General features: G+C 35.1%; 2 protein-coding genes across 5 annotated transcripts; both read right to left on the reverse strand.

Moving 5' to 3' along the window:
• Positions 1 to 7,648: 7,648 nt before the first annotated feature.
• On the reverse strand, positions 7,649 to 19,365 carry LOC149790784 (uncharacterized). Of its 3 annotated transcripts, none has more exons than XM_089972846.1 (3): positions 19,256 to 19,365; positions 13,759 to 14,216; positions 7,649 to 8,506 (listed from the first exon to the last, which is right to left on the reverse strand). In XM_089972846.1, exons 2-3 carry the CDS (start codon positions 14,189 to 14,191, stop codon positions 7,785 to 7,787), a joined length of 1,155 nt encoding a protein of 384 aa, XP_089828972.1. In that variant the 5' UTR covers positions 14,192 to 14,216; positions 19,256 to 19,365; the 3' UTR covers positions 7,649 to 7,784. The 3 variants fall into 3 exon arrangements, with proteins under 3 accessions (XP_089828972.1, XP_089828971.1, XP_089828970.1); XM_089972845.1 differs by lacking the exon at positions 19,256 to 19,365 and adding an exon at positions 17,025 to 17,269; XM_089972844.1 differs by lacking the exon at positions 19,256 to 19,365 and adding an exon at positions 16,800 to 16,846.
• Positions 19,366 to 29,113: 9,748 nt separating this feature from the next.
• LOC149790785 (uncharacterized) lies at positions 29,114 to 58,181 on the reverse strand. 2 transcript variants are annotated; one of them, XM_089972848.1, is made up of 8 exons: positions 58,004 to 58,181; positions 57,659 to 57,902; positions 57,365 to 57,442; positions 53,631 to 55,124; positions 42,663 to 42,855; positions 38,714 to 38,806; positions 35,322 to 35,422; positions 29,114 to 34,118 (listed from the first exon to the last, which is right to left on the reverse strand). In XM_089972848.1, the coding sequence occupies exons 1-8, from the start codon at positions 58,064 to 58,066 to the stop codon at positions 33,883 to 33,885; spliced, it is 2,502 nt and encodes an 833-aa protein (XP_089828974.1). In that variant the 5' UTR covers positions 58,067 to 58,181; the 3' UTR covers positions 29,114 to 33,882. The 2 variants fall into 2 exon arrangements, with proteins under 2 accessions (XP_089828974.1, XP_089828975.1); XM_089972849.1 differs by lacking the exon at positions 57,365 to 57,442.
• Between the last annotated feature and the right edge of the window lie 3,524 nt (positions 58,182 to 61,705).

The raw sequence follows: 61,705 nt of genomic DNA on the forward strand, positions 1-61,705 counted from the left end.
AAATTTCAAAATACCTTTGTATATATTACTCACAGAACTAAATTTCAAAATACCTTTGTATAGATTACTCACAGAACTAAATTTCAAAATACCTTTGTATAGATTACTCACAGAACTAAATTTCAAAATACCTTTGTATAGATTACTCATAGAACTAAATTTCAAACTACTTTTTTTACAGATTATCTCGTCTATCACATGCTTGTCCTCATGAAATCTTTTTCTTGCATGTTTTTTGCTTTGTTTAATTTTGTTTTTGTTCCGACCAAGGAAATGGGTTCAATCCATCTAAGTTTCGTCTCTGGGGCACAATTAAAGAAAACAATATATACATAAAGATTCAATATATACATAAAGATTAAACCTTTGCCTAGAATGAGAACGAGTCACTGCCTGTTTTCCCCTATAGAATGAGAACGAGTCACTGCCTGTTTTCCCCTATAGAATGAGAACGAGTCACTGCCTGTTTTCCCCTATAGAATGAGAACGAGTCACTGCCTGTTTTCCCCTATCTCTGTTTTTATGCATGGTCCACTTACCTAATCCACAAAGTGGAGTCAAGGACACAATTGTCACATCCTTCAACGTTCATTGTAAGATTCAAGAAGCGCGTGTTCTTTGTTTTTGTTGTGGGGGAGGGACCAGGTGCGACCAACATTCCCTCTAAGATGCGCCCGCGCAGCTGCTCGGACATCCCCGTGCATCGCAATCGACGAAGATCTGAAATAAATTGCTCAAGTCACCGTATGCTTGCACAATATAGCGCGCATAGCGCACACATCTACCATTTGCTTAGCCTTAGAGGGAACGTTGGGGGCGACCTTAATTGGGGTAACTATAGAAGGATCAGCGGTTCAGTGTCGATCCTTTCATTGATTAGGTTTCTCCATTATCTGACGGGTTTGAAAAAATATACATGCTGATGGATATTGAGCTTCATTTTGAAAGCGGGTATTTTTTAAAAGTAAAATGCCGTATCCATGACAGCAACCGACGCCAAAAACTGTTTAGTACTAACTTATGATAGATACCTAAGTGTAGACCTGTAGAACTTCTAAGTCTTATTAACGCAATCATTGGTGACGCAATGCTATTTGTAAAACATAAACGATGGCACTAAGCTACATTGCATTAAATACAATAATGTAATGTGAAGATCATTTAGTGAATTTAATATAAAAGCAACAGTTTCAGTACCAAAAGACTAGATAATTATTTATGAGTTTGTGCGTGAGACAATTATGCTCAAAGCCAATTGTGTTGAATAAAAACATTTACGTGAACCGAAGATTAAATTGAATGAATTTAAACCCTTTCAGCAACATGTTTAACAGTGATTTATGAAGAATAAATTACGTATTTTGTTGCCGATAAAAAAAAAATCCTCTTCATCTAAATTCATAGTCCAATCCCAAGAGCTCATATACTGTATAAGGTCGATCTCCACAATTCAACTTAGTTGAGGGCTGCAAGACCTCTGTACACATCAACACGCATGGCACAAGATGAAGCGAGGAAGAAATCCGATTAAAAGCATTAGGAAATCTATGTGCTTATTTGAGAACTGATACGTTTGGAACAACTAAATTTAGAACCAGTAAAACGGAATTTCGACGTATAAAATATTTCATTGAGAAAGGAAATAAGGGATGCACGAACTTGCAGACTAAAATATATAGAAGGGAAGAACATGATGGGCAAGTTGTTGAGAATAAATTATCTTTCTATGACAGACATGATGACATAAAAAGATTTTAAAAATTTAGAAAACAAAAACGTATTTACTACTGAAAAGGATAGGATGTGAATGAATTTTATAGCATTTGGGAACAAGATGACACAAGCTATTACAATAAACAAAAGGAGGAAGCACAATTGATAGAAAGAGATAGAAATATTAAAAACCCTTTGAATAATAGCGAGTTTACAAAACGCTAAAGTGGAGTACATTAGGACATGAAGAAATTCGTATGTAAATATGTTTTGATTGCAAACATATAGGAAAATAAGAGAACATTAGGAAATATCACAAGAAAACCAAACTGGCGAAAACATAAAACTATCTGATTTTCAGCAATGTCAATGAAATATTTAGTTCACCACAAATTCCTTTAGGCCAAAGTCTACATTCTGCTTTAAATATGGAAATTTCCGTTACATATAGAAAATATATTTCCCAAGAGTAATAATAAGTTTTATGGTAGCTGAGTAGTTAAAAAAAAGTTTAATCAAATAACTTAATTACTAAACTAAAATCAATATACATGCATTAGATCTTTATTATACAAAAGAAATACTTCTCAATTTTGATTACAAAATTTCAATTGAAGCAGTTTGTATATTAGATGTCCCAATCAACGGCTGTTTTTTTTCTCCACCCATTTTTTAAATTCTTTTCAATATAGAACAGCTTAATGGTAGAGACTGAAATCATTAATATCTCATCCGACGACACTGTTGAATCTTGATCTCACACCTGTGGCATTGACTATTTATGTTTTCGTTTTTATTCTGGTATGTGAGAACTAATTCCTTCAACGTCACTGTCAAGTTACGTTAAATGAAATCTCTAGAGCATGGGTCCATGTTCACTCCACAGATCAAAATAATATGTGTCACAAGATGTGTTTTTTGATTCATCAAGTTCATAATAATACCATTTTCACAATTCCTGTGCAGCAATATAAATGCATTATAAAGCTAATAACCTTGTCTCCACAGTTTACGGTGTGCTAAAAGCAGTGGAACATTCTCATTGTCTCATAGGGTAACTGGGTTCTCATAAATTGTTTCTTCTTAAAAAACTAAATTAAATTTGAAACAAAATATCAAATATCCACATTGTATACATTGTATTGGGGATTAAAAGAACTAATTAGCATTGATTTGTGTTTTATCATCACATTGGTTTGTAACTTGGTAACCCTCTCCCAAACTCGGCATTAGCCATGTCTGGGTTGGCGGATCACGTCGTACATATTACAATGATATGACGACAAAATAAAAACAAATATCAATTTATTTGACTATTACTGTTTTTGTTGGGGTTTTTTGTGGCACAACGCCAGTTCTGGCTACAAGATCTATGGGAAATGTGGTGTTTATACTCGACTGATAGAGTACATGTGCCTTTTGCATGTTACTATTCACAATTCTTAGCTTCAATGTTTGTCACGTTGTCATCCCTTGACATGCTTGTGTTCATGCATACATAATTTTGTTTCTTGAGTAATTTCCCAAACCCATCAAGAGATCTATATGGTAAACAGCGGTCCCCATGTACCTTTTGCTATTCACGCTGAATATGTTTTAATGCTTTTGTTCATTTTGTATAACCATTCATTTAATTATTACCAACACGTGGTTTCCGGGGCAAAACTCCCAGAGCATTTAAGATTTGCTACGAAATGTGATACAGAAAAGACGTCTAGTGGTACACGTGTCTTTTTCTATTCGCAGCTCTTTAGACTAATGATTATAACATTTTATTTACTTGTTTGCCAATCCGTCCGGCATTCACTCTTGACCGGCATTCACTCTTTCATTTCTGGATCATACCTTGAAATTATTTCAAGATTTCTCTGTGAAACTTTTAGACATATTGGACTAGTAGTTTATAAGCACTTTCTTCTTTAATGATTTTGTACACTAACCAGACTATGCAACCATATTTCACACATTGTTTCTGTAACTCTCTAAAACCTTTAATATTTTAATTAATGCAACAAACTAATAGTTTATATGTTCCTTTTTATATTGGCAAAATAATTGGCACATTGGCTTATTCAAGGCAATTGGGACAACGGCACATTCAACACGTGGAATTCATTCGGAATACTCTACACTTTTGGACTATTGTAATAGCTTTAAGGCTTTTTATATCAATCTTTTCATCAATCGGTCTATTATTCTTCACTTTTCGTTTATAGAGTAAACGATCAAAATCTATTCAAACATACACATATGAAAGTCGCGGTCAAGATGTGACTTTTGCATTTTGAAATTCTTCAGTAAAAATGACAAACAAAAGTACACGTTGGCTATTACATTTGTTGATATATATATATATATATATATATATATATATATATATATATATATATATATATATATATATATATATATATATATACGTGTCACCAGGAGCTAATACATATACACAGGAGCTAATAAATATACACACACGGTGTCTAAAACTTTGTAAATAGGTACTTTCGCGATATGATACCTTCTACTAATTCTTCTGTGTCCTAAGTCATATGCTTGGGGGGTGGGGGGTGGAGATATACTGATGACGTAGATGACTCGGTAATTTAGTCCAGACAAAAGGGGCGTAATGTTGCATAAATGAATGTGAACTGCCACCAAATATGACGAAGAACCTTTAATGGCTTCTTATGAAAATGCAGTCAACAAAACTGTATCAAATTTTACAGAAAATAACTTAGCTTCAAGTACTTTCAAACAGACGATGTAGATCAGTCATCACCCAGCCACAGTTACAAAAAAGTGAAAACGATATCAACAAGTTTTCTTAACAAGATTCTGACCAAACTAAAAATAAAATCTGATGACTTGCATGGATTCTCACATAAACTTTTAAACATATTTTGACACAATTTGGCATAAACCACCCCAGCTACAAGGGCTTTCAAATTTGTACACAAAAAATCTATAAACAAATTTTCTAACCAGACAAAAATGAAAGGAAATAAATATATTCAACAGAATTTGACCAGCTGTGACAGGAAGTATCCGGGCATAATAACCTTTCGAAATTGGACAATACTGGACAAATGATGCCGATGTGCAATCAAATATCGATGAAGATATAAAAAATAGAGGAAGCTTGAAATAATTCTTTTTCATAACATGAGAAATGAACAGCATCGGTCGAAATTTCATCAGAAAATACTCAGATGTCTTGGTCAACTGCTCTTTCGTTAAGTATATACGGCAGATATCAGAAAGGTGATAGATCGCTGCTCACATGAGCCGCTTTTTATTTGTGGGAAAAGGGGATTTGTTAACCATCGTAATTTTTTTCCACCATTTAATTATCTAACCTTTCCACTGCAGCACCAACGAGACCTTCCAGAGTGGCATTTTCCGTCGGTCTAACGTACACGATGCACTTGTCATTCAGCGAGACGGTTTTGTATGACAGAATCTTCTTGAATCTCGGGAACGGCTACAACAAACGAACCGGGGTGTTTACGTGCCCTGTGGAAGGAATTTACCTCTTTCACTTCCATGCTTATGACATGAACACAGACAAAGCGATGTGGTTGGAACTAATGCATAATAATGATTTTATCGTGAGCGTAAGCGGCTATTCCAGCCACTCTTCCGGCGGAAATACCGTCATACTGCACCTGCACACTGGGGACACAATCCAGGTCAAGGGACGTGAGCAGCAACAATTTTCCTTATTTGGACAACAGGATGAAATTTATTCCACTCTGAGCGGCTTTCTACTTTACCCAAACGACACGTCTCTTCATGGTGCCGACATTATTGTTGGTTGATATTTGGATTGTATCGCATGCAAACAGCAATGAATCTAGTGACTCCACAAGTATTTACCCGAAAACCTTGATAAAGCAGAATTTAGCCAATTTAGTATTTTTCATGTGTTATTAAAAATAAATTGATGACTAGTTTAATTTCATAAAGTTCTAGCCCGCTACCCTTGCCATTTAAACCAGGCAAAATCAACTTTCAGTTTGTAATGGCAACGTACATGTATCCTTTCTGTGTATAATCGTTTCCAATTTCTTGTAAAGTATTAAACATGATTGCTCTACATTCCTTTATAAAACGGTAAATTCGACATTAGAAGTTATTACTACCATAAAGGATTACAGCTTATATATATATATATATATATATATATATATATATATATATATATATATATATTAGTTTCTAACGCTGTATTGTATGATCTTTATTCGAATTATTCAAGGTTGCAATCAACATTTATCATAGATTTGTCTCGTAAAAATATATATTATTGATGAATTGCAGTTTGAAGGACTCCCTGGTTGATACACGTCGTATTCGTGTGCAAAAACTTCCTAACAAGTCATGGGCTGTGTTCAGTAGCTGTTTCTTAACTGTACGGTGAACTAATTATTCAAATATCCAAATAACACTGTGCAGTTTATGATATAATGATTGTACGAGCGTTTAGTAAAGAGTGTCACATAAAATAAATAGCTAAACATATATAAATACATCTTTTTGTCGTCCCTTTAAAACCATCAATAATTTTTCGTTGTTTTCTTAAGACCTGCTGATCAGTTCAGAACGTTACTTATATCCAGTAGAAAACAATATCAATGAGTTCCATATTAAAAAAACAATTGTGGTTCGTCCTGTGCAAAATAAAGATTGCTTTTACCAAAAGCGGTTATCATTTACTTTAATAGCAATTATCTCCGTGCCAAAAAAAAAATAGTTTATGCTAAATTATCTTGTGTCCCAGTAATTGCTAAAGAAATATACACCAGTTTCAGTTCAAATGAGTGTATGCCTGGATTTATCCCTTGCCAAAGGTTGCGGAAAGCATAGTAAATATAAAGACATTATTTTCTGTTGTGATACAGAAATACCCTGCATGTTCAAGATGAAATTTGTGCATGTTTTATTTGCCAGAGAACAACTGGAAAACCGGAATTCTCTCCAGTTCTTAGTCTAGCTCATTTAAAAAACTAAATTCTTTAAAATGTTAATTTAATACTTGCTACAAGAAATAATTCTAGATTAATGATCTTCTGTACTTTCATTCGGAATATATTCATCTCTTTCCGACGCCAGTCGAATAGCTTCGATCTCTAGAAAACTCACGCTATTTTATAGCAATTCTTTCTAAATGGGTTAAGTTTCTCGCGAACGAACAGTTGGCCAGAAACAAGCAATATTATTTTGTAATGTAATTTCTGGAACTTTGAATACAAGAAACTGAAAACAATCATTCAGTTTCCAAATCCTGAAACTTCTTCTTAAGTTGCCATTATTGATAACACGTCATCGAATAACTGATTTAAAAGGCTTTACAATAACGTAATAACAACAATGGTCTCAAGACCACTTCAAAATGTCTTCTACTTACAGAAGAAGTTTTCTTTTAATATGCGACCGGATATTCCGAGGAACGTTCATAATGTATACTTGTATGCGACACAATATTCCGAGGAACGTCACAAACTAACCGTGTCCTTCATTTCTACGGTAAATATTCGCACACGTAATTAAGAGTAACATATATCATTATAAAATGTTGCCTTCTCAGTTGTTTATTTCAAATCGCGTAAAAGAGCGCAAAATAAAACAAATATATTTTGAAGTTTGAGATTATGGGTTGTTGTAATTTTCCCCCTACGAATGTCTGAGCATCGCTGTCCTTTAAACCATAAAAATACCGAGACCTACTCTAGTTTTCCAAAATGAAGCCTACCTTACACATTCGATGTGTATTTTCGGTCAAGGAAATCAATGAGAAGTTGCAACTGACCTAAACAACAAATGAATACCATTGGTTTTCTTTTTTAGAACGCCATTTCTTATCTGAGATATGGCAGGCCATAAAGAAAAGTAAAGCAAAATTTATAATTTCAATAATGAAAAAATAATTTAAAAAATATACCGGATATCTAACATATATTTACTCATGAACATTTATCTAATTACAAATTGGAACACAGAAAGCAAATGACCTGATGTTTAAGGAACTGTCAAACTCGCAGAATATTGTTGTATGCATACATTAAACAAAAGATTCACGTCCCAGTATCCTCGCTGCCGCTGTTAATGTGTGATAGCTGAACATTTCCAGCTTTGGATTGTAGCGCATTCTGTTGCATTGTCAATCGAAGTAATTCATTCTGTTTCTTCATAATTGCCGCGTCTAGTTCAGCATTCAAAACTTCCATTTTCTTGGCATGTTCTTTTCTGCGCATGTCTAGTTCCACCTCTAGGTTCTCCATCCGCTTCCTGTGTTCCTCTTCACGCATGCGCAAGAATTCTTCATCTAAACTCACTAAGCCATAGTCATTTGAAACCTGTCTGACCGAACGTCGATCTTTACAGAAATCTGTAGGATATCCAATGTTTCCATTTTCTCCAACAGGTGATTTGGTCCTTTCTTGAATATTTTGATCATTGTTAACGTTATTATTTTGATTAAATGAATAAGCAGCATCGGTAAAATCCAGACCTTCGTTAGATGATTGCATCTCACGAGTTCGAAATTTGGTTTGTGCATTAGCTCTGCTCTCAACAGCAAGCAGTCTAGGTCGAACTTCATCATGATTTGCACAATGCTCATTTGCTACAACAGATTTGCCCATAACAGTGTGTCGTGAACTACTTAAAGAGGGAGGAACTTCGTTGCTATGTATTTCCAAGATATCTCCATGACCTTGACCTTCAAAACGACCTCCGTTACTATGGTAAAGACGAGAGGAATCGGGTGTATTTGTATCTTTTCTGGAATCGCCTTCTGAAATTCGTGAAATAAAAAGAGTCGTATAGAAAAATGTGTATTTACAAAGATAAAGAAACCTATTCAAATGTCTTCGTAATAACTGTTTATCATCTATGAAAACCTGCCGAGTGCCGGGTGCATGCGCCTTGTCATGTGTCAGATTTTACTGAAGTTTTAGGGACTCAAAGTAAGTAAGATTTATCGCCCTTGCCATAAAAAGCACGTGTGCACTGAGCTACCACCTGATGACATAATCATTGTTTTTCAATTACAGCGTATACTATTTCGTAAAGCATGGTTCATGTCTTTTAAATGTTGGATAAATGAAAGACACACGGGTTTTATACAGCAAGATTTATACACCTTGCTTTACCTTGTGTTAAGTCCTTGGTCTTTCAACTGTAGATGGCATTAGCCTTAACAGGTTTGACGGGTACGACTGACCCTCTCAGATTTCGAGCCAATATACACAAAATGTGAATGCACAGTTCACAGAAGCGCACTATAATTATATTTTTTTTTTCTTCCATCTATTCAGAATAACAACTTTGGCACTTCTGAAATTATAAATGCAAATAAAAAGGTGATGTTATTAGAAAATGAAATTAAATCAAAATGGATACAATCTTTTATCAACAAAAAAGCACTGTCATCATCACCACTTTAAATATTTCTCAACTAATTGTTAAATGTGCCACACATATACGTTTCATAAATTACTGTCAACACGTCATTTTGATTGATTTTTCCATTTCTTAAGCTCAAAATTATCTCTCAAACTATCTATCAAGTTTTCAAAGACTGCAGGAATATGTTATATGAGAACATTAATTAAAAAGAGTCATGATAATTCATCTCGCAGTTCCAAGTATATTCAGTCTCAGTCAAAAGAGTTTCATGCACGAATGTTCTGACTGTGCTATTCATGTGTGTGTATGTGTGTGTGTGTGTGTGTGTGTGTGCTATTCGTGTGTGTGTGTGTGTGTGTGTGTGTGTGTGTGTGTGTGCTATTCGTGTGTGTGTGTATGTGTTTTCAAATAATATAATCAAGGTTAAGCTCTTAATCAGAAAATGACATTACAGTCGTTGTATTGGAACCGTACTTTATATCAAAGTACAAGCATCTGCTAGACTTCACATCTTGAAAGACAGTCACCATATGGAGTTTTTAGGGGTTATTCGGTAAAAGCAAAAAAAAAAGGACAACATCTCTCACAATGGATATTTTTCAACTCCTGAATCGTGAAGATGCCAAGGTTGAGAATCTTAAGATTGTACAAGATGCCAAGTTGATAATCTTAACATTGTACAAGATGCCAAAATTGAGAATCGTAAGATTGTAGAAGATGACAATGTTGAGAATCTTAAGATTGTATATGCAAAACGTGAATGACCCATTGTGTAAAATTTGAACGTTACATTGTTTAATACGTAATAAAGATTCAGCACGTATAAAAGATACTAGCTAGTATTGCCGGATACACAACTTTTTGAATTGTAACAACATTATACTTCCTAGTTTTGCCGGATACACAACTTGTTGAATTGTAACAATATTATAGTTGTTAGTTTTGCCGGATACACAACTTGTTGGATTGTAATCATCTGATAATTGCTAGTGTTGCCGGATACTTTATTTGTCGGACTGTAACAATTTTATATCTGTTAGTGTTGCTAGATACACTATTTGGTTGGATTTTAATAATCTGATACCTAACGACTCGTTCAATTTATGACTTAATCAGGTAAATCTGTTAATTTCTGTTTGTATCATAAGTATACATTTCTTTCAACATAATCCATGTACAAATCATTTCAGCGCTCTAAATGGTAAAATAACAGAGAAGAAAAAAATAGAAATAGGTACAACAACAAAAAAACAAATATGGGCATATATATGCATATGCCGATAAATGAGCCCCTCACCTGCAATGATACTGATTGGCGGTTTAGGGTCTGATATTACCTATTCATTAAAACATGCAAAAATCTGCATCTTATTTCGGCTGCACACATCGGTATAGATTTTATGACTTCCCGGTATTTCTCGCGGCTTTGGAGCTATCATAGACTGAAAGGTTCTTTTGGTGGCATGTACATTACATTTCTGAAGCAAATCAAATGTCTGGTGACCTGTAAATCCACGTGGAATAGCACAACCCTCGGTCAGGTGACCATTTTGAATTTCGCGCTAGATATGGCTGTTCCCAATTACCGGTATATGTCAAAGGTGTACGCAAGGCTGTTCCGGAAAGATTTACATGCAGCAAAATTGCACAATTTAATGAAAAGGTGACATCAGTATCCACAAAGTTGGGGGGGGGGTATGGGGGAATTGATTTATCAGACTAATAAATGCATACAAAGAATTTAATATGTTTCATAATTCCTGAGAAGAAGATTAAATATATAGAGGATATTTTCTTTTCCTACGTTAATATCGGATATACTGCATCGTGTGGAACCAAAAAAAAAAAAAAACACATGATATTTTAACGAATGGCTAAGCCACGACTTAAAATATAAAGTTTTTGGTACCACAAGATTAAATATATCTGGTATTAACGTGGGAAAATAATTTTTTATTACATACCAATTTTATTCCAGAATCGAAGCTTAAAAGATTAGGCAATGCCTCACAACGAGTTTTTGTCCTTGTTGCCAGGAATATAAGAGTAAATAACTTCAGCGAGACGCAAATGGCGTCTGGTCTAGTTTCATTATCACAGAATAGTCTTCATGTCTCAAACGTAAGACAGATTTTTTATTTATTTGTCTAGCTCAAATTGTTCTCTTTTTGGTTGTTGCAGGTACAATTTTTGTAGGCACACACAATCAAGCCTCGCATGGCATGATGGGAAATCTTATATTTTCACATGTGAAAATATGGATATATTTTTCGCATGTGAAAATATAGGAATTTTAAAAAACCATGAAAATTATTTCGTCAAGAAGTCTCTATATTTCACACTTATGTATAATCATGCCTCGCATGGCATGATGGGAAATCTTATATTTTCACATGTGAAAATATAGGTATATTTTTCGCATGTGAAAATATAGGAATTTTAAAAAACCATGAAAATTATTTCGTTAAGAAGTCTATATGTTTCACCCTTATGTACGTTATACAATAAAGTGTTATCTAAACCTGATCAATATACACGAAATACTTCGACAATAACAGCTGTAATCAGTTCCGGATTACCCATTAAGTAAACTTAACTCGTGCTTAGGGCACTAGCCCAACAGGGGCACCAGAAAAAAAAATCATAATAATTGCAGACGATACAACTGAATGAATTATATATAACCATTTCGATCTGCATGTACGAGTATTTTGATTTGAAATGATGGCAACACGTAATTTTCCACCTTTTTAAATCTTAATATTGTGGGTTTTTATTTACTTTCGCTTTTTGTTGGGGGGGGGGGGGGTGCACCATAATATTTTCAGTGATTAGGGCCCTGGATGGCTTTAATCCGACACTGTCTGTAATACAAATTGAAAGGTAATGAATAAAGAGCTATGATAAATGGAATTAACATCTTTTTTCTTTAGAAACCAACATATATATGAACATAGGCTTACTTTCAGTGTTAATTCCCAAAATGGAAAAGTTGAACCCAATGACGCTTAACAGATCGTTTAGAGACAACAAAAAAATCCCCAAGTGTAGCAAATGCCCTTAACTGTTTCCTGATTATTTACTTCTTTCATTCACGTATTATATTCACAGGCATTTGAGTCATATGTGTGAAGTCAGACAAGAGCAAGATTTCCAACAAATTCTTTGTCCTGTAAAACCATGTTCGCTGCTCAAGACATTATTTTTGATGACATGGAAACTGCAGCAAACCAGTCTGGTTCAACAATGACTGGTTCAAATTATATAATGCTGGAAAAGCAATCTGATCAAAATCAGATCTCCGCTGTTATACAAGAAGATCTAACAGCGACCGCTTAGGGGTCATGTTCTGGTAACCTATGTTATTACCATAATCGCTAATTTTATTAACCAATCAGATTAAGTCTAATATCTTCGCGTTTGGAGACAGCGCTATGAATGAAGAGGATGAATGTGTACCGAACGATCTGATTCACCTTAAAATTTGTTAAAGCTCATGTCCATTGGCTAATTCAAAGGTCACCAGAACATGACCCTTAAACGGTCGTTGTCAGATCTTCACGTAGGACAGCGAATATCTGATTTTAATCAAATTGCTGGAAAAGTGAATGTTTATTGCAGAAATCAATAAATCCATGATCCAAGTACATGTGATTATTATCAACCTCCTCTGTCATGATCCATTCACACTTGGACTTTAATTCCTTACAGACAAGTAACCATTTCCCCCATTGTTTAATTTGGACACTGAATCAACCTTATTATTTCCTCCATGTGTATCAATTTGCAACATTGTTTTGCTTAACATTTTATCTTCTCTTCTTTACATTTTCAATAAATGATTGTCCATATACTCTCAATTGGTGTCTAATCTAACGAAAATCAGTAAGACATTTTATTTTGGCAATGGGCGCACTCTGTTCGGTAAGACATTTTATTTTGGCAATGGGCGACTCTATTCAGTAAGCTTGGAATGTGCTTAATTCAGTCACAACTGAACAGTCACGTTTCTTATCTTTCCTTTTCTTAAGTCTCTACTGTGATGTGTCCTTAAACACCAAACCAATCCGAACAATTTCCTTGCAATCTCAACATATCTGTCCCTTGATATAGCGTGTACGAGATAATTCAGACTGCAACTTAATCCTTACACCAACTTGGCATAGCATGTAATCAATATTCTCGATTTCAAATATGTACGGTTTTAAATGCCGTGAAGCAAAGATATGCCTGACAGAATATGTAACGGTCATTTAATACATCTATTCTAACAGGTATCACTCTGCTTCGTAGAAAAAATGACTCCAAATCTTGTTATTTGGCCTTAGTTTCATTTCAGAGGAAAAAATAGAAATTTTTTAACGGGTCTAATCACATACTTACTTTTTCGACAGACATAACTTTACATTGTTTATGAAATGTATCACCTGCCTGACAAGTTTCTGCGTTCTCTCTCTCTCTCTCTCTCTCCTGTAGCAAGGGTATATTTATAAAAACAACTTCAAATGTCCAAAATCTCAAATTTTACCTGTCGGAATTCGTTTGGAAAATGGTATACATACTGACAGAATGTAACTTATTATGTATGTGCCACATGGTCCAACAACCCACGAGAAAATGAATATAATGTTTACTAACCATCGCTGTCGAGATCAACTTCAACTTCTTCAGCCTCAAATTTGTTTGGCAATAAAAGAAACTGTGTTCCCATGCCTTCTCCCACTTTCCGAATTTTTGGGTCCTGGGATGGCGAGGTTTCATCCCCAGGCCGTTTCCGATCCACCAGTAAGTCGCCCTTTGTCCTGGCCTTTAGGTTCTTCCAGCAGTACTGAAGTTGTATCTTTGACCGTGTACCGAACCCTGTTGCGTTGAATTTTTTCGTTACATCGTCCCAAGCCATCTCTTTCTCCCTGACTGATTTATAGTCGGATCGTCGGTTGTCGATTGTGTCTCGGTACTCTTCTATTAATGTTATCAGCAGCATTTTCTCCGCTTCGGAGAAGTTGGCGGAACGTCGTATAAACCGGACCGAAGATGGTTTCTGGTACACCCCTGAAGTGATGTGAGACATCTTGAGGGTGTTTTCTTTGTCAATCCTGAATGAAGCGAAAGTAACATTTAGTTAATTTTATTCTAGTTTATCCAAGAAATTGAAGATAGTTACATACTTGTCGAATGAACAAGCTTTGAGAATCGGCTTGGATCGAGATCTCAAGTATGCACACACGTTACAATGCAGTAAGAGAAGAAGAAAAAAAGCAAATAAACAAGCAGTCTGAGTTTCCACTGACCCTTGTCACCCCATTTTTTATATCTGGATATGTATGTTGGGGTGTAGTCCATTCCCTATCGAAAAGTTGGAATTCGCCGACAACATTATGTACTAGAATTTTTACGATTGTTAGGACGTAGGAAAATTTTACAACTTGTTTTGATTTGACCCAATTGCGCAGGTGGCTAACACATTACTGGCATTTTTTATTGTCCATTAGTACAAATAGACTAAATCTGACTAAATACGGGCTGGCGTTCTTGAGAGTTCACGACATCAATGGCTCGCTTGCCGAGTTCCTTGCCCTTTTGTCTATCTCGGACATCGTATAACGGCGGAGATGAGAAACAATTTCCACCCGCCAAAACTAGGTGTCCCGATGTGACGTCATCGTTGCGACCAATCGTAACGGGCGTTACATACTGCTTGGGTCTACACCTAGTACAGTCAATAACGGACTGAACTCAACTCTTTGTTAAGATGAGTGTGTGTTGGGCCCATTCCCGCTCATGAAAGCCCTTCATTCAGGTCGTTATGGACATACAGTCCTACGACCGGACGGCTAAATTAGCAGTGACTCCTTGGGCACATAAACGCCCGGGGGATGTGGCACTAATTTCTTCCCCCAGGAACATTTTGCATCCCGTTGTGCGGGAATAAACCCGTCGAACGTGCCATTTTGGGCGCACGCGACCTAAATCCATGTAATCAATCAATCGATGTCAATGTGGTAATAATATTTATTTACAAACATTAAGTGACTTCCATATAATATGTCCAAATTCTATGTACAACAACTTTGGAAATGTGTTTATTTCAATATCACGTGACTATATGACCTCTGATGTCACTGACATCCTGATTGCGAGATTTGTATAGTCATGTGACTCGGGATGCAAATAACCAGATCCAGATCAAATTTCAGCAATGACATACATTGGTATCGTCTGTCAGCAGATTAAAGACATAACGAATGCTATGCTCATGATTTTTGAGAAAATAAATCATACTCCTATCGATTTCATGCAGATATATCTCTATGAAAGGTCGTTCAAGCTTGCAGGGCTGGCTAGTAAGCGGCTACCCCATCCCGACATCAAATGGTGTCTGCGAATTCCTACTTTTCGATAGGGAATGGACTCTGACTCTACACCCCAACATAAATATCCAAATATAAAAAATAGGGTGACATGGGTCAGAGGAAACTCAGACTAATAACCAAGCGACAACTTCACCCTCACCCCCCCCCTCCCCACCCCCGGGGGCATTCCTTGCTTCAGGAATTACCCTAAGAGACGAAAACTTTAGGGTTCTGGTCAAGACGTAGAAGTGCGAAGACAAAAAGAATTTTACAAACACTGAATTCTATATTTGAAATCGGTGTGCACAGTTTAAGGTCCCATCTTATACCAAGCTTAACGTACAATTAATGATCGCTCCTGTGGCCTAGTGATTAGAGCGTCGGTCTCAGATCCAGGAGTTCGCGGGTTCGAACCCAGTCATAGTCATACCAAAGACCTTTTCTTTTAATTAAAAAACTGGTACAAACACCCGCCTTGCTAACCTCTCAGCGTTAAGACATTGGTGTTAGGACTGGTCCACCTGGTGCCAGGATAAGGTGACTGGGTGGGGCATCATGATATATGTCTGCGGCATGATGCCCCAGTGCTAGACGTCATATTCACACCAAAGACATCGTTGCGACATGACTGAATTTTTTTTAAAGCACGCACATACACAACATACAACACACACGCAGAATTAATGTTGTTAATATACACAATTTGTCTTTCTCAAATGTGACTTTTCACAACAAAGATATGTTACATCACCCGACTATTCGCATCGTGGTATGTAGGTGTATATTTGGACCATAGCAAAAATATGTTACATCACCCGACTATTCGCATCGTGGTATGTGGGTGTATATTTTGACCATAGCAAAGATAGCTTTGTGCATGATGAATATGAATCAAGCAATAAAAAAAAATAAACAACATTTAGCAAAGAAAACTGGAACAAGAGACCTACACAAGTCTGTTAGAAATATAGTATAATCCGTCAGGACATTTATACATATATTCAATTATTATTTCGACCTTCCAAACCTCTCTCTCTCTCTCTCTCTCTCTCTCTCTCTCTCTATATATATATATATATATATATATATATATATATATATATATATATATATGCACACACAGGGGGGAGGAAGACAATGACCGTGACACTGACACACTGAGATAGATATAAGCATCAATGATACTTTGTGTTCTTACAGTGTAAAAAGATGATGTTAATTGTGTCGAAATATTTCATTAAAACACCCTAAAGCCCCCTCCCCAACCCCATTTTAGGATCTTACTAACTTTCTTACAAAACGACCAACACATATACACGCTGTTACCTCGCATACTGCCACATAGTCTTCCAACGAATCGCTTAAAAATAGGACCTACTTGCACACCATGCAAAATGACTCAACTCTTTTCTTTATATAACTGGAAAACATATCGATACATTAGTGTGATGCATCTATTCGAAATGAAAAGCACTGAATAATCACGTCATACAAAGCATATAAGACTACACATCTTCCCGACATTATAATGTTAACGAAAAGTACATGTACCTTTGTGATCGATCACTTGAAAATGGCTGACCCGGATCAAATCTCGCCTCTCGATTAAGGCTGCACGTAAATAAAGGCCTGTATTCAATCTCCAACCAACAAATGTATCCTATATAGTGGAATAGCTGAATAATTACTAGGATTACATGAGTGATGTACACAAAGAACTGTTTGTCAGCTTGTATTGTGGCCTAGTTCAACTGATCCAAGATTAAGCTTGAAACCAGTTATTTTTAGCTGTCGGCGCACAGCGTGTTGCTCCTTATGACAGATCAAATGAGGGGCTCTTAAAGGAAAATGCGAGATGCCTGATAGGAAGATGCATGCTCGACCTCTAATTTCTACTAAATCATTGCTAAAGCACGTTTGATGGACCTCAATTACACCACACTGTTCAATCATCTGACTAGTTATTTGACGATCGGTGCGTTATATATATATATATATATATATATATATATATATATATATATATATATATATATATATATATATTTGTGTGTGTGTGTGTGTGTGTGATAAAATAACCTGTAAATATATTTTGGATCACGTGGGTCTCTAACGTATAGATGTGTTATCCTCTTTAATAATAATAATAATAATTGTTGTTGTTGTTGTTCTAGTGTTTAACGCCATTTTTCAGCACAAGGTAGGCTATACATGGCGGCCAGTATAACTGGTGGAGGAAGAACCCTGGAAAACCCAGGGAAGAACCACCGACCCACGAGAAGCTACTGGCAGGCTTTCCCACGTACCCACGCTAGCCGAGCCTTGGACTCGAACTCAGGTAGACAAGAGGTAAGATGGCAGTGATCCGGAACGGTGAGCGCTTTAGACCACTCGGCCACTCGGGGCCCCTAATAATAATAATATTATTATTATTATTATTATTATTATTATTCCTGCCTTGGCAAAGAACAATATAATCCGATAAATCAACCACTCCCACCCCCACAAATGTGTGTTAATACTGATGTACGATAAACCACAGGTGACCTGATCACATCGGGCCAGGCACGATAAGGTTTAAATGCCAATGATACACTCCAAACCTGTAATTTATGCCCTAAGTCTTCTATTGCATACATTGTTTGATGTCTTTGATAATGCAGAAAGAATTCTATAGCTAAAATAGCAAGCAGGGAAGGAACAAACTTAATTGAGTCTGATAGAAAACATTTAGGTTATGGCGTATTTAGTTTTAATCCGCTAAAATGTTGAAAAGTCCCAATGTGAGCTACGTATGTTTAAATTATAATGTTACCGGAACTTATACAGCCGGTAATTGTTGTGCGGAATTGACATCCGGGGTGAGTGACTGACGGTGTATGCGAGAAACAATGCTATCTTAACGTCAGTAGCGAAGACCACAATTCAAGGTGTGTGTGTGTGTGTGCTGGTGAAGGGATCGTGGTGAGAAGGGGAGCTATAAGATCATACCTATGAAAGTAACTCGTAAAAAGGTGCATAAGAAAACGGAGTATCTTGCTCCGCAACGTAAATAGTGTATGAAATCACCACCATGTCAACAAAAATTATTTTTTTTTAAAGTACACTGTATTGCCATACGAAAAAAGCTGTCATAACCGGCTTTCTTTTCTTAGAGAAGCCATACCCTGTATATGTCAGAATGTGACTTAAAATGGTATTTATTGTATATAATTGATTGTCTGATTGACTGATTGATTGATTGATTTTACAGTGCACCTACACTGTAAGCCTATACGGCGCTGGCGCGAAAAGATAAAAACGTTTGTTTTTTTTAAAATATAAAATAGTATGAATATGTATCAGAAATATTTTTTAACAACGAGCGATAAAGTACAAGTATAAACCAACAACGGTGAAAATATATCAAGGTTCCCGATCAACGGGGAGTGTGAATGCTGATTGTTATATCAGATTTATACAAAATTAGTTGGTATTGTATCATCACGTATTTCCAGTCTTATAATTTACAGAGTATCAACGAAAATCAGGGAGAAAAGAAGTATAAGTATATATAAACTCGTGGTTTTGTAGTTAAATAGATTTACGTAATCCATGCCAGTTTCTTGTACTATTAAATATTTATAACGAGGAAATAAACACGTACTCGAAAATAAAAGGTGTCATACACATATGGACATATAACACAATTAATTTTACTATATGTTCTCTACATTTGTTTCTCAATACTGACCTTTCCACTGTGTGACAATCAATACAAATCATATGTTAATCTAAAATACCTTCACAGATGACTTCACGGTGAAGTTCTTGTCAAAGGTTGACCTGCATTTTTTTTTTTTTTTGAGAGGCTGGACTGTCAACAGAGCAGCATGTAAACAGAACACAGATTTCACTTCCGGATCATCACCAAAGCCTTATTACTCACTGTGCACTGTCGCCGAAATACACATGGAAAACCACACCCTGAGCTCATATTCTCAATAATAAACAGTTACCTTTAAATCCCTACCAAAAATGCATAAGTATAACTCTTCTATCACCACCAAAATGAGAGAGAAAAAAATGTTCTAAAAATAGATTAGAACTACTGAACTGGAAGTACTAATTGCGACCTGATTCCATATTTAACTATTCGGAACGTGTACATAAACGCAGGAAGATAGTATAGAATATCCCATTCAAGGGACTTCTTTTTCTATTTTCCATGTTTACGAATGAAAGTGAAATTAATTTGTTGATATATGTTTGTCGGTGTCTTTCATCATTGTTAGTTAATTCACGTGATGCATACAAATTGTTGACAATTAAATAATGGACTTTAATTTTAAAATTCTAGCAATCAGTATCCATTATCCTTGTCCCGCAACCAGCTTAACCTGAAAGTAATGTAGAGGGGAATTTGGAAACTCCCTATCTGACCCACCAACTATCACATGCTGTCTATTGTTATTCAAATGAGATTCCCATTGATTTGTAAGAGCGTTAAGTGGATTTGTTTAGAGGTTCAGTTGGGATTTACTCAGAATAAAGATTTGTAAACAACACTGCGCCTGCATTTCATCATTAACGTAAGGAATACAAACAACCATTGTTGGCAAAATGTTTGAGAGTGCATTTGTGTAATTGATCTGTACATGTAAGCAATTTAAAAAAATAAAACATTAGAGTACAGAAAAGAACTTTTCGTTAGCACAGAAAAAAATGTTTGTCCTGTATAAAGCACTTAACAAAATGTTTATGCAGGATGTAGTGTTATAATTTAAATTTGTATGCAAACTGTAGTATTTTAATTCAATTTTTTATGCAAGATATATTATTATAATTTAAAGTTGTATGCAAACTGTAATATTATAATTCACTTTTGTATGCAAGATGTATTATTATAATTTAAAGTTCTTAAAATTTAGATGCATTGAAAAATTCATTCTTATTTACTAATTTATGGTACTTTAAAACTAAAATGAACCCCAATGTTATTAAGAATAATAACTGTTATAAAATTACCACACAAAATTTAGAGAACAAAACATTTTGGAATGGAGGGGTAAAGTTGGTGTTTCTGTTAATACTAATAAATTAGTAAAATATTAAAGCACGATTTAAAATGAGCAGGTAAAACATGTAAGTTGTTTTAAGACTAAGTATTGTTTCAGCCATTATTTAACTTTTGCCTGTATAATCCCCGCTAGGTTTATGGCCTGAGGGCAAATTGTCACCTGTTGTTCCTTTCATCGTTCTGTTAAACTATCCACTGGTAATTACATGTACGTATCCAAATGGAACACGTGATATCTGGCTGTGTGCGTTTGTGATGATTAATGCAAACGTGATAAAAGCTGACAATGTTTTTTTAAACCAATTAGCTGAAAGACAGAACGATATGGCAGAAAAGAACGTGGATGAGAAGCATGAACAGAAAGACATAACTAGTGAGTCTTGTTGTCACGAATAGACTGGCACTGATCATGATTTAAGGGAAATAAATCAGGAAATCAATACTAATATATATAAACAAGAACACCAACACGTAAAATGCGTGACTGGTTTCGCTTTATTGCTTCTTCAAACTGAATTCAATAGCTTTGTTTACGTCATTAAATACGTTCTGTTTCTAAGTGATCAATAATATACATTAAAAGAACATGACATAAACAAGACGAAGTCGAACATGACATAAACAAGACGAAGTCGAACATGACATAAACAAGACGAAGTCGAACATGACATAAACAAGACGAAGTCGAACATGACATAAACAAGACGAAGTCGAACATGACATAAACAAGACTTAGTCGAACATGACATAAACAAGACGAAGTCATAGCTTATATTGTAACCTAAATAACTTACATAACTTAAATAGTACAAGTTATAAACTAATATCATAAAAATAAAGTTTACTAATGAATTGAAAAAGATGGATTATGAAATAAATTTTCAATATAGTAAGATTAATTATTTAAAGAATACTTTTTTATTTATATTATTGTAAGTATTATGCAGATCATAATTTTTATTATATAATTTGAGTTCTGATGGAATATGGAACAATCTTCAATATTATATCAAGGTATAATATACAAAATAATACATTATACATAATAAAAAATATTAATAAAACTGTTTATTCATTCATATTATATATATGGTATATGAGTGTGTGTGTTGTTTGACTTTGCCCCCGAGTAACCTGTGCTTCCTTTTTCGCTTCCATCAGCAGATGTCCCTCCAATACATTGTACTAAACCTTTGATACAATTTGCTATCATCATAACAATAGATGTTACTTTCATACCAGATCGTTACATAATTCTCTACGAAAAACCTTTCTGACATTTAATCTAATGGGAGCTTTCTATTTTGTCTCTAAAAATGTTTTGTTGTTTTCCATATGTTCTAATATTCAATTCCCACCTAAGGCGACTATAACAAATGTAATAGGCCCTACTTGATTGTAGTTTTCAGGTTACGCACGAAAGGCAAACAAAATGATTCAAACTTATTGTCAATATGCGTTAAAAAAAGATTATGAATCCTGTGGCAAAAATAGTTTTATTGTTATGGGTATATATTACCACAATCCGTAGCAAGCAGCAATGTATTTTGTTATCAGTAAAACAAACAACTCAATACAATAAGTGCAAACAGTGTCAACACAGATCGCTAATCTATCTGTCCTGATTTAAAAGTACACATAATAATTGCAAGGTAGTTCAACAAGGCACACATTTGTAGATAAAGAGAGAAAATATAAATCTACAAAAAGTACGCGCGTTTATTTTATTTCGGTTGCCCGATTAAGCATTCAAAACGATCATAAAGAAGTTATTGTTTTATTGGACTTTCTTTAAAATAAAACGATGGTACATACTGAGATTTCGGATAGTGATATTTTTGTAGGCCGAAAAATCAGCTCAACACTTGTAATGATACTGACAAATGATTTAGGCGCTGATCTCGCCGATTAATTAAAATGTGCAAATATTTGCAGACACTCGTCTGCACACGTGGGCGTACATTTAATACACTTACAAATTTATACGTATTTCTCGCGGCTCTTGAGTTACCGTTGGTTGAAGGATTCTTTTTGGTGTTATGTACACAATCTTTCAGGATCATATCCTATATTACACGACTTGGAAATCCACGTGGAATAGCACAACCCTATGTCATGTGGCTAATTTGAATTCGCGATAGACATGGCTGTTACCAAAAACAGTTAAGTGTCTAAACAATAGGAAGGTATATTCCGGAAAGATTTGCATTCATCAAAATTACAGATTTTAATGAACAGGTGACATCATGCACACAAATCGTCCTTCAGTATCAACACAGATTTGGGGATTTGATTTATCGGACTAGCATTTTTTTTTTTATAAGAGTCGTAGATGTGGCAGAAATGGTACAGCTGAGCAAAAATCCCGCAGAATAATATGTTTCACCTGTTTCAGAGTGGAATCATTCAGAAACATTGCATAGTCTACGACAGCCAGAAACTGAGGGCACTGTAACTTACATCTGCCCTTTAATACGTCCATGAAGATTCATGACTGAGCGAAATGCAAGCAACTCAAAGAAAACACTGGAAAAATAAAAGTAGGTCACTATGAGCCACTTTTTTTTACATGGTGGATAAATCCATCCAGTGTGAATACATTACCCAAGTTTCCTTATTCTCAATTCAGTAGAGTCGTAAAGACTGATCTCAGTGCAAAAATTATGTATAATTACGGGAGCGTAAAAGCTAGGCTACAGTTACCTACTTTTGCCGATTGATAAGTAGCTTCCTTTGACACAAATACACCTTTCAAGTCTTATGATTGTATATATAACACTATCAGAGCAATTCCAAAGACTTAAAGTAAGCTCTGAACGTGAAAAGCTACTCTCCTTTACCCGTGATGTATATAATACTTTGCTATAGGAATGCATGCAACAAGTGTCCTGGTTGTAACAAGTGTCCTGGTTGTACATTAAAAAATGTGCAAAAAGCGTATCGAACTGCAACATAAAATATATACAAAACAACATAATCGCTGAATGTTGAAAAGTTAAATAATGGTCTACTTTCAGCAGTAGCCTCCAAGAAGAAAACCCATTTATTTCAGGATGAAAACGATGGTATTTAGTTGTGTGTACAATTTTCACTATTGCTGTTAACTGAATAATATTATTCTATGTATCTTTAGCGATTTCAATGTCAACTGATCAAATCAATTCAAATTATGATGACGAATTACGTATTTCTCTTTGTTTTTTTTTTAGCGTGCACAATAATGTAGATACTAATGGCTTTGTAACCCACCCCAACCCCCATTAATTTCTTCTGCAATAGTGATAGATCATTTTTTTTTAGAGCTGATCTTTCTCTGGAGCTAATGAGTAACCATTAAATTAGTGATCTACTTTAAGCTCTAAATCCACGGGTTATATACCACCTCTTCGAACCACCATCTTCCCACTTTAGTAAACTTTCTCACATCATTTTTAATTGTTTTGGTTACTCTTGAAAGGCGTGAGTTTAGACATTCCCCAGACATAAGTATTGTTTTTGGCAATCGAGGTACATAATGCTTTCATCATCAATATACTGTAGCGTGTCATGCTGATTCCTCTTCTAACATATAATAGTAAGTAACTCTAAGTTAAAACCCGATAGCTTTAGTGATGTAAGATAACTTTTTTGTAAAATACTGGTGCTCTGTAATAGTGTACAGCATCTAGTTTATAATTCTAAAGACAGGAATTAGTGTGCTGTAATAGTGTACAGTATCTAGTTTATAGTTCTAAAGACAGCAATTAGTGTGTGTAATAGTGTACATTATCTAGTTTTTATTTTTAAAGACAGAAATGAGTGTGCTGTAATAGTGTACAGTATCTAGTTTTATTTCTAAAGACAGACATGAGTGTGCTGTAATAGTGTACAGTGTCTAGTTTTTATTTCTAAAGACAGAAATCAGTGTGCTATACAGTATCTAGTTTATAGTCACGAGGACATACATTACTAAATGCTTTTTAAAAAAAACCCACATGTAAGTGTCTTTCCTCATATAGTACCCATGCAAGAAATCTAGTAATTTCAATTTCATGTTATTGAAATTTCTTCTATACTCTGATTCATGAACAGTGAATTTCTTTCAATCCATTTATACACAATAAAACCTGAAAGTGTTCGTTTATCTGCAACTTTCATCTTGGACAGCTCAATCCAATGTCGGTATTCTAAAATTATTGTCATGAATACAATTCAACTTTCTTAGCTCATCAACCTATTTTCTTAGGCAATATGTGTTACGTTCTTCCCAATACCTGTCATTATTTGCTTCTATAAGTCTAATAAAACATTAAAAACCCTTACCATCATTGGTGACAATATCAATTTTGCTATAATCCAAAACTTTGTTGTCAACACTTTGTTTAAGCGGAACAATTTCTTCATGTAAATGGCGACGATACCTGTCCTTTCATATAATTTATTTTATTATGAGGGCTGATTGTTTTTAACACTGTAGTTACTAATTATATTACCTTCTGTCTAATTTAGGGGCATGATGTTTTCAGCTGGTTCCCAACGACTTAATGAATTATCCTTTCCATTTCATCAACACATAATTTTCTGCTTTTTTTCATCTTGAAGCTCTTTCCACTTCTGTGGTAAAGTGACAATTCTTGTTTATAAAGTTTACCTCAATATTTTCTCCCTTTGAGCCTGCCAAGTTGTAGACAAATGGTTCAAATAAGATCATTTAAGTTAAATATCTAACGTAAAATTAGGTACATACCTTTTTGTAAAATGAGACCTATTTTGTATATTGGCGTTTTGTATAATTCTTATCATGTTATGCTAATATCCTTTTCCAAAATAAATTGCTCAAAGTTTAATGGTATATGATTCAAGAACAAAAGGAAAGAAAGAGCCAGTAATAGGAGTAAGTTCGTTTTGGATCTTCGATAGTTTTGATTGGTTCATATTTGGATAATTTCTCCACAATATCCTATCACTGTTCAACTGTATTTGTATCTGTTATTACCCTTCGTGTATGCTTGCGTGTCGACAATGTCTGCCTGGCTTAGAGGTGGAACTTCCTTTACATAAATCCTTTTGTATGTAAGTACATGTATGATTTCTTGCTTGGTTGTGTCATGTGTGTGAAGATTGTTCAGTCAACCACTCTTTTAATTTACCATATTGATCTTTTCATCTTCTTTACTTTGCAACCAAAGATAATTGAATATTATTATATGATACAAGAGCTTTAATATATTAATAAAAATACCTTACTCTTTTTTATCCAATTTTTTTTTTAAATTTCCCATTTTATAAACTGTTTTAGTTGTTTTAAATTTCTAAGCTTTTGGAGAAGTAAGAAGCATATTTTATTACTTAAATTGCAAAGCAATGTCTATTATTTTTTAGCTTATGTGTTTTAAAGAATTTTCCTGTACAAATAAAAAATTCTAGTTATATTTCTGGAGTTTGTTTTTTTATGTGTAAAATTCAATCAGGCTGACCCTCATGTACATGTGTTGTCATTAGTGACAAGTGTAAACCAGTCCTACATGACATAATGATGATACTTTAATGCTTGTCAACTCCGCTAAGTTCACAATCTAGGTGATAATATGGGTACTCAAAGCAGTCCAAACAATTGGAGGTACAGGATATTTAGATCAATTTTGGTAATCTACATAAATCCAGTGGCTCAGGAGCAGGGCCAACAAGGGGGGTGGGGCAACCCGGGATATATCCCCAGGATCCAGGCCCATAATGTGGGCCCAGGTCAAACAAAACGTCTTAATTTTATAAAATAAAAAGGACAGGCTTGGCTGTTTCTTACCCCAGGGCCCGTGATGGTTCTCTACGTCCCTGCTCAGGCGAAAGAACTGAACAAACCAGAAGTTGGTCAAACTCTGTTTATCATTTTCTTGAGGTAAAGTAGAATGGCTTTTGCAAAATATATATGACCCCACTGCAGTCTACAAAGTTAAATTTTGAAAATTTCCCAAACTTTCAAATAGGTACACTTCTAATGATAAGGAACACAAGTGTCACCCATGTGGCTGTTATCTGCCTAATAGTTAAGACACATTCTCATGAAATTTCTTGCAATGCTGGTTATAGAATATGTTATGAAAATAACTGTTTCATGGTTTATGGGGTTTTTTTTGCATCTTCATCTATATTTTTTTAAAAAGTTGGTCTAGTTCAAACATCATTATAATGTTGATCTAGTTCAAACATCATTATAAAGTTGATTTAGTTCAAACATCATTATAAAGTTGATCTAGTTCAAACATCACTATAAAATTGATTTAGTTCAAACATTATAAAGTTGATCTAGTTCAAACATCATTATAAAGTTGATTTAGTGCAATCATTATAAAGTTGATCTAGTTCAAACATCATTATAAAGTTGATCTAGTTCAAACATCATTATAAAGTTGATTTAGTTCAAAAATTATAAAGTTGATCTAGTTCCAACATCATTATAAAGTTGAGCTACATAAAAAATTTGGTTTCACAGGATAAAGAGTCAGTAATAACAGTAGCCAAACCAGATTGTTGACATCATTTCAATAAACTTGATGTCAGAATGCTTCCTGTCAAAGTTAGTAAAATTAAGTTGATCAGGATTTCACAACAAGGTATTTAAAAGCTTTTCCATCTTTACCAACAGTGGCCATATAAGACTGCAGATCGGTATCATTTTAATAAATGTGTGAACAAGTACATTTAAAACTGCCAAAGGAGAAACATTTTTAAAGCTATGCACCTGGTCACCATGGAAGCCACATCATCGCTAATGGTCAGATGGGTTTTAGTTATGGTAGAACACAAACGGACATTCATTACACGTTAGTCCAAATAACTGGCTACAGGTATTTGAGAATAAGTTGTCGATAGCCAATTTTGATGGACACAAGTCCATGCCATACACTGGATTGATGCTCTGAGTGCAATTAGCCAATTTTAAGGGACACATGGCCATGCCATACACTGGCAAGATGGGTAATTATGGTTTATATTCTTATGGCCTGTTGAGCAAAAAGTAACTGGCATATTATATGCTGCCCTGTGTTTAGCAATTGTCTGTATTGGAATTAGTAGCCATGTGTGAAACTATCATCTGTGTAGGAATTAGCAGCCTTCTGTTGAACAGCCATCGCTGTAGGAACTAGCAGCCTTGTGTTAGACAGCCATCTGTGTAGGAATTAGCAGCCTTGTGTTGAACAGCCATCTGTGTAGGAATTAGTAGCCCTGTGTTGAACAGTCATCCATGTAGGAGATATTAGTCCTGTATTGAACAGTCATCCATGTAGGAACTAGTAGCCCCGTGTTGAACAGTCATCCATATAGGAATCAGTAGCCCTGTGTTGAATAATCATCCATGCAGGAATTAGTAGCCCTGTGTTGAACAGTCATCCATATAGGAATTAGTAGCCCTGTGTTGAATAATCATCCATGCAGGAATTAGTAGCCCTGTGTTGAACAGTCATCCATATAGGAATTAGTAGCCCTGTGTTGAATAATCATCCATGCAGGAATTAGTAGCCCTGTGTTGAATAATCATCCATGCTGGAATTAGTAGCCCTGTGTTGAATAATCATCCATGCAGGAATTAGTAGCCCTGTGTTGAATAATCATCCATGCTGGAATTAGTAGCCCTGTGTTGAATAATCATCCATGCAGGAATTAGTAGCCCTGTGTTGAATAATCATCCATGCAGGAATTAGTAGCCCTGTGTTGAATAATCATCCATATAGGAATTAGTAGCCCTGTGTTGAATAATCATCCATATAGGAATTAGTAGCCCTGTGTTGAATAATCATCCATGCAGGAATTAGTAGTGCATGATTGACTCTGGAGATTATTGACCAATGGGTCTAAAAATAACCTGGCATGTTTAATTAGGGTCTCTGATCTTCAACTAAAGTCACATTGAAGAGACCATGATTTTATCAGGTGTACCATGCTATACATGTTTATTTATTATCCCAAGTACAAGCCAACCACAAAGTATGATCAGGAACTACATTAAAATAATAATTATTGCAGAAAATCTGTATTTCAATTACCCTTTGACCTTTTGAACCTAAAATCAACAGACCACTTCTATGCATTAAGTGCAACTTTTTCACAAACTCTGGTCAGGGTATATGGTCCAGAACTTAAAGCTATTATGTAAAAACCAAGTTTCCTTTCAGTCTAGGTGCCCTTGTAAATCTGACATGTATATAAATATGCTTCTTTCTCACCAGCTTACAAGTTCATCCTCAAACTTTTGTACACATACATTTTCATATTTTTTTTTAATACAAAAACTATTATTCTTCTTTATGTTAGCGACCATGACCTATGACCTTTTGATCAATAAACAGATAGTGCCTTTCTTAATCCCAATGAAAGCTATCCACAAAGGTTGGTCTAAGTGTGATGGAGAACTTTGTTCTTTCGGTCGATGACTTTGATGTTTGAGACAAAAATGAAGATGCATCATTATTCAAAGTGCTAATTATACCCAATGTTTATCTGTAGAATTGAAGTAATTATGTCGAAAAGAGAAAGTTAAGACAGAGAGTCCTACCATAGTAAAACCAATCATAAGGCAGGCATATAAAAAATAATCAACCCAGTATCACATGAATTTCTTTTTATCATGTAGCTACTACATTCACCATATACATCACATTTAAAACAATATCTTTTGGATAAAATAATACTTCTTTCTGTACATATCAAATTAATGGTAATAACTCGTAACAGTCTCAAACTGAAACGTGACCAGATAGTAAAATTATCCACATGTAATTGATCCAAAAAAACTGACAAATTTTTATACACAGTTCAGGTTCCCTTCTTCATCTGAGAAATGTACAGCAAAGCAAGAAGATTATCGTATTGTTCAAATAAAATGATGGCATAATATCAATTAAGAAATACATGTGCACACCAATTAAAAATGCTGAATAAGAAGCCTTCTGAGGAAGGTGTACCAAAAAACATATGAATCACTGAAACAAAATTTGTATGCAAATACTGGCTTCAGAACATAAGGCTTACTGCTGCATTTCTGTTGGATGTAAAGCATGTAACAGTTTTTAGCACAGTTGTAGTCAAATTGATCCAAACCATGCTAAAAAATAACGATCTTTATCCTCCCATCTATGAAAGAAGTATATATGGTGTTACCCATGTGTATTTGTCACATCCCATTTCATCCCATCACAAATTTGGTTTCTACTTGGTAACATTTTAAATTTTCATTGATTCATAACAAATTCAAATGAGACATAACATCAACACCTTGGGTAAGTTAAATGTTTAGTAACTAAAGGTTTATGTTTTTCCCTTCAACTGCATTTTCATTTGTGTACAGTTAACCTATAAAGCATTCATGGGGATTAAACCAGATTTGGAACAGTTTCTCTCAATTTTATATTTTCATAATTTCAACAAAAAAAATATTTGTAGTAATAGGGTTGATGTCTGACACAGAAACATTGCCCTTCTATTGGATTACAATTTTGTTCCTGCTCAATTCATGGACTTCAAATTTGAAAACCAAATTAGGAACAAAACTTTATATTTGCTATTATTTAACAAAATGTTTACAGAGTTATGGCCCCTATTTTTTTAACTTAAATATCTGCCCATCAATCATAATCTTTATTTACAAATTTCTTGTTAAATTTTGAAACAACAAAACATGAGTATTATGCAAGAGCATTATTTTTTAAAAACTGTTTTCCAAAAACAATTTTAAATAAATTTTTTCAAAAGATTAACCAATTCAAAACAATGTATGCAATAAAGTATGCAGAATTCACCTAATTTAAAACTATACTGCCACATCTAAACCTTAAAAATGACAAACATATTTTGGGTTTTTAAAATTAATAAAATATTGGAATTGCAAAACTAACTAGTGATATCTTGTACAATTTTAACATGACAGACTGAAATGCATTAACATGCACAGTTTTAACATGACAGACTGAAATGCATTAACATGCAGTTTTAACATGACAGACTGAAATGCATTAACATGCACAGTTGTAACATGACAGACTGAAATGCATTAACATGCACAGTTTTAACATGACAGACTGAAATGCATTAACATGCACAGTTATAACATGACAGACTGAAATGCATTAACATGCAGTTTTAACACGACAGACTGAAATGCATTAACATGCACAGTTGTAACATGACAGACTGAAATGCATTAACATGCAGTTTTAACATGACAGACTGAAATGCATTAACATGCACAGTTGTAACATGACAGACTGAAATGCATTAACATGCACAATTTTAACATGACAGACTGAACATGTATATACAGTCAACTACATTAAACCTAAATCCAATTAAAATGAAGGTATCCAACAAAATAAAATGCTAAAAATGTGTTTTTGTCACAATTTGTAGCGATCCATCAGATAAACAGCTGTATTTCATGATTGTCAATAGTAATGATGTCTTGCATGATACTTCTCATTTGCAGAAATGTCAAAACTGTAATTTGATTGGTGAATTGAAAGGTTAAAGGAATATGAACTTGTATCATTGCCCAATAGATACATGTATTTTAAGACCATTTTGATTTTAATCAGACTGTATTTTACTGGTGCATTCTTGGTAAAATTGGTTTATATGAAACATATTAATAATAATATTTTCTTCTGCTTTACTCAAGTGTTAAACTTTAAAATATGTTAACAATGAAAACAGAATAGATAGCAGATTCATAAAAATATACCAACAGTAAATCATTAAGTCCATCAAGTGCTGATTTAAATGAGATATCATCGTACATGATATGTTTCATTTCATTCATCTAGATTTAAAAAAAATTCTAAAATGTAACTTTCAGTCAAACTTCATCCTAAAAATTTACCATAACAAATTTGGCAAAGCAAATGACTGTTTATAAATGGACAACGGAACCTGAATTCAACTAATTATATTTTCTTCAAACACTTCTTATCGGATGAAATCCAAAGCTATGATGTTGCAGCACGTCAGGTATGAGTTGCCTTACTTTAATAGTTCAAAAGAGAAAAAAAAAGGAGGTGAACTGACCATAATGATGTAAACTTATCCTATAAAATATTAACTTACTGTTTCAATACAGATATGAATAAAAACATTGTTCACAGCTACGGCAACAATGTCACTTAATTTGATCAATTTGTTTCACAACAAGGTCCAGTCATTTATGGATCTTGTACAATCAGCAATGTGGAAGCATTGCTCTTATAATGGACTGCCAGAACACTTAAGCCCATTTCTTCTTTGGAACATTGACTGATGAAAAAATCTCTGATAATCCTGAGCAACAATCTTCAGATTAGCCATGGTGGATTAAGGATTAAGATTGGTGCCATTTTCATTTATGGTAAACTAGACATAATTACCATTAGCAGACCTCTGGTTAATAACCCTTGTTGTTTTTAGCATTTATTCAAGAGAATTTGAGACAAGATTTCAAAATGGATTCATTGTGGCAGTGATATTGGAAGTCAAATTAGTGCCATTTCATTCAAGACCAACTAGATATAATTAGCCTTCTGATGAAAACTGCATGTTAATTAATATGACTACGGTCTGGAAGAATATGCAATAACAAGATTTCCAAGATGGATGCCATGTTGGCCATACTGAATACAGTACCGTTTTCATTTGGCATCAACTAGTTATCTTCTGAAGAAAATGCCAAACCAATATAACTTTCTGTTCAGGAGAAGTGGCTATAACAAGATGTTCAAGATATCAGACATCACATTGGCACAATTTTCATAAAAAGTCTTTTACTGAAAACACCATCACTATGACATTCCACTGATAAGTACCATTAACAAGATTTTCAAGATGGCTGCTGTGATGGCCATATTGGTTATCAGACTGGTGACATATTTATTTTGATATTATCATCCATTCCAAAGATATAACAATAAATATATTTTAAGATGGCTGCTGTGACAGCTATAATGGTTGTCAGACTGGTGACATTTATTTTGATATCATCATCCATTCCAAAGGAATAACAATAGATTTTAAAGAAGGTTGATGTGATGGCCATATTGGTTATCAGACTGGTGACATATTTATTTTGATATTGTCGTCCATTCCAAAGGGATAACAATAAATAGATTTCAAGATGGCTGCTGTGACAGCTATAATGGTTGTCAGACTGTTGACATATTTATTTTGATATCATCATCCATTCCAATGGAATGACAATAAAGAAGGTTGCTGTGACAGCTATAATGGTTGTCAGAGCAACACCATTTTCATTTATGACCGACAAAACAGTGGGAAGAAAGTTTATATTATATAAAGTTCAATAGTGATCTCCAAAGTAGTTTAGAATGAGCCGACATAACAAACTTATCCTATAAAATACTAACAGAAAAGGAGACTTCAAAAGAGAGACAAAAGACCACCCAATAAGCTCCTCTGGTCTTCGATAAGGAAAGCTTAAAGACACAAACTCAAAGAATGATGCAATTTCAGTATACCAGAAATTACACACATATCCGGCAGGGCAGGGATTTTCTTTCACCTCACATATTCTTTTAGTCTTTTACATCAATTAATTTTTTTCAACCTAATCAAATGGATAAAATTTCATCTGTTGTTGTTCTAGGGTTTAACGCCATTTTTCAGCACAAGAGAGGCTATACATGGCGGCCAGTATAACTGGTGGAGGAAGAACCCTGGAAAACCCAGGGAAGAACCACCGACCCATGAGAAGCTACTGGCAGGCTTTCCCAAAATTTCATCTGTAAATCAAAGTATGAATTTTTTTCTATTTGTAGGTTGTACATTTTAAAAAATAACCTAGGTCACCATACCACTGAAAATTGAATGGTCACTCCCTTAGTTATCTGCAGAGTAAAATCATAAGCATCAAGTTCAATTCAAATAACCATAACACTGACCCGAATGTAGGGTGCAGATGGATGGATAGGATGAAAGACAATGATGCCAAAACAATCTTTATATCTAAATTCCTCCAATAGTTAACAAAAGGGACCCATATTTTCTTCTATGGGCAAGGGCGTTTGCCAAGACAAGTATCACTGTAAACGAAAAATGATAATATCGGAAAGTAGCTGAAGTATGAGAGGTGCTTGGTGACAGGGTTGACCAGTATACAACACTGGACTAGTAGTAAATTCTGAATACACCAAAACCTCCCTAAACAGAACACTTAATGGACTAGAAAAACTGGACAGGTACCCTTCCTATGGGTAATGGATGGAGCAAAAGCCCATTATATGGGCATCGACAGGGATAAAATTAATCATACATTTAAGGAGCCCATAAACATTATCGTTTACAAACAGTTGTCCTTTATATAAAGGTGTCCACTATGGCAGGGTTCAGTGTTAATCAATCCTCTCCCTTTAATTCTAAAGTAATCTGCATATTATCGAGTATATGCACTGTGTTAGTCCGTGGATCCACGACGACGCCACCATCAATATTATCGTCTTCTGTCTCGCCAGCTAGAGCTGACTGTGGGGATGAGGCTTTGGTCTTGTTCTGGTGGGTTTTCTTGTGTTTGGAAAGGTGGTCACTCCTCATGAATTTCTTGGAGCATTCATCACACTCAAAACGCTTTTCACCTGAAATTAGAAGACATATAGAACTAATAACCTCAATCAAAAAGACAATGAGATAGAAAATGCAAAATCTTTTGGTTTATAGTTGTTTTAAAAAATGATAAAACATGGCTCTCCACTGGAGTGACCATATTTCCTGGATCTTTACATTCTATTCCAGACAATGAGCTTCGATGAAATTCCTTGAAAATATTTTATAATGTATCCAAACAATGCAAGGAAATCACTACAAAAATGGGATTGCCAATTGATTTTGGTTTGTTGTTTTAAAAACTCTTGTTATTTAGTACCAATGAAACAGCAAAGTACATTGCCCAAGGACCCACCATGATATTCAACCAAGACAGCTGATGGAAGGATTCAAACACACACTCTTTCAACTATGAGTCTGGGCTAATGCAGCTCCTTCAAAAAGGGCTGAGATAATATTTACATTAATTTTCATGAATATTTTTAGTCTGAACTGCAATTGGTACAGTTTTTTTGCACCTTTAACTGAATAACTTTCTTTAATACTTTTGTTCCCCAAACACATGGAATTAATTCTACATACATACATACAAACGAAATAAACCAGTTTAACCTCCAGATTTACCGCAATGACAGCAAACCTTCCATTATGTCAAGTTGCTTCTGTAAAACACCATCTACAAGGCATTAAAATTACCAAAACTTTTTCTTGTGAATGATGCAGAAATTATTAGATTAATTGTTGTATTTTATTTTATAACTGACAAAATCAGAGAACCAAGAAATTACATAATTTGCCTGCATCCATCTATCAAGGCACTAAATGAACATGGTTGACTCAGAAGCTTATTGACCAAAGCTCGTCAAAGTATGCAGTCGTGAGCAAAACGTGCTATGCACAAAGTATTATTTTCTTATTATACTCGCAATGACCTTGAACTCTGACCTCTAGACTTCAAAATCTGACGGCTTGTTCACCCCAAACCATCCACTATGTCTGCTCAGTATATGGTGGAGAAATGAAGTTATTATTCACAAACAAGATTGGGAACAATAACAAGATACACTCTGGCTTGGATATAAATATTTAAATGCAATCCTTCTTTTAAAAGAGTTACTGATGACTCCAAACTGAGAAGAAAAAAAACCCAGCTAATGAATGCTATAAAAATATTCAACTTTTGTTGTTTTACTCTTTCTTCTAAATTGTCAAATAACCGATTTATTTGAACTTACCTGTGTGAGTCCTTTTATGCCGCTGTAGTTCGTCAGATCGTGTGAACTTCTTGCCACAGAAAATCCAGCTACATACAAATGGACGTTCCCCAGTATGCCACCTGAAAATATTCATAACGGACTAAGTGTGCTGCATGGATGTATTCAGTGGTATAGAAAAACTGCATGGATGTATTCAGTGGTATAGAAAAACTGCATGGATGTATTCAGTGGCATAGAAAAACTAGGATGGCTTAATTCAAGATCTTAAGTTCTCAGCTGTAGCTCTCCACTCAAAAGATAATTATCTATTAAAGGACACGAGTACAGAATTCATACTGATATCACACTAAAAATGTAATAAATAGGCCAAAAATTGCACATTATCTTTTAGGGCCATACATTTATTTCTTCATAAAATACCTCCCAATTTCATATATTTTTCTCAATTTTTACAAATGAACAGACACAATTTCTCCAATATACTTTCAGCTATAGAATAGACAATGAAATGAACAGTTACTTTCTTTCTCCTAATTATTCTTTTCACCTTCATGTGATAAATTAATGTTAACATAAATACAAGCAAGAATATTTAAAAGTTAAAAGCTTTTCTGTACAAAACAAGGCTGGCATGTTTATCCAAATGATTTCTGTACCTCTTGATATGTGTGTTATCAACACAAAAGATTTTTTTTTTTATAGATGTTTTAGGAAAACTTTACTGCCATGGAAATTGCCCAATTATGTCGAGTATTGAACTTAAATTTACCTATTCTAATCCACAGAAGCATGACACAACAAAAGTAATAGCTAACTGTGTATGCCCTTGACCCCCAAAAAGCTGGGGATTCAATCAAATTCAAAAGTGGCCCTAAATTTCAGCTGGATTGTCACTTTCACAGGAGACATGTCATAGTCAGAAAAAATGTGACAGATTGACCAATATACATAATAAATTATTTTGAATGATTGGAATGATGTTGAATCAAGTTCAAAGACATGTGAGGGAAACTTTCTTGTTGATGAGTTGTGTTTGACTCTACTGCAGATGCACAAAGATGGAGACATCTATCATTGTCTTATCTTGAAATAATACCACATGGGGATATATAAAAACTGCCAGACAAATTTGTATGTAAAAAGACTTCAATTAACAGAAGAATAGCTGCTGTGGTGTCTTGTGGTAAAATGATTATACTGTGCAGTGCAAGTTAGCCTGGTGTCTTGTGGTAAAATGATTATACTGTGCAATGCAAGATAGCCTGGTGTCTTGTGGTAAAATGATTATACTGTGCAATGCAAGATAACTTGGTGTCTTGTGGTAAAATGATCATACTGTTCAATGCAAGATAGCTTGGTGTCTTGTGGTAAAATGATTATACTGTGCAATGCAATATAGCTTGGTTTCTTGTGGCAAAATGATTATACTGTGCAATGCAAGATAGCTTGGTGTCTTGTGGTAAAATGATTATACTGTGCAATGCAAGATAACTTGGTGTCTTGTGGTAAAATGATCATACTGTGCAATGCAAGATAGCTTGGTGTCTTGTGGTAAAATGATCATACTGTGCAATGCAAGATAGCTTGGTTTCTTGTGGCAAAATGATCATACTGTGCAATGCAAGATAGCCTGGTGTCTTGTGGTAAAATGATTATACTGTGCAATGCAAGATAGCTTGGTTTCTTGTGGCAAAATGATTATACTGTGCAATGCAAGATAGCCTGGTGTCTTGTGGCAAAATGATTATACTGTGCAATGCAAGATAGCTTGGTGTCTTGTGGTAAAATGATTATACTGTGCAATGCAAGATAGCTTGGTGTCTTGTGGTAAAAAGATGGCCTGGTGTCTTGTGGCAAAATGATTATACTGTGCAATGCAAGATGGCCTGGTGTCTTGTGGCAAAATGATTATACTGTGCAATGCAAGATGGCTTGGTGTCTTGTGGCAAAATGATTATACTGTGCAATGCAAGATGGTTTGGTGTATTGTGGCAAAATGATCATACTGTGCAATGCAAGATAGCTTGGTGTCTTGTGGTAAAATGATTATACTGTGCAATGCAAGATAGATTGGTGTCTTGTGGAAAATGATTATAGCCTGGTGCACAGTGAGGACCATTAACACAATTACTTTCATACTTCTTGGAGACAGTGTGTCGCAATTAAACCACCATGGTTACGAAAAGATTAATAAATGATATAATGAAACCCATATGCTGTATCGACACTTGGTCCAATTAGCCAGCCCTAGTAAAACATTACGTGACATCAGTGCACAGTGATAAACACATTAAGACATGTATATACACATTATTCAATCTCTTCAGACGAGCTTAGGAACATGTCCCATCTTACATCTATGTATCCATCACTGAGCTCTTTTGTAGTATTTTTAAATAAGTCCTGGACCATATTTCTCCAAACATAATTGAGTCCAATACATATATATATATATATATATATATATATATATATATATATATATATATATATATAAAAACAACACAAATTTTCCAGTACATTTATATATAAAATTGTACACAAATTTTTCAGCACGTATATAAAACTACATCAATTTTCAAACTTGAGTGGAGATCCTGAAAGGAGATTCCATACTGCAACAACAATTAAGTCACATGGTCTGCATATGCATACAAGTGAACTTTGTAAACACATGCAAAAAAATATTTCGTGATGTTGAAATACAATCAAGAATTTCACAATCTGGAATAATGTATCAGGTCTTCTCTATTTTTGAGAACCGATTGACACAAATTTTGGAGCATTAAAATTTCCTTGCTAAAACATACCTTAAATGGGCACGTAAACGTGAGGTCTTCCCATATACTTTATTACAGCCTGGAACATACCTTAAATGGGCACGTAAATGTGAGGTCTTCCCATATGCTTTATTACAGCCTGGAACATACCTTAAATGGGCACGTAAATGTGAGGTCTTCCCATATGCTTTATTACAGCCTGGAACATACCTTAAATGGGCACGTAAATGTGAGGTCTTCCCATATGCTTTATTACAGCCTGGAACATACTTTAAATGGGCACGTAAATGTGAGGTCTTCCCATATACTTTATTACAGCCTGGAACATACCTTAAAAGGGCACGTAAATGGAAGGTCTTCCCATATGCTTTATTACAGCCTGGAACATACTTTAAACGGGCACGTAAATGGAAGGTCTTCCCATATACTTTATTACAGCCTGGAACATACCTTAAATGGGCACGTAAATGGAAGGTCTTCCCATATACTTTATTACAGCCTGGAACATACCTTAAATGGGCACGTAAATGGGAGGTCTTCCCATATACTTTATTACAGCCTGGAACATACTTTAAATGGGCACGTAAATGGGAGGTCTTCCCATATACTTTATTACAGCCTGGAACATACCTTAAATGGGCACGCAAATGTGAGGTCTTCCCATATACTTTATTACAGCCTGGAACGTGACATATATGCTGTTTCTTCTTATTTTCTCCAGTCCTGAAAAAGTTTTTAAAATAAGTGTCAAAACTTTCTTGCTTAACTCTTTCTAAATAAATGTGGTGAGAATACATTAGTATTGGAGTTTTTGTCACGAAAGAGAACTCTATCCCCCCCAAAAAAATTTTTTAGAACTACATTACAAATGACATATTTGTCAGCTAACTGTCATCTTCATGTTTAGCACATTGTTGTGTACAGATATTTAAATTAAAAGCATTCTCATGATTAACAAGGGTTTTGGAAATTCCTTACAAAGTGTCAAGGAATTGCTAATTTTGTAATTTATGTGCAATGATGATGCACAAATGATTAAATACGCAAGGAATATTCAACTTCGGTGATGTCATCCAACTTCACCCATTAACAATTTTCATGGTTTTGCAAAACATACATTTTCACACATCCATAAACTGATGGATTTTTGGGAAGGAAGTTTTATTGTCTTTATGTAAGGACAACTGTTAATGAAAATTGGTACTAATGAAAATTATTGTTCATGAAAACTGGTACAGATGAATTAAGATTAATTCACTGCACAGTGTTGACACTGTTCTTTATTTCATACAGGGATCATCTTCAGGGCAAATACTGAACAACTCTTTTCTCTGCATAAAAATATAATATCTACTGTATGAATTAAAAGTCTAATGCCAAATTTTACCATTCCATTACTTTTACATTTTTTTTTAAATGAACACTCCTATACAGTGTAGGAGCCACAGGTTGCATAGTGATCAAAAGTGATCGCTTCACTGCCATCTTATCTCTAACCACGTGGGTTCAAGTTTTGGGCTCAGCCAATGAGTATGTGTGAAAGCTTGCCAGTAGCTTCCTGCTGGAAGATTGTTTTTGCTGTGGTTTCCTGGGTTCTTCCTATACCAATTATACTGGTCACATGTATAGACTATCTTACATGAAGAAATTATGTTAAACCCCAAAACAACAACTATGCAATGTGATATCTGTAAAATATTTCTATTATTAAAACAAAATTTAAGGGGTTGAAAAATTTATAAAAATCTTCACTTGCCCTATTCTTTACTTGCACCACCTGGGAAATACTAAAAAATCTTCACTTGCCCTATCAGGTAAAACTAAAATCTTCACTTGCCTTATCAGGCAAAAGTAAAATCTTCACTTGCCTTATCAGACGAAACTAAAATCATGCAAATTATAAAAAAATCTTCACTTGCCGCACAAGGCAAATGCTAAAAAAACCTTCACTTGCCATGTCCAGCAAGGCAAATGCAAAACATCATCACTTGCCCAGAACAAACTCTTACTTAAATCAGCTATTACAGAAATATAAAAACTGAAAACATTAACGAACTTAATTCACACATGTGAAAGCTTATTTTCAAAACTTATGGTGAACCTTCTAATAAAATCACTTGTAAATAATTACAAACTGAGACCAGTCCGCATTGACAAGTAAGAGCAAAGTGCTTGCAGGACACTAAACAAAACAACTGGATAACAATTTCCTCTTAAAAGCATGAACTTTCATCGAACAAAAGCCAGCAACATCATCATCTATAAAGTCAACCTGAATGCTCTATTAAAGTTAACTGTAAAATTCATTTGACTGCTCAAAATGTTCACTTGCTATTTCAGTCGTACAAGTGAATTTTCAACCCTGGTTATGTGTGTGTGTGTGTGTGGTTTGGATTTTTAATGTAGCTTTAAAAAAAATCAGTCTTATCACTAAAATGTCTGAAGTGTGTCAGTTTATAGTGATGTCTAGCATTGGGACATCATGCTGTAGACATGTAGCATCATGTCCCACCCAGTCACATTATCCTGACACCAGGCCAACCAGTCCTAGCACTAAACTCTTAATGCTGAGCACCAAGTGGGGCATCTGTAAGTATTATTTTTATAAGTCTTTGGTATGACTCAGCCTGGGTTCAAACCAGTGACCTCCTGCATCTGAGATGGATGCTCTAACCAACAGGCCACCAGAGCTACCCAACACCAGTTATGTAAAGTGTTGATATTATACAACTGACAAAATTACCCAGGGAAGAAATATGAAGACATTTGTTACATAATAAAATAAAACTAGTCCTCATTTCTTTGAATCTTACAACCAATGAAACATTAAAAAATTAAGTATGTAATTTCTATTAAGATTTGAATTTTTCCCCAACAAAGATAAGACTGAACAATGTTTAATTCCATTGCCCAAACTGTTAAATTCATTGAGACTGTTGAAACTTTGAAACCAGATGCAAACAAATTCCCATTAGAATATCAGGTCCATAGAACCAAAGGCTATAATTGTAGTATACACCTCTCCCTTATTGTCTTTACATATGGACCTCATCCAAAGGCTATAATTGTAGTACACACCTCTCTCTCATTGTCTTTACATATGGACCTCATCCAAAGGCTGTAATTGTAGTACACACCTCTCTCTCATTGTCTTTACATATGGACCTCATCCAAGGGCTATAATTGTAGTACACACCTCTCTCTCATTGTCTTTACATAGGGACCTCATCCAAGGGCTATAACTGTAGTATACTTACTTTCCCTCATTGTCTTTACATATGGATCTCATCCAAGGGCTATAATTGTAGTATACTTACTTTTCCTCATTGTTTTTACATATGGACCTCATCCAAGGGCTATAACTGTAGTATACTTACTTTCTCTCATTGTCTTTACATATGGATCTCATCCAAGGGCTATAATTGTAGTATACTTACTTTCCCTCATTGTCTTTACATATGGCTCTCATCCAAGGGCTATAACTGTAGTATACTTACTTTCCCTCATTGTCTTTACACATGGACCTCATCCAAGGGCTATAATTGTAGTATACTTACTTTCCCTCATTGTCTTTACATATGGACCTCATCCAAGGGCTATAACTGTAGTATACTTACTTTCCCTCATTGTCTTTACATATGGATCTCATCCAAGGGCTATAATTGTAGTATACTTACTTTCCCTCATTGTCTTTACATATGGATCTCATCCAAGGGCTATAACTGTAGTATACTTACTTTCCCTCATTGTCTTTACATATGGATCTCATCCAAGGGCTATAATTGTAGTATACTTACTTTCCCTCATTGTCTTTACATATGGACCTCATCCTAGGGCTATAACTGTTGTATACTTACTTTCTCTCATTGTCTTTACATATGGATCTCATCCAAGGGCTATAATTGTAGTATACACCTCTCTCTCATTGTCTTTACATATGGACCTCATCCAAGGGCTATAACTGTAGTATACTTACTTTTCCCTCATTGTCTTTACATATGGACCTCATCCAAGGGCTATAACTGTAGTATACTTACTTTCCCTCATTGTCTTTACATATGGATCTCATCCAAGGGCTATAATTGTAGTATACTTACTTTCCCTCATTGTCTTTACATATGGACCTCATCCAAGGGCTATAACTGTAGTATACTTACTTTCTCTCATTGTCTTTACATATGGATCTCATCCAAGGGCTATAATTGTAGTATGCTTACTTTCCCTCATTGTCTTTACATATGGACCTCATCCAAGGGCTATAACTGTAGTATACTTACTTTTCCCTCATTGTCTTTACATATGGACCTCATCCAAGGGCTATAACTGTAGTATACTTACTTTTCCCTCATTGTCTTTACATATGGACCTCATCCAAGGGCTATAACTGTAGTATACTTACTTTCCCTCATTGTCTTTACATATGGATCTCATCCAAGGGCTATAATTGTAGTATACTTACTTTCCCTCATTGTCTTTACATATGGACCTCATCCAAGGGCTATAATTGTAGTATACTTACTTTCCCTCATTGTCTTTACATATGGACCTCATCCAAGGGCTATAACTGTAGTATACTTACTTTCCCTCATTGTCTTTACAATTTGGACACGTGCATGCCACCCTTCTCAACCTTTTCCCTGAAGTAGGAGACTCCAACTGTGGTGTGGGACTGGCCATGGCCCCTAGGTTTGCATTTGCCTGGGATGTCTGAATTACCTGCCATTTTGTGGGGTCATTAGGGTCCTGCTGAATGGGCACCTGCTGACCACCAGCTGAAATTAGGAATTATCATAAATATTTTAATAATTCTATTTGTTTAAACAATATTAATACATAGCTAGGGGTTGGGTTCCAGAAAAACATTTCATGGCCTAACTATATCATTTCCCACCTCACTGATGGTATTCACAGTTTATTTGGAATATGTTTGCTGTCAAAACAATGTTTTGACCCCCAGGATATCAAAGCCTAAGTTCATTGTCCCTTTGGATTAGTACACAATAAATTTACTAATCTAAGTTCCCCAATATACAATGAAATTCCTTCATGAACACAGGTAATGGAACCAGACTAAACACGACACCTCAGATCCAGTGCAATGATACAACATTGTCTCATGTACTATATAACTTCATCTTTGTGTTACATCATTAAAAGTAAAGAATTATAGGTCACGGCTTAGGAAAACCAATAACCTTCTTACACCTGTACTTCCCTGGGCCAAGCCAGTGCAGATCCACAATCTGAGTATAAACCAGCGCAATTTCTACCCTATTCAAATCTATATTCTAACAGTACTTAAAACAGCGCATCAATGGTATGTTACTTCTGCCTTATTTGACCCACTCATGTTACAAAGGAAAGGTAGTCAACTTCATTTTTTTTATTTACACAGGTACAGGCACCTGATGAATGCTTGATATTAAAAGATCGTGATGCAGTTGCAATCCTAGCCCTCAATTTTTTTAATGGAACATGTATTTACAGCATCACTTTTCAGAAATTTGGACATCATTTTGATGAGAAAATTTGCTTTAAAATGCTTTAATCTGTACTACTAGTCAGACCCCTGATAAGATGACATAGAATGTAAACATATTTTGATTTTATTGTCTGCTTAGGCAGTACAACATTGTCCCCTTGACACAAGTACTTTCTAGACTTGACACTAGTACTTTCAAGACTTGACATTAGTACTTTCAAGACTTATGCTTTATTGATATGCTATTTGGCTAAAGTGAGTGTCTGTGATCTGGATTTTTAAGGTAGCTTTAACAATTTACAGTCATAGTGCTACGATGTCCGCAGTGTAGCAGTTTATAGTGATATGTAGCACTGGGGGAATCAAGTCACAGGCATGTAGCATGATGTCCCATACAGGCATATTAAACAGGCCGACCAGTCCTTACATTAACCTCTTAATGCTGAGTGCCTAGCGAAGCAGTTATTAGTACCATTTTTATAAGTCTCTGGTATGACTCGGCCAGGGTTCGAACTCACAACCTCCCGCATCTGAGGTGGATGCTCTAAACACTGGGCCATCAGAGTGGTCACAGCCAAAGTGAAAATGCCAGCATAATTTTTATAAGTATATAATTAATTTAAAGAAAAGTGTTGCCAACTGACATTTAAAATAAATATGTAAAGTGAATTTCAACCAAACGTATGTCTCTGTAACCTGTTTATACAGCAAGAAATGTTACAACAGTAGATTGGTCAAAATTTAATTGGTACGTAACCTTTCGACCAAGCAGGAATATCCTTTTGTATGGAGCCACAGACAAGCTCTTTAGAATAGAGGTCCAACTAAAATGACTACTTAATACAAAAATTAGTGAAAATTAAGATTGTTTGAATTCATTCATATTTGCGTGTTATTGGCACTTTTGTTGTGAAATGTAATTACATACATGTATTTATAGAAATATCTTGAGGCATCTTTGGTTTGGTATGAAACTATTATTAAAGGTTTATTAATTAATAAAGGTACATTAATAAAGGTGTAGTTATTAAAAAATACTGGAGATACAATGCAAGCTTTATGTCATCTTAACGAGATGAAAATCACGGAATGTTGGCATTCTCCATCTCTTATCTTCTCATGTATCTAAATCACAAGATGCGCGATACAGTTCAGTGAAAATACAAATTTCTACATTAAAAAAACATTACAAAATGGCATTACTGTAAATATGAATATCTTTAAGAAATAAATGTCTGTGTGCAAGTGCAACTTATCAAGTTGCAGACCATGTCTCAATATATGCCATATGTACTCAACTGCAAGTCGAATCCAACTGCACAGACCAAGATCTGCCATCTCATAATTCACCAGCAAATCTGGGTCTGTGCAGTTTGTTAGAAGCAATCAATAGACCAAACAACAAATACCCTGATCTGCAGGCATATATAGATATGACAGATCAAGATCTTTGTTGTTTGCAGTTTGACTCGACTTATAAGTGATTATATACAGTATGTATATAACAGTCATGTATTATTTACCTTTTGATTAATGCCACAGTCATTCTCAGGAAGGCATGGAGGAGTGGCTGTGATTTTCATTGTGCCCACTGTTTGATTATTACATATATGTACCACACTATACAAGATACATTTCCACCAATAGGATTATGTATACACTATACAAGATACATTTCCACCAATAGGATTATGTATACACTATACAAGATACATTTCCACCAATAGGATTATGTACCACACTATACAAGATACATTTCCACCAATAGGATTATGTATACACTATACAAGATACATTTCCACCAATAGGATTATGTATACACTATACAATTAGAGCCCACTATGATTAATATGCATGTATTATGATGATTTTGTGCAAAATTACTCCCCATGGTATTACTGTGTGCCCACTATATGATCATGTACCCACTATATGATCATAATGTACTAACTGTATGTTTATTATGTATACACTATATGATTATCGTGTACCCACTGTATGATTATTGTGTACCCACTGTATGTTTATTATGTACACTATATGATTATCGTGTACCCACTGTATGATTATTGTGTACCCACTGTATGTTTATTATGTACACTATATGATTATCGTGTAACCACTGCATGATTGTGTACCCACTATGATTATGATGTACCCACTGAATGATTATTATGTGCCCACTATATGATTATGATGTACCCACTGAATGATTATTATGTGCCCACTATATGATTATTATGTGCCCACTATATGATTATGATGTGCCCACTGTATGATTATGATGTACCCACTGTATGATTATTGTGTCCACTGTATGATTATTATGTGCCCACTGTATGATTATTATGTGCCCACTGTATGATTATTATGTGCCCACTGTAGTACTTGCAAGAGCAGTTCTATATTAGGAGTCAAGTGAGCACAAAGTTTTTAAATCTGGCGCCAATACTTTTGACTTTTATGAGTCTGTGCTGATATTTGATATTGTGTCCAATACATGACCATATATACTAGCTTATAATTCAAGTCCAACTGCAAACTGCACAGAAGCAGGTCTGCCATCACACAATGCGCCAGTAGATCTGGGTCTATGCAGTTTGTTAGTAATAATGATTAGAACAACAACATATACCCTTGCTTGCAGGCACATTATGTCATGGCAGACAAGGATCTTTGTTGTTTTTAGCATTGACTCAACTTATATGCGAGTATAGACTGTACCTTATTTCCTAAGGGTAGCAAGACAAGTGCTAATGATGTAGACTTGAATCTGCTAGACTGCACAATGCATTGCTGCTACTACTGCAAATTGTTCACTGAAAAATCATCAGAATAGAAAAACAGGATATCCTGATTTGCAAGTGCATTTTGCACGAACCTGTATATTTTGAAGTAGTGTAAGCTGACTGGGAAATATGTTAGTAATGCATGGCTTTTTCCGGATGAGTATGACTGAAAGTCACACCATGAAATAGTGTACCCAAATATATCACAGTCTTTGTTCAATACATGCCCAGAGGGATAGTAACAATTGACTAATAGCTAGTCAAACAGGTAAGTGGAGTAGCTAAAAATCACCAATGAATGTGCTTGATCAATACTTGCCAAGAGTGATATACACTGTCCGACATTAAACATGCAAACTAAACAGCAATCCAACAATTGGCAAAGCTGGGAAAGAATTGGTACTATTGTCATTAATATATTTACCTTGAATTGCTTTCTATATCAATAATACACACAATGACAGCAAATCCCACACGGTCATCAAATCTGCACAATTGATACAATATTTTGCACAAGTGGGGCTTTTGCACTGTATTATGATTTGTCTATTATATGATTATTCTATGTCCACTATGAAGGGCATGATGTACAAAGTACATGATTATGTGCCCACAATACGGTTATTATGTGCCCACTATACGACTTATATGACCACCGTAAGATTAGTACTTGCCCAATACATTATGGGCTGACTACATGCTTATTACGCGTCTACTATATGCTTATTATATGCCCGCTGTATGAGTATTATGCACCCAATATATTAGCATTATGTGTCCAATATATTTATGTGCTGACTGCATGCTTAGTATGTGCCCACTATGATTACTGTGTGCCCACTATACGATTACTGTGTGCAAAATGTGTGATCATGTGCATGCTGCATGATTATTATTTTCCCACTGTATGATTTTTATGTTCCCACTAAATGATTATGTACCCACTGCATGATTATTACGTGCCCACTATATCATATATGATTATGTGCCCACTATGATTAACATCTGCCTGCTTTATGATTATGTTCCCACTATATGATTATGTTCCCACTATATGATTATTATATTCGCACTGTATGATTATTATGTGCCCACTATATGATTATGTTTCCACTATATGATTATTATATTCACACTGTATGATTATTATGTGCCCACTATGATTAACATGTGTTCGCTATATGATTATGTTCCCACTATATGATTGTGCCCACTATGATTATTATATGACAACTATATGATTATGTGCCCACTATACGATTATTATGTTCCCACAGTATGATTATTATGTTCCCACTATGATTGTGCCCACTGTATGATAATTATGTGCCCACTAACTGATTATTATGTGCCCACTAAATGATTATTATGTGCCCACTAACTGATTATTATGTGCCCACTATATGATTATTATGTTCCCACTATATGAATATTATGTTCCCACTATATGATTATTATGTTCCCACTACATAATTATTATGTTCCCACTAAATCATTATTATGTGCCCACTAACTGATTATTATGTGCCCACTATATGATTATTATGTTCCCACTACATAATTATTATGTTCCCACTAAATGATTATTATGTGCCCACTAACTGATTATTATGTGCCCACTATATGATTATTATGTGCCCACCATATGATTATTATGTTCCCACTATATGATTATTATGTTCCCACTATACGATTATTATGTTCCCACAGTATGATTATTATGTTCCCACTATGATTGTGCCCACTGTATGATAATTATGTGCCCACTAACTGATTAGTATGTGCCCACTATATGATTATTATGTTCCCACTATATAATTATTATGTTCCCACTATATGATTATTATGTTTCTACTATATGAATATTATGTGCCCACTATACGATTATGTTCCCACTGTATGATTATGTGCAAACTGTATGATATTATCATGTGCCCACTGTATGATTATTATGTGCCCACCATATGATTATTATGTTCCCACTATATGAATATTATGTTCCCACTATATGATTATTATGTTTCCACTATATGACTATTATGTGCCCACTATATGATTATTATGTGCCCACTGTATATGTTCCCACTATATGATTATTATGTTCCCACTATACGATCATGTTCCCACTGTATGATTATGTGCAAACTGTATGATATTATCATGTGCCCACTATATGATTATTATGTTCCCACTATATGAATATTATGTGCCCACTATATGATCATTATGTGCCCACTATATGAATATTATGTGCCCACTATATGATTATTATGTTCCCACTGTATGATTGTGCCAACTGTATGATTATGTGACAACTATATGATTATTATGTGCCCACTGTATGATAATATGTTCCCACTGTATGATTATGTGCCCACTGTATGATTATTATGTGCCCACTGTATGATTATTATGTTCCCACTATATGATTATTATGTGCCCACTGTATGATTATTATGTGCCCACTGTATGATATTATCATGTGCCCATTGTATGATTATGTGCCGACTGTAAGATTATGTGCCCACTATATGATTATGTTCCCACTATATGAATATTATGTGCCCACTGTATGATTATGTTCCCACTGTATGATTATGTGCCCACTGTATGATATTATCATGTGCCCACTGTGTGATTATTATGTGCCCACCGTAAGATTATTATGTGCCCACTATATGATTATTATGTGCCCACTGTATATTATCATGTGCCCACTATATGATTATTATATTCCCACTGTATGATTAGTATGTGCCTACTGTATGAATATTATGTGCCCACTATATGATTATGTGCCCACTATATGATTTTTATGTGCCCACTATATGATTATTATATTCGCACTGTAAGATTATTATGTGCCCACTGTATGATTATTATGCGCCCACTATATGATTATTATGTTCCCGCTAATTGATTATTATGTGCCCACTATATGATTATTATATTCCCACCGTATGATGTGAGCACAATGATGCATCTGGCTCTCAAACAGAAGCATTTTTTATGTTTACATAATTTGTATCACTCTTCAACAAAATTGACACATAGGGCAATGACAACTAATATAATTTCCATATCATGTAATCTTGATATATTTACCAAATTACTTTTGTCACAAGACTGGAAAATCACATGCACATTCACTGAACTATCCAAGACGAAAATTTTAAAATGATGAAAAGTATGTTTCACTGCTTGTTTCTGAGAATGTGTATTATAAATGACCTGCCCACTGAGATACTCCTATTTACATCCAAAGTACTTGTATGTGCCCATTATAAATGACCTGCCCATGGAGATACTCTTTTTTACATCCAAAGTACTGGTATGTGTCCATCATAAATGACCTGCCCACTGAGATACTCCTATTTACATCCAAAGTATTTGTATGTGCCCATTATAAACGACCTGCCCACTGAGATACTCCTATTTACATCCAAAGTACTTGTATGTGCCCATTATAAATGACCTGCCCACTGAGATACTCCTATTTACATCCAAAGTACTGGTATGTGTCCATCATAAATGACCTGCCCACTGCGATACTCCTATTTACATCCAAAGTACTTTTATGTGCCCATTATAAATGACCTGCCCACTGAGATACTCCTATTTACATCCAAAGTACCTGTATGGCAATGGTAATAAAATAAACATAAAATGGCTTTAGGTTCAAGGCAATTATTACAATTTATGAACACTTTGACTTTCTTTTCCTGAAAACCTAAGGGGGGGGGGGTAATTTGTTTTCAGCCATTCAGCTATGTTCTTTAAATAATGTATTTATCATACTTTTACAAATAAGCTGGTTGTGAAGATCATACAATTGTCAGCTGCCCGTGGCAATAAATGGCTCTTTATGACTGTTCCCTATGAACAGTCCTCTTTGTAGATATTTGTATGAACTGGTTGATTTGTGAGATTATTGTTCAACAGGTCTCCTTGGTACTAACTTCTGGTTACAGCATCTGATGGTGTTGTAGGGTTTAATGCCATTTTTCAGCACAAGATAGGCTATACATGGTGGCCAATATAAATGGTGGGGGAAGATCTCGGAGAAGGGGGGGGGGGTACCCCGGAAAGAACCACCGACCTACGAGAAGCTACTGGCATACATGATAGAGAATGTATGATAGCCAGTATAACTGGTGAAGGAAGAACCTTGGAAAACCCCAGTAAGAACCTGTCTGACCCATATGAAGCTACTGATAAGCTTTCTCATATACCCCCATTGGCTGAGACTGAGACTCGAACCCGTGTGGACAGAGGTGAGCATTTTAGACCACTTGGTCACCCAGAAATGGTGTGAAATCATGCCTGTGTTTGGAGAATGCAAACCTTTGACCCCCAAACTAATAGTTCTTTGCTACCCCAAATGCAAGCCATCCACAAAGTAGGGTCAATGTATATGATGGACAACTCCTCAAGTTATTGTGTAGAAACAAACAAAACTGGTAACAGATGGACAGACAGACAGACAGACAACACATTCTGCTGCACCTTAAGACAGGCTGGCAGAAAATGATACTCACTCCCAATGCTTACAGAGGCAAGAGTAAATGTATAAAAAAACAATCACTGAATTTCAATATGCATTTTATGTAATATTAAAGTTTCACACATGTAACATTTATATAAGTGAGGCACTTTCACACTTTGGTACATAATTTGATCTCATAAAATAAGTACTGCATCTCAGACCAAGATTTCCAAACATCTGCATGCTATTTTAAGTTGCCAATGTTGCGCAGATGGGGGCAATTTATTTCAATATGAATGGAGATGACACATTTCCTCATTGATACTCCAGAGAAAATTAACTTTCTGGGGTTCAGATAGAGATTTAATTTAAAACAGCATTGGGATCTTTGTTGTACATTTTTCACAACACTGAAAATGTTTAAAAGATGCTGCGACTGGAAGATATATGAGATGTCAAATAATCAACCCTGCTTACTACATCAATGATAACTTTTGTACCTACATGTATTTTGTATTTCACTGATAAAATTAAAATTAAGGGAAATTATAATTTTACAAAAATAAATGTGCATTTTTCAATTCTGAATGATAATTATTTAAATTGGAAAATATATGTATATTTTTGTTTATGTCCTGATGCAAAATAAATTTCTCCACACATCATCCTTGGAGACTGCCGCCAATTTGGTGTATCCTCATCAGACTAAATATTTTCATTTCGTATTTGGTACAATGCACACATCTCAACCTTTTCTCTATATCACTTACATCAATTACTTACAGCATGATAATAAGCATTTCCTTAAATCACATATTTCTGATGAAACCTTGTTTTCATCAATTTTGTTGGCAATCAGAGATTCTGAGTCAGCTGATTAATCAGTTATGTCTGGGAGAATAGTTTTTACTATTGATATTGGCTGGGTAAAAAAAAAGAATTGTTGAATTTGTCAGTCTCTACAGATTTTCTCTTGTTTTCCCAACACTTTAGTGTCAGTCCGATAATATCTGAATGCTTGATTGAATGCAATAAAAGAGCTAACAAGCACCCTGTCAACCGAAACAATAAAAGTCAGACTGGTTTACTGTATTTGATTATACACTAAACATGCCATCTTATTGACAATACAAGTGGCACCAGAGAGCAAAATTAGATGGGAAGATTAAATCAGCTGTTTACAGAAACAAATGCACACAATCGCTGGAGTTGAAGAAAAATGCATGTATGTATGTGTATACTAGAATTTAAAAAATTGGGCCTTTGTTTTTAATCGAGTAACATATGCACATACAGTAACACTGCTTTTCTAGGGCACAGATTATACTGAACATCTGGTTCAGCACATGAAAACAATAACTGGTTGGTGATGTAATGGGACAAGTTTTGCTTTTCCACTATAGATGACATATTATATTAAGCTGACAGAATTTGTTAATGCATTTTTACTGGGTTTAATAATACACAATGTATTATTAATTTGGATAAATTAATCATTTGTGTCTTTGTTGCATCAATGTAGTCCATGACAATTTTTCTTTCACAGGAAATGTTTCTGAATCACTCATTACATCATCTACTGAAAATAAAGTATGATGGGTAGCATTTTTCTCCATTATCTGTTGGTTTTTTTTTATACAAATAAGTCATTATTGCTCTTTTTTTTTTTAAACAGAAGGTGTAATGTTTAACCTAATTACACATTATCACTCGATGGACTGAGAACAAATTGGTACACGTTAACCTGCAGTTATCAATATGCATTACATAGAAAGTTCTTATTTAAATGTTTCTCTGGGACAAGTCCTATCTTTTTTCCTTGAAAGAACTACTGTTATAAACTCATCCTACATAGTATATAGAAACATTTTACTTAATCTTGACATTCAAAGATTATGTAACAAAAATATCTTGTTATCCTGCAGAAACAGGGGCTGGAATAAACAATGTTCTTGAAAATTAGTTGCAACACTGAACCATTTCTGCACCATGTAAACTTAACCCATTCACAAATTTATACCTATACCATTTTCCACCTTTACAAAGCAAATATTTCACAGACAATGGCTGGTTATGTAGACAGAACCGTGCAGAGCAACAAAACAAAAGTCAATCAATTGGACTGATACCCGACTGGAAGAAAACAATTTCCCAGAATTCAAGACAAGATCATTTCTTCCTTTGAAGTCCAGAGTGTTGAAACCATCTCTGATATTCTTTTATCAACAGAATTCCTTTGGCGAAAAACTTGTATGACTGTTGCCATCCATTCATGGGGAGTAGTTACAGGAAGATTTTCAACATGCTGATCATGGTTAACTTATTATTTGTACAATAAGCAGTATTTTCATTCAAGACCAACTGAACACCTTTTTGATCAAAATGATAAGCTTCAATTTGTTTTGGCTATTTCAGGAAATACTGCCCTTTTAAACACACTATTTTATGACTTGAACTCTGTAACATATGCAAAACATGTCATAAATGATAGCAGCATCTTCCGTGATATAAATCTTGCTACATGTACGTGAATGTTTTTAGTCGGATTCAAGATGATCACAAAAGATACTGGAACACTAAAGAGATGCAAAAAGTGTGCCACAAGCAAGGTAAGGGACTCACTATTAAAATTTTGGTGGTATGTGTGTGGTTATTTTTTTTTTATATAAGAAAAACAAATGTCAGGAAAAGTATTTTACTCGACTGATCTGTACGAGGCCGAAATTAAATTTTACAACAAAATTCATGCATTTTCCCCCTCTTGAAAATGAAAAGAAATTTTTTCTGTACCTGTAATAATCTGTGTTGTTCCCAGACCTTGTGACGTCTGGAGTGTTGCTTGCTGTCCATTCAAATTTATCGCAATCCCTTGCTGAGGAATCTGTTGTCCCGGGTTTGCAGTGAATGATATTGTTCCATTTGGGTTAACAGTCACAGCCCCTAAATTCTGAATAGCAGTTGGGGTCCCATTAATGATCTGTCCTTGAGGGGTAACAACTTGCAGCCCCTGAACTGTTTGAAAGCCTTGCAAACTTTGTAGATTTTGTACCTGTATAGTTGGTACGCTTCCTGGTTTTAAATTTGCAAGATTTAAGGCTGAAAGCCACTGATTTTGTGTAAGCACTTGATTCTGTCCTGCTATTTGAATATTGGCAAAACTCTGCCCTGCAAAATTCTGAACAAGTTGTTGTGGAGTCAAGGATACAACATTTTGCTGATGTTGTGTTGAAGTCGTGGATGTTGATGAGTTCGTAGTCGATGTTCCAAAATTTTGCGGGACAGATAATATTACATTTTGACCATTAGCTGCTTGGGACATAGAAAATATGGCCTGACCAGGTGCTGCATTTATAATGTTTGAACCAACTGGTATAAGAGTTGGTAGCTGAGGAATAATATTTGCAGCAGCGGCTGCGGCGGCTATTGTTTGATGACCAGATACTGCCTGCACAATATTCTGTACCTGTCCACCCTGTGTAATTGCCTGTAAGTGTCCTTGAATCTGACTTTGATTAGAGGTTGAATTTTGTGAGAATTTGTTGCTTTGAGGTGATTTGACTTGGCTCAAACTTGTCACTTCTATAATTTGTGGTTGTTGTTGTTGCTGCTGATGATAGTGTTGTTGTTGCTGCTGTTGTTGTTGTTGCTGCTGTTGCTGCTGCTGCAGAGACTGATGTAATGCATTGGACATTGATGTTAAATTGGTCTGGGTGTGAGAGTTTGAACCTACTGTTACCATGGTATTTGATGAAGTGGTATCCTGTGCCGAACATTGAACTGATATGGGTAAAGCTTGAAATGGTAAATGAACTGTCTGAAAAGTTGTCTGCCCATTACTATTTGAGACTGGAATCTGAATAATGTTTGGTAACTGCTGAAACTGGGATGTAATGGGCATCTGAAATGCTTGAACTATCTGACCACCTTGTTTAACAGTGGTCATATTTTGCATGCCTAGGTTGACCATATTCCCAGCAAGGTTTACAATATTTCCACCAATATTTGCTAATCCTAAATTGGACACTACATTATTTGCCGATGTTACCCCTTGGGCCCTGAAAATCTGGCCATTTTGGGTTAAAATTGGTACAGCTTGTCCCTGACCTCCAGATAAAACAGTCTGTGACTGGCCAGTGCCCATTGATGAAGGTATGAGAATTCCCTCATTGCCATCGAAGCTGAATGTCTGAATCTGTGGCATCATGCTGTAAGAGATGGTACCATTGGGTCCTACAGTAGCCACCAGTTGTGTCCCTCCATTTGCTTGCTGCAATACTTGACCACCTGCAAAAGATTTTAAAGGTGAATACAAAAAAAAGTCAAGGAAACACTGAAGTTTTTATTATATCTACTGTTCAAGCTGCCAACAGCACAGATTGTAATGCATCATAATCTGAGGACACAGGATTAACCAGAAGTAGCCTCTCGGTCAAGCAAATTGACAATCAATCAAAACTGACCACATCAAAGAAATTTAAAAGGCCAACTGACCAATCTAACTACCCATCTAGATGTTTAATTCATGTTTTATCCATCTGCCGGGTTTAGCTTAGTTATTTGTCTCGTGTCTTGAGACTTAATACTCACATGGGCAATAAATGAGATTTAATACACACATGGGCAATAAATGAGACTTAATACTCACATGGGCAATAAATGAGACTTAATACTCACATGGGCAATAAATGAGACTTAATACTCACTTAAATGGGCAATAAGGCCCCCCAAAAAAGGTGTTTCCAGTCAGCTGACCATCCCTATCTTTTCTTTGCAGACCCTGGCACTTTTACCCCAAGGTTTAAAACAAATCAAATTTTAAAACTATCCAAAATTGACTTATGCATCTAATTAAGCCGGTTTACTTGAAGTGCTTAGTACATTACATATACTAATCAGTATAATATATATAATGCTCAAATAAAAGAAAATTTAAATTCCTGACATTGATATGTGCATCTGATTCAGCCGGTTGAGCCCAATACTTAATACGTTTAGTACATTATATATACTAATCATTAGTTCATTATATATATACTGATCATTCTAATATATATATAGTGTCTAAATTATTTTTTAAATACCCAACTTCTACTCTAATTTTAAAACCACTGCAATAGGAAACACAGAAATGGGCATTCCAATTATGGTACTGTGAATATTTCAATAGAAATTCATTATTTGATTTGTTAACTTACCAAATCTGGCAGCATTTTGTAAAAGAACAAACAAGCCTACATGTAAACATGCAATACGGAATAGCCTACAAGAGAACGACTTCAAGCCAACTAAATCAACTTAAATTCAAACTCCCTGTTGCAAAGGCAATTATGCAGGCCTAGAATTCCTTTGTAAGAAGAAGAACTAATAGTTTGGTAACTTTACTGTCCTGTTACTAGCAGACTGGTAGCAAATGAAACTAGTCTAACTCATCTGGCTACTGAAATAATAATAACTACTCGCCTGACAAAACATTTACACACCAGTTTTTTAGTGACTACTGCTACATTCAAGCTCTGTTAAAACGTGAAATTTCAGAATAGTCCCATTACTTGCAGCATCAACACTGTCATTCTGGTGCTCTTGAAAAGATAAACTGTAAAATACAGAATGCTAGCAAAACATGGTAGAGGGCAGGGATTGTTGTGTTAAAGTCTACAAAGCATTGATGCATCCAGATTTAACTGAATTAAATTGGATATTTTCATGCAATGTTCATTGCAAACTAAGCACTTCACAGAAAATTCTGTGAAATACTCCCCACATTTAATTGATAAAGTAATCAACAGTTTCTGCCCTTGTTTACCAATAGTACCTTTTGAGCAGTTCTAGAACATTGCTAATCACACCAAGTTGAAAGAAAACCTAACAAAATGCCCCCATTACACTTTTAGTTGAATTTTCCCCCAAAACTGATGCATGGTCCTAAAAGTCATTTACAGGTGTAATTATGTTTAGGTGACAAAGTGTATGTGTGTTGACTGTCGCTTTGAAGGTTTTGGGGTGAAAGTAATTAATTACACAAAAATAAATACACAACATTCCAATTCTAACCAAATACATGAAATTAATATTCAATAAAATTCACATATTCATGCATTTGATTAGAATTCATATATTCAAAGAGGAAAATTGGTTTTTCATTTAACTTCAGCATTACTACCGTCAAATTCGGGCCTGCAAAAATCTCTTCTACATATAATTGGCAATTCAACTATGTGTAAAGTTACAGATCAACATTCCACATAAAGGTGTGGAGTTAACTGTCAAGGTCCATAACTCTGTCCAATAGAGGGGTTGGCAAAACAAAAGCTATAAACAAATGAATGGCATCATCAGAAATCCACAGGATATATTATGTTAGAATGGAAACATATTCAATCACTCATGGGTTTCCAGCATGGTTTGATTACAAGGATCTGCTTTAGTGGAGATGTAACAGTGTTCAAAAAGGGGTAATAACTCCCATCAAAATTTCACCTGAAATAACTAAGGGCACATCAACATGTAATATGCAATCCACCTACCAAATGGTATCCAATTATGTGCATGGGTTGCAGAGCTATTCTGGTCACTATAGGGCTCCCACATCTCGAAACGAGGCCCTAATAAAGATTCAGACTATAAAAAAGATGGAAATATGTGGAATTCTTGTCAACTTTTTTGCAAAATCTGATTAAAAATTACCATCATTTTTAATGCAACTGCGTATTTTGTTCATAAGAATAATTATACACTTATTAGTGTTATAATAATATTAAACAATCATTATCATTATTATTATGATACAATTATCATTTTAAGATGCAAGAAACAATAACCTGCGATTGAGTAAACGGGATTTCCTTGTATTTGCTGTTTTCCGCCATTAGCATCGGCGATGACAGTTCCCGCAGGTACTTGAATCCAACCAGGGGCTATAATCTCGCCCGTCCCTCCAACCCCACCCACAGGCGCGGCTCCTACCACCCTTACAGGCTGACCCTGGGTGGGAGTGGCCCCATCCTCCGCACCGATTTTGCTACAAGTTTGCGCTAGGAGGGCCAGGGGTGACTGTTGCACCTCCTGAAAAGAGAAAAGCGAGGCGTGGTTAACAAAGCGAGGGGTGTTCGGTACATCCCTCCTGACAAAATCGCGGTCCGATCGTGAAATGCGGCAAATCCCACCTGTGTCTGTCCATCGCCCCTCGTAGAATCCTTGTGAGTTCCTTTCTCCGTGGGAGTACTCATTAATATCAGTGAATTGTGCTCATCAATTCGTGGAAATCAACAAATATAACCATATGTACCTCAAGATTTGATCACATTAACAATAACACTTCGGCTTGACCTCGCCTCGTGTTGACGTCACTCCGCCTCTGCAGATGTCTTGATATTACTACGCAACATTTTTATTCCACGACACGTTTTTTCTACCATGATCTCAAAATTTCTTTAATTTAAAAATATTTTATTCACATAATTTACATGTTAAAATTCCACTATATCTTGCAATAACGGATTTTATTAAGATCTAAGAAACACTACCCTTTGAACTATATTGTTGGCCAGCCGATCAACAACCTGTTGTGAGGTGAGACGGTTGGCAGTGGCGTTGGCTGGGGTTTGATTGACAGGTCTACAGCCCTCTGGGATCAAAGGAAACGGCTTGCATAGTCCAGTGCCTCTGGGTCATTGTTTTCATGAAGAGTTCACGGGATCCGCCCTTCAGTTTTTGGGTTCCATAAGGGAAACATGATTTTTTAACAAATATTTTTAAATGTTGGATATTACATCGCTTGCATACTTCCACAAAGCATTCAAATATACTTGAAAATATTTAAATACAGTGAAACAATATCGTAACTACCTTGCAGAGCTATTAACTTTTTGTTGAGTTGGCATATCACGTAAAAAATCGAAACATTCACTGATATAAATACACCTCTTGGAGGCACTTTGGGGTAAAATGGAACGTGGATTCATTCTAATAACTCTAACCGGAGTATGGTGGTAGAATGTATCAAATCGGAGATGGGGTGTGTGTGCGTGCGTGCGTGTGTGTGTGTGTGTGTGTGTGGTTTAACAACTGTGATTTGGGGAGGGGTAAATGACAATGTGGTCGGTGTCCATTATTTTTGTAAAGAATTAGGCCAGTCAGGAAAAATTTTTGAGTAAATTTGTAAAGTTTGGAATGCTGCACGATATTTGCATCCTTTTCATTTTTACAAGGGTCCTTTTTCGGCCCCTGATGTCCCCTTTAATTACCCGGGCACTGCAGCACATTCATGGCTATACAGAGTGCAAAGTACGTTTAAGTATCCTCCAAAACAAAATAAAGGAAAAAAAAGTGTAAAATCTTCAAACTCCTATTTTCTTAAAACATCATTAAGTGAGGCGTCCCGGAGTAAAATATAAAAACAAAAACAAATAAAAACAACCCTGAATAAAACTCAAAACAACAAAAAAAAAAAACAAAGCAACACCCCACACACCTCAATCCCCCAAACAAACCAAGCATTAGTCCATTAATGGCTTTGTACGATACGCAGGTTGTCACAACGGACCGATTATGGATCTCCAGACTACAAGGGAAAAAATGCACACGGAGAAATGGAAATTTAAATAACTCCTTTGATTTGGAAGCATATTACCAATGCAGCTGAGATTCATTTTTATTTGCCCAAGTTGTTGTAACTGGAACATTTCGGAATCGACTGACTGAGGACCAACCACAGGCCTGCATATCATTTAAATAAATTGAATGAGGTTCAACTGTTGCCATGCATACCATTTAGGTAAAATTACTGAGGACCATCCTCATGCGTGTATACCATTTAAGTTAGGACTGGTCGTCCTGGTGTCAGGATAATGTTTCTGTGGCATGATGCTCCAGTGCTAGATATCACTATAAACTGTCATACTGCAGACTTCGTAGCGATATGACTGGAAAAATTGTTAAAGCTACGTTAATCACACACACACAAGTAAATTTACTGAGGACCAACTGCAAGCTTGCATACCATTTAGGTACATTTATTGAGGACCATCCGTAGGCCTGTATCAATTTACTTAAATCTACTCAAGACCAACCGCAGGCGTGCATACCATCTAGGCAGAAAATGCCTTAGGAAACGCTAGTCCTGATTTGGATCATTTTTGGTGTGACCCCGTGAAATAAACTTTTTATATGATACTGAACTTAAAATATTCTTCCGTCGCTTTAAATTAATGTCTCTCTACTGATATATATATATATATATATATATATATATATATATATATATATATATATATATATATATATATATATATATATATATATATATATATATATATATATATTAGTAACGCTTGGGGCCCCTGTGATGACGGGGCCCGATTGGGACAAATTGGTCCAATCTGCCTAAGGCCGGCCCTGCATTTAGGTAAATTGACTTATGATCTACCCCGACCATTTGGGTAAGTGTATGCTTGACATTAGTTTGCTTGTTTGTTAGTTGTTGTTGTTGTTTATATAAAGCTAAATCATATATGTGGCATACGTATGAATCCCATCTGTCCTTATGAATTCCATCTGTCCTAATGAATCCCATCTGTCCGTATGAATTTTATATGTACTTCGGATTGTGATTGCTTACCTGGTTATACATATAAATGCTCAGTTAAAGTTTCTCTTTAACACTGAAAAACTGAAAAGCAAAGAGTAATATACTCTAATTCAGTATAATTTCGTTAATTCTTGTTTTTCGTGGCATGCCGGAATTGGCAAAAAGCTTAATTAAAAAAAGAAGCTCCAAATTGCTCAAAATTAATAAATAACCTTTATCTCCGATCAGGCATTAGAAACGATGGACTTGAAACTGTGAGAATCCTAATGGTGGAAGATCGAGTTAAGATTAAATCATGTTAATAACGTTGTTAGTAGCTTGGAGGACTTTCTTTTAAAACGCCCTGATTGACTGTTAATTATCCTTTTGTGTCAAAAATATGTCAGATATCGACTGGTTCAAACAGGTTGCTAAATCATACATTTTAAAACAAAACAAATCAAGATCACAGAGTTCAATGTATTTATTATTAGAATTAATTGTTTTAGTGATACTTTTAAATTCTGAAAAGTTGTGACGTTTGTAATTTTTTAGTTTAAGTAAATGTATCATTTTAATTAGAAAATATGCTCCAAAATCGTGATCCCTCAGGACTCCATTGGAAATAAGTTTTGCAAACTTTTATGAGTTATCTTATGTATGTATATTTGTATGTACGTATGTATGGATGGATGGATGGATGGATGGATGTGTGTGTGTGTATGTATGTATGCATGTATGTATGCATGCAGTCATGTATGTATGTATCACAACTGTTTATGATTCTTGTATAACGCACTGTGTCAGTGTTATCTAAGTGTTATATGTATTAATTGAATAACTACTTGTTTGCTGATTGTACCTAAATGTATTGTTCTTGCTGTTTTCGATATTATTATTATTATTATTATTATTATTATAATTATCAATCACACCCGATAAAACAATAAAAAAATGACATTAATTTCATCATTCAAAGAGATTTTACAAGACATCAAAATGTATTTTCTCATCTTACGAAGTTTCGACATCATTAGTTTTCTTTCTGATTCAAGGATTGGAATTCATTATTCCGGAGGTAAAAGAAGCATCAGGGATATAAAATGCTCAAGAGAAAAAGTTATAAATCGGAGAATCCTCTGCGTGTGTGTGTGTGTGTGTGTGTCTGCAGGGCCGCAGAGAGCGATCACGGGCCTTGGGGTAAGAAACACCCGGGCCTCTCCTAGTTCTTGTCAATTTTTTTTTATTTCATACAATTAAAAAGTGTTTTTCGGCCCGGGCTTTCTTACTGGCCAGGGCC

Source organism: Sinohyriopsis cumingii, chromosome 10 (genome assembly GCF_028554795.1).
Source record: "Sinohyriopsis cumingii isolate HCF-2022 chromosome 10, ASM2855479v2, whole genome shotgun sequence".
Taxonomy (NCBI): domain Eukaryota; kingdom Metazoa; phylum Mollusca; class Bivalvia; order Unionida; family Unionidae; genus Sinohyriopsis; species Sinohyriopsis cumingii.

Excerpts from the sequence above, each read along its gene's own strand:
- LOC149790784 (XM_089972844.1), bottom strand. Across the intron at positions 8,507-13,758 it reads AGTTGATCTCGACAGCGATG|AAGGCGATTCCAGAAAAGAT; the intron begins GTTAGTAAACAT and ends CACGAATTTCAG.
- LOC149790785 (XM_089972848.1), bottom strand. The coding sequence starts at position 58,066 with ATGAGTACTCCCACGGAGAAAGGAACTCACAAGGATTCTACGAGGGGC. Across the intron at positions 38,807-42,662 it reads TGTAAAGACAATGAGGGAAA|GACTGGAGAAAATAAGAAGA; the intron begins GTAAGTATACTA and ends AAACTTTTTCAG. Across the intron at positions 34,119-35,321 it reads GCATAAAAGGACTCACACAG|GTGAAAAGCGTTTTGAGTGT; the intron begins GTAAGTTCAAAT and ends TTCTAATTTCAG.